The sequence below is a fragment of the Petromyzon marinus genome, unplaced genomic scaffold (genome assembly GCF_048934315.1).
Source record: "Petromyzon marinus isolate PM22_M1 ecotype Great Lakes invasive population unplaced genomic scaffold, UKy_Petmar_22M1.pri1.0 PM_G_Scaffold_20, whole genome shotgun sequence".
NCBI classification, from domain to species: domain Eukaryota; kingdom Metazoa; phylum Chordata; class Hyperoartia; order Petromyzontiformes; family Petromyzontidae; genus Petromyzon; species Petromyzon marinus.
The window spans coordinates 973,298-1,044,492 of record NW_027422762.1 but is presented as its reverse complement, the minus strand read 5'-3'; the positions used below and the strand labels follow the sequence as shown (position 1 = coordinate 1,044,492).

The following is a 71,195-nucleotide window of genomic DNA, read 5'->3' as shown; positions in this document are numbered from 1 at the left end:
AGAGAAACCCTTCAAGTGCAGTGTGTGTGGGAGGACATTTTCAGATTCATCTACTCTTAAAAAACACCAGAGAACACACACGGGAGAGAAACCCTTCAAGTGCACTGTGTGTGGGAAGGCATTTTCAGATTCATCTCATCTTCAAAGACACCAGAGAACACACACGGGAGAGAAACCCTTCAAGTGCAGTGTGTGTGGGAAGACATTTTCAGATTCATCTGCTCTTAAAACACACCAGAGAACACACACGGGAGAGAAACCCTTCAAGTGCAGTGTGTGTGGGAAGGCATTTTCAGATTCATCTCATCTTCAAAGACACCAGAGAACACACACGGGAGAGAAACCCTTCAAGTGCAGTGTGTGTGGGAAGGCATTTTCACGGTCATCTGCTCTTAAAAAACACCAGAGAACACACATGGGAGAGAACCCCTTCAAGTGCAGTGTGTGTGGGAAGGCATTTGCAAATTCATCAAATCTTCAAGTACACCAGAGAACACAGAAGCATCAGAAGATCCACAAGGAGTGCAGTCTGAAATCAGCTTGTGAAAGTCAAAGTGCCGCAATGAGCCCATCCCTCATGAAACACGAACCGGAGGAAAATCCCAGCTTGGACACTTTTAAAGGTATCGAGGTGACATATGAAGAGGTGATGGTGAAATGTGAAGAAGTGAAGGTGAAATGTGAAGAAGTGATGGTGAAGAGTGAAGAAGTGAAGGTGAAATGTGAAGATGAAGATTCAAATCCAAAATGGGACCTTCACATCGATGGAGGCAACGTGAAGCAGGAGGAGAATTCTGACTGTGAGGTAGAGCGATGCAACTCCCAGCAGTTTGTGGAAGTGGAGGTGTGGGTGGACTTCCTCCGAGACAATACAAAGTCAAGTGGAGACCCGGTAGATGTGTAAGCTTGAGTCAATGTCGCTCCAATAGATGCACCTTTGTCACAGGCCTTTAATGACAAGACCGTGAAGTTGGACACTCAGTTCCTTGGTTCAACCTACAGGGTAAGAGCGGCCAGTCTTTGTGGACCTGTGGGTTGGGTAGATCTTTAACCAGGAGCGAGAGACAATAAGCCCCCAAGCATTCACTATGTTATAATAATAATTGCATTTACACGGTGCTTGCTTAACCGCCTCAGCAACTCAGAGTTTTTTGTCGTACCTCGTCTGAAACATCCCCAAGTAGCAGCTGCCCCTGTGTGGCACAAGGTGGTGGCCCTGCACTGGCAAGAGCCTGTCAGTAGGGGGCGATGATTGATGCGTCATCTCATTTGTGTAGTTTGTAGGCAATCTTGATTCGAAGCTTTCGTGACTGCAGGAATCCACACTCTTGAATTCTTTCAGTAAAGTCATCACGTAGTAGAAACATAACAGATCACGGCGTTTAGATCACAACACAAGCAATCGTCATCAGGTGGGACAACCACAGCAAGAGAAACTGCTGAAGTAGTAGGCGCCTACTCCAGTTTCTTCTTCTTGCTGCTGTGCTTGTCCCACCTGATGACGATTGCTTGTGTTGCCATCGAAGTGCCGTGATCTATTATTTGTAGCGTAATGGTTTGAATTTGCTACATTTTGACCCAGGCGCCAGCATGCAACGGCCTACTCGTTTTGAATGACGCAACAATAGTACGTTGTACATACACGGTTAAGCAGACGGTGCGTATTTGTAAAATAACTTCTTGTTAATACGATGTAACGTGATGCAGTCAATTTCGCTGCAGAAATTCAATTTTGTTAATATGCCCGTCAATGATTTAGAATGAATACTTGTCTGATTGTGCGCGTGCATGTAACATTTTGTCTGAGGGTCAAACATTGAATAAGTGATGTTAGGACAAAGTGTGTGTGTGTTTTGGAAGTAACCTGTACAGAGAACTCAGTTGAGATCCGTTGTTCTTGTGATACAGGTCAAAGGGTATTTTTGTGTTCCACGAAGCGTCTGCCTCTGGAGCAACTCATTGTCTTTGAAATAGGGAGCACGCTCGGATCATTCATCAGTTACAAGGCATACCACTTAAAAGTTACACGTATAGGAGGAGGTACATTCTCTATAACACGAATTGTAGTTTTGTCTTAAGTGTAGACATAGATTTTGTCTAACTAGGACTAGAAGTGCTCCTTGCTGATTGATGTCTGGATGTTCGTACCTATCGGTTGAAGCAAACCCCACTGCTGTTGTTGAGACGCTGTCCACCAATAAGGGTCCAACACATTGACGGCTTTCAGGCCAGGAAAGTCACAACATTTGCACACGAAGGACGCATTCACGCAAGTACCCCATGCTCCATTTTGAAGTTTTAAAATGAAACATCTTTGAATTGTGTTGTGTTTTGAATTAGATGATTTTATTTCTTCATTAAAAGCTTGTCTCAATTTACATCAGTAGACGGCCTTGCCGGGGGTTCGGTTCGATGCGGACTTTCACCTGTTTGGGATTGCGGGATCGAGATAAGGCGACACGGAGCTGCTGGCCGTGCGAGAAGACCGCCGTCTGCAGATCGATTCCAACGTAATCGAACGTCTGTCCCTGCGCCTCCGTCGTCCATGCAGAGGGTGCGTAGGTTTGCAGCGCCCCCTGCATGAAAACAACGGAAAGTGCAGCGCTCATCACAGATAGATAAAGTTGTGCGCTTATATTTAAAATGTTATTTTATAAAGTGATGTTGAAATCGAAAAGTGTTTGGCCAGTTCATGATTGCAATCAGATTGATTCATTTATTATGAACCACATATTTGAGCTTTTGTGGTCCTGTAGAGCTAAAGTTGTAAAAAGTCCGTGACTATAACTTCGCTCAATATTGTAAACGTGTTTCTATTATTTAGTTATTGTTTAATACAAACTACTTCAGATAATGGGTTTCAAGATGTACTTGAATGGCACGTTCGTTGTTCCGGTGTTTAATGGCTTGGACGTCATGGCAAATGGTGTATGATGTCACAAAGCAGTCCTTACAAGGGCCTCAATGCACGTTGGTGTGTGACGTCTCAAAGCAGTCCTTACAAGGGCCTCAATGCACGTTGGTGTATGACGTCACAAAGCAGTCCTTATAAGGGCCTCAATGCACGTTGGTGTATGACGTCACAAAGCAGTCCTTACAAGGGCCTCAATGCACGTTGGTGTATGATGTCGCAAAGCAGTCCTTATAAGGGCCTCAATGCACGTTGGTGTATGACGTCACAAAGCAGTCCTTACAAGGGCCTCAATGCACGTTGGTGTATGATGTCGCAAAGCAGTCCTTATAAGGGCCTCAATGCACGTTAGTGTATGATGTCACAAAGCAGTCCTTATAAGGGCCTCAATGCACGTTGGTGTAGGACGTCACAAAGCAGTCCTTACAAGGGCCTCAATGCACGTTGGTGTATGACGTCACAAAGCAGTCCTTATAAGGGCCTCAATGCACGTTGGTGTATGACGTCACAAAGAAGTCACGAGGCCGTCCCACAGCGCGACAAATGCGGTTTCCTCCTCCACCCCCCCTCCCCACCGAAATCTTTGGCCTTTCCGCGGTGAGAGCGTGGAGCGGTTTTGCAATTTTTGCAAAATTTGGGCACAAAGCGGCGGTATTACGACAAAGCTGCAAACGTCACCCACCGACGTGGGGGTTGGCCATGTTGCGCACGCACGCAGTTTTGTTGGGGTCCGTGGCTATCCCGGACTCGCTGACGATGTGCCCCAAGTAGCGAACCGATGTCTGCAGGAGATGACACTCCTGTGGTTTATACGTAAGATTGGCCGCCCGAACGTTTAACAAACACCGATCGCGACCGCTGCAGCTGCTCCTGGAACATGCATCCGAAGACGATCACGTGGTCCAAATAAATAAGGCACGAGTCCCATTGGAGGCCTGCTAGGACCAGCTGCGTGAGTCGCTGGAACGTGACCGGAGCCGAGTGGAGTCCCATCGGGAGACAATTAAACTGGAACAGAGCCCGAGGTGTTCAGAAGGCAGGATTTGGTTTAGAGCTCTCATCAAGAGGCAACTGCCAACACCCCGACGACAAGTCAAGTGTGGTAGAAAACCCACACGGCCGACAGGGCATCCAATGAATCGTCCATCCGTGGGAGCAGGTGTGCATCTGCCACGGAGACCCTGTTCAATTGGTGGAAATCCACGCGAAGCCGCAGACTCCCATCGTGTTTCTTAACGGGAACAACGAGAGCTCCCCTCGTCGACCGCAGTGGCGAACGTGGTCCTCTTCCTGACGACTGAGCCCGTGTGAATTCTGGCGTACGGAAGCGGCGTTGCCCGTGACAATGCGGTGCTGCCATCAGGGACGTGCGCCCAAAGTGTCATATTTACCCTGACTGAAAATGTTTTGAAAATTCGCCCCGCTGCTCGCCGGATAAAATCGGAATTCTTGCAGCGCAGCGCGTCCATCCATGATTCGTCCGGCTCGCTCCTCCGCTTCACCATGGCCACGAGACATCTGTGGTCGCCTTGCCGGCCTCCCCACGACACGCGGCCACTGCGTGGGCCAGAACGGTGCCCGCCTGGACGACCACAGCACCCAGGCCGACGTTGAACACTCTGAACGGCTACGTATGCATAGTCACACCGTTAGTGTCAGTAGCATAACTCTCAACCACTTATCAGTGCCCTACCTTATTACAGACCAACTCAGACCTTACTGATCACCCCGTGGCCCTTATAAATCTCAACGTTCATCCTATACATTATACTACACTATACACTACACGGCTGTCAACCCCTTATCGGCGCTCTGCCTTATTACAGACCAATTCAGACCTGGTCGATCACCCCGTGCCCCTTATAAATCTCAACGTTCATCTTATACATTATACTACACTATACACTACACAGCTGTCAACCCCTTATCAGTGCCCTACCTTATTACAGACCAATTCAGACCTTACTGATCACCCCGTGCCCCTTATAAATCGCAACGTTAATCCTACAAAGTCCCATCACAAGGAAGAAACACAAACAAATCGACACGGATTTGTATTGTTGTTTGCCCATATTGAAACGGCTGTATGCCCGTACGGGCCTGGGAACTCACTTTGCCTGCGCAAAGACCACGACGGGGTAAAAGCGTGATGGGCTTCTACAGCTCCGCAATAGTCGAGTGTGAATAGTCGCCTAATAGTCGCTATTGGCTATCAGAGGTTCTCCCCAACAACCAGTCAAACAACGTGTGGGCGGTCATCTTGGGTAGGGGGGTGTGTGGTGGCTTCTCCCTTACCAAGATGGCAACCCCCCTCCCACCACGAGTCACGTGGTGTTGATATTTTGTGGGTGTTTTTTAATTGGTCAGCTCCATTGCACGTGACATTGAACTTTATTTCATAGCCCGGATTAAGGCCCATGGTAAATAGCATAGAGTAGATAAGGCGCTGCTGCGTTTTAGACTATACCAAGCATAGCCCGGAAGAGGGGGAGGGGGATGAAAAGCATCAAAACTCAAGACGCGCTGAATAAATGTAGCGAATTTGTTTGATGTTTAATTATTTCATCCATAGCGACAAGAAGCAAGAGGGGCTCGCTAGCGTTAGTGAAAGGTGGGGTTTGCTGTGTACCCTCCTAAATTAAAACAATTTAAGTTCGCCGGTGGCATTCACCCCTCCCTCGCCCGCTGCTCGCGTTGGTTTCGCCCACGACCCTCTCCCTCCACCACCAAACTGTCGCGTTTTGGCGGGAGAAGGCGGCTGTGTGTTCTGAGGAGACTAACAACCAGCACCACCATCACCACAACATCTATAATCATAAGTATAACTACTACTATAATAGCAATAACATCTACAATCATAACTATAACACTAATAATAACATCAACAAATTACAACAGCAATAATATAAACAATTACAATAGTAATAAAAACATGAACTGCTATAATAACTAATACTGTAATATCAACAACTACTACGACTATAATAAAACAAAAACGTGAACGAGAGCGAGCGACACAACGGGGGCGGTGAGTGAGAGAGTGGAGCCGACCTCTCGCCCTCACAGCCTGAGGCCCACAAAGACGCGCGGGCTCTGTCAGCCTCACGCAGTCCGTCAGGGAGACTACACGGGGAGACATTTGTGTTGTGTCTGTGTGTGTGTCTGTGTGTGTATGTGTCTGTGTGTGTGTCTCTGTGTGTGTGTCTCTGTGTGTGTATCTCTGTGTGTGTGTTGTGTGTGTCTGTCTCTATGTGTGTGTGTGTGTCTCTGTGTGTGTCTGTCAGCCTCACGCAGCCCGTCAGGGAGACTACACGGGGAGACATTTGTGTTGTGTCTGTGTCTCTGTGTGTCTGTGTGTGTCTGTGTATGTGTCTGTGTGTGTCTGTGTGTGTGTCTCTGTGTGTGTGTCTGTGTGTGTGTCTGTGTGTGTGTCTCTGTGTGTGTCTGTGTGTGTGTCTCTGTGTGTGTAAGCCTCACGCAGCCCGTCAGGGAGACTACACGGGGAGACATTTGTGTTGTGTTTGTGTGTCTGTGTGTGTCTCTTGTGCCGGGGGGCCAGGCGTCTATGACGTCTCCTGGCCAAACCCCAATTGGCGGAGCCAGGAGATTGAATACCTACCCTCGGGGCTACTCCAGAAACAACGAAAAGCCACTACGGGTGGCCACGTGGAATGTTCGAATGCTCACTGCAGAGGAGAGGCTGCCACTCCTCTGTCGGGAGCTGGACCGGTACCGCCTGGATCTATGCGGCATTCAGGAGGTCTGGTGGACCGGCTCTGGCTCCTGCCACCATGAGGGGTGGACAGTCCTCTACTCGGGGCAGCAGACTGCCAAACAACAGGGTGTGGGTCTTCTTTTGAACAAAAGAATGAAGGTGGCGTGGGAGCGTGGCGGTGAGGTGTGGGAAGCTGTAAGCCCCAGGCTACTTTGGGCTCGCCTTCCCATCAACCGGAGGTGAGGAATGGTGGTCGTGGTTACTTATGCCCCCACCGAAGATGAACATCCGTGGAGGGATGCAGGCAAAGCCGATGAGTCAGATGCCTTCTATGACCTCCTGTCACAGGTGCTGGCTAAAGTGGCCCCTCGGGATAGAGTCATCATGTTGGGTGACTTCAATGCCCGAGTTGGTCATGATACTGGCACCTGGTCTGGAGTGATTGGAGGGCATGGCCCAGATCAGCTCAATAACAACGGTAGGAGGCTGCTAGATTTTTGTGCAGCCCATGGGCTTGTAATTACCAACACGCTGTTCCGGCATCGGCGCATCCACACAACATCATGGATGCATGCCGGGTCCAAGCAAGAACATTTGCTGGACTACATAGTGACGGACCAGCGAATGCGAGCCCATGTCCTTGACACCAGGACCTACCGTGGAGCTGATCTGCCCTCTGACCATCGACTAGTCATCTGTAAGATGCGCCTGCCATTCTTCCACTCCGGTGGTGGGTGTACACCCAGGACCCCATTCCAACCTAAAGTGGCCTGGTCTCAGTTATCTGATGAAAGTTGCAAGCGAGAATTTCATCATCGCTTGCAGCTGGGATTGGCATCGTCCCCGACTCCTCCTGATGTCGAGGGTAAATGGGCGAGGTTTAGGACTGTGACTCATGCAGCTGCAATGGCTGCTTTGGGTACGTGGTCCAGACCTCCCCAGACACCCTGGATGACAGAGGAGTTGTTCAGGATGGTTGAGAAAAAGCGACAGGCCCACTGTCATCGGCTACAGAATCCCACATCAGAGAATGAGGCTTACCGCAGCCTTCGCTCGGAGGTTCGGAGAGCCGTGAGGCGCTGCAAGGATGGGTGGTGGTCGCGGGTTGCTGAGGAGATGGAGTCTGCCTCAGTGGCCCGTGATCACAAATCTCTATTTAACTCCATCCAAAAAGTAACCTGCAGTGCCACACCTATTACCATCATTAGGGGAAAAAACAGTGATCCAATTTCCGACCCCCAGGAACAGGTTCGCAGATTTGCTGAGCATTTCTGTGAGGTCCTGGGGGAGGGAAAATCCCTCAGCCAGGAAAACATCGTGGCACAAAGTGAGGATGACCCTGCTGAGGCTGCGGTGCCTCAAATATTGGATGAAGTCACCCCCTGTGAGTGGCTGGCTGAGGTGCCATCTGCTGAGGAAGTATTGAAGGCGATCCGGAGTCTGAGACCAGGAAAGGCAGCGGGCAGAGATGATCTCCCAAGCGAAATGCTGAGGGAGGGTGGCGTTTGTGCACAGACTGCCCTATATGACATCATAACAACAGTCTGGACCACTGGACGGGTTCTGCAGGATTAGAAGGATGCCCTGGTGGTCCCCCTTTTTAAGAAGGGGGACCGCACAGACTGTAACAACTACAGGGGCATCTCACTCCTCAGTGTGCCGGGAAAGGTCCTGGCAAGGATTATTCAGCATCGCCTTGCCAGGCACGCTGAGGAGAGGCTTGCGGAGCCCCAATGCGGTTTCAGGAAAGGGCAGTCCTGCACAGATGCCATATTTTCTGTCCGTTTGCTACAGCAGAGGTGTAGGGAATTCCAACAAGACCTACATCTCTGCTTTATTGACCTGGTCAAGGCCTATGATACCATCAGTAGGCCTGGGCTCTGGGTCGTTCTTCGTGCTTTTGGAGTACCTGACCCTCTGCTCACGATCATTAAGGACCTTCATGATGGTGAGCGGGCCCGGGTAAAACTACGTGTCCGGGAGTCAGAGCCATTCCCTGTACACCTTGGGGTGCGACAGGGATGTCCTCTGGCTCCCACATTATTTAACATCTATTTTGACCACGTAGTTCGTGAAGCCTTCAATAGCTGTACCGGGGGAATCTCCATATGGTACAGATATAATGGGAGGCTAATCGATGCCCGGGTGCGGTCAAGGGATGGCTCCCTATTGCTCAACCACGTTATGTATGCTGATGACTTGGTAATAGCTGCTCAGTCAGAGGAGGAGTTGGAGACGCTGCTGCTGAGACTGGAGCGTGCCACTAAGAGGTGGGGCCTTACCATCAGCCCCACCAAAACTAAGCACCTGCCTGGGTATTTTGTACCATCGGACACTCCACCCCCACAACTCCCAATCGGTGATGGGGCAGTTGTGGAGAGAGTGGAGAGTTTCCCATACCTGGGCAGTGTGCTTATGACTGGCTCCAGTTTAACAGCAGAGGTCTCACTCCGAATCAGTCGAGCGGCAATATCTTTTCATCGGTTGCGTAACGCTGTGTGGAAGCTACCTGGTCTGTCGCTCCACACTAAGCTTCAGGTCTTCTCGGCCACGGTCATTCCCTCCCTTCTCTACGCTTGCGAAACGTGGACCCCCCTAATGGAACATCTTCGCCGGTTAGAAACATTTAGGCTGGCCTGCCTACGATCCATCCTGGGTTTAACCAGACTGGATTGTGTGAGGAGCTCACAAATCCTTGAAAGATCTGGGCAGGGTCCCATCGGTGAGCTCCTCCGGCAGGCAAGGCTGCGATGGCTGGGTCATGTAGCCCGCATGCCCAGCCACCGCATGCCGAAACAGCTTTTGTTTGGCCGGATTGAGGGGGCTAAGCGGGCGCGGCACGGGCTAGAGAAGAGATGGAGTGATGTGGTACAGGAGGACGTGGAGCTGAGTGGACTTGCCGATGACTGGTACCAGCGGTGTCAAGATCGGCCTCTGTGGAGGAGGCTCGTGAAGGATGCTACTGGGCAGTTGGAGGCAGTCGCCCTCCAACAACAACGGAGGGCGGAGGAGCGACGCTCACAACAGCGAGCGGAGCGCCGGGTGGCTAAAGCACAGCAGGTTGGCACAGTAGGGGGCACAGGTGGTGCATCAGCCAGTCATCTCAGTCAGTCGACCCGTGGCACCTGGGTCTGCCCCGTGACCTCCTGCCAGCGGGCGTTCGACACTTCACGTGGCCTCAGGGTGCACATAGCCTGGCACAAGCGTCGTGGTGACGTCACCGCCACTTAGTGGCGAATGGCGGTTGTTGTTGTTGTCTCTGTGTATGTCTCTGTGTGTGTGTCTCTGTGTGTGTGTCTCTGTGTGTGTGTCTCTGTGTGTGTCTCTGTGTGTGTAAGCCTCACGCAGCCCGTCAGGGAGACTACACGGGGAGACATTTGTGTTGTGTGTGTGTGTCTGTGTGTGTGTCTGTGTGTGTGTCTCTGTGTGTGTCTGTGTGTGTGTCTCTGTGTCTGTGTGTGTGTCTGTGTGTATCTGTGTGAGTCTCTGTGTGTGTGTCTCTGTGTGTGTGTCTGTGTGTGTGTAAGCCTCACGCAGCCCGTCAGGGAGACTACACGGGGAGACATTTGTGTTGTGTCTGTCTCTGTGTGTGTGTCTCTGTGTGTGTCTGTGTGTAAGCCTCACGCAGCCCGTCAGGGAGACTACACGGGGAGACATTTGTGTTGTGTCTGTCTCTGTGTGTGTGTCTCTGTGTGTGTCTGTGTGTAAGCCTCACGCAGCCCGTCAGGGAGACTACACGGGGAGACATTTGTGTTGTGTCTGTCTCTGTGTGTGTGTCTCTGTGTGTGTCTGTGTGTAAGCCTCACGCAGCCCGTCAGGGAGACTACACGGGGAGACATTTGTGTTGTGTCTGTGTGTGCGTGTCTCTGTGTGTCTGTGTGTGTGTCTGTGTGTGTCTCTGTGTGTGTGTGTGTCTGTGTGTGTGTCTGTGTGTGTGTCTCTGTGTGTGTGTGTGTAAGCCTCACGCAGCCCGTCAGGGAGACTACACGGGGAGACATTTGTGTTGTGTCTGTCTCTGTGTGCGTGTCTCAGTGTGTGTGTGTGTGTTGTGTGTCTCTGTGTGTGTGTGTCTGTGTGTGTGTGTTTTTGTGTGTGCGTGTGTCTGTGTGCGTGTGTCTCTGTGTGTGTGTCTCTGTGTGTGTGTGTCTCTGTGTGTGTTGTGTCTGTTGTGTCTGTGACTTCAATGCCCGAGTTGGTCACGATACTGGCACCTGGTCTGGAGTGATTGGAGGGCATGGGCCAGATCAGCTCAATAACAATGGTAGGAGGCTGCTAGATTTTTGTGCAGCCCATGGGCTTGTAATTACCAACACGCTGTTCCGGCATCGGCGCATCCACACAACATCATGGATGCATGCCGGGTCCAAGCAAGAACATCTGCTGGACTACATAGTGACGGACCAGCGGATGCGAGCCCATGTCCTTGACACCAGGACCTACCGTGGAGCTGATCTGCCCTCTGACCATCGACTAGTCATCTGTAAGATGCGCCTGCCATTCTTCCACTCCGGTGGTGGGTGTACACCCAGGACCCCATTCCGACCTAATTTGGCCTGGTCTCAGTTATCTGATGAAAGTTGCAAGCGAGAATTTCATCATCGCTTGCGGCTGGGATTGGCATCGTCCTCGACTCCTCCTGATGTCGAGGGTAAATGGGCGCGGTTTAGGACTGTGACTCATGCAGCTGCAATGGCTGCTTTGCGTACGCGGTCCAGACCTCCCCAGAGACCCTGGCTGACAGAGGAGGTGTTCAGGATGGTTGAGAAAAAGCAATAGGCCCACTGTCATCGGCTACAGAATGCCACGTCAGAGAATGAGGAGGCTTACCGCAGCCTTCGCTCGGAGGTTCGGAGAGCCGTGAGGCGCTGCAAGGATGGGTGGTGGTCGCGGGTTGCTGAGGAGATGGAGTCTGCCTCAGTGGCCCGTGATCACAAATCTCTATTTAACTCCATCAAAAAAGTAACCTGCAGCGCCACACCTATTACCATCATTAGGGGAAAAAACGGTGATCCAATCTCAGGAACAGGTTTGCAGATTTGCTGAGCATTTCTGTGAGGTCCTGGGGGAGGGAAAATCCCTCAGCCAGGAAAACATCTTGGCACAAAGTGAGGATGACCCTGCTGAGGCTGCGGTGCCTCAAATATTGGAAGAAGTCACCCCCTGTGAGTGGCTGGCTGAGGTGCCATCTGTTGAGAAAGTACTGAAGGTGATCTGGAGTCTGAGACCAGGAAAGGCAGCGGGCAGAGATGATCTCCCAAGCGAAATGCTGAGGGAGGGTGGCGTTTGTGCACAGACTGCCCTATATGACATCATAACAACAGTCTGGACCACTGGACGGGTTCCGCAGGATTGGAAGGATGCCCTGGTGGTCCCCCTTTTTAAGAAGGGGGACCGCACAGACTGTAACAACTACAGGGGCATCTCACTCCTCAGTGTGCCGGGAAAGGTCCTGGCATGGATTATTCAGCATCGCCTTGCCAGGCACGCTGAGGAGAGGCTTGCGGAGCCCCAATGCGGTTTCAGGATAGGGCGGTCCTGCACAGATGCCATATTTTCTGTCCGTCTGCTACAGCAGAGGTGTAGGGAATTCCAACAAGACCTACATCTCTGCTTTATTGACCTGGTCAAGGCCTATGATACCATCAGTAGGCCTGGGCTCTGGGTCGTTCTTCGTGCTTTTGGAGTACCTAACCCTCTGCTCACGATCATTAAGGACCTTCATGATGGTGAGCGGGCCCAGGTAAAACTACGTGGCCGGGAGTCAGAGCCATTCCCTGTATACCTTGGGGTGCGACAGGGATGTCCTATGGCTCCCACATTATTTAACATCTATTTTGACCACGTAGTTCGTGAAGCCTTGAATAGCTGTACCGGGGGAATCTCCATATGGTACAGATATAATGGGAGGCTGATCGATGCCCGGGTGCGGTCACGGGATGGCTCCCTATTGCTCAACCACGTTATGTATGCTGATGATTTGGTAATAGCTGCTCAGTCAGAGGAGGAAATGGAGACGCTGCTGCTGAGACTGGAGCATGCCACTAAGAGGTGGGGCCTTACCATCAACCCCACCAAAACTAAGCACCTGCCTGGGTATTTTGTACCATCGGACACTCCACCCCCACAACTCCCGATCGGTGATGGGGCAGTTCTGGAGAGAGTGGAGAGTTCCCCATACCTGGGCAGTGTGCTTATGACTGACTCCAGTTTAACAGCAGAGGTCTCACTCCGAATCAGTTGAGCGGCAATATCTTTTCATCGGTTGCGTAACTCTGTGTGGAAGCTACCTGGTCTGTCGCTCCGCACTAAGCTTCAGGTCTTCTCGGCCACGGTCATTCCCTCCCTTCTCTACGCTTGCGAAACGTGGACCCCCCTAATGGAACATCTTCGCCGGTTAGAAACATTTAGGCTGGCCTGCCTACAATCCATCCTGGGTTTAACCAGACTGGATTGTGTGAGGAGCTCACAAATTCTTGAAAGATCTGGGCAAGGTCCCATCAGTGAGCTCCTCCGGCGGGCAAGGCTGCGATGTCTGGGTCATGTAGCCCGCATGCCCATCCACCGCATGCTGAAACAGCTTTTGTTCGGTCGGATTGAGGGGGCAAAGCGGGCGCGGCACGGGCTAGAGAAGAGATGGAGTGATGTGGTACAGGAGGACGTGGAGCTGAGTGGACTTGCCGATGACTGGTACCAGCGGTGTCAAGATCGGCCTCTGTGGAGGAGGCTCGTGAAGGATGCTACTGGGCAGTTGGAGGTAGTCGCCCTCCAACAACAACGGAGGGCAGAGGAGCGACGCTCACAACAACGAGCGGAGCGCCGGGTGGCTAAAGCACAGCAGGTTGGCACAGTAGGGGGCACAGTTGGTGCATCAGCCAGTCATCTCAGTCAGTCGACCTGTGGCACCTGGGTCTGCCCCGTGACCTCCTGCCAGGGGGCGTTCGACACGTCACGTGGCATCAGGGTGCAAATAGCCTGGCACAAGCGTCGTGGTGACGTCACCGCCACTTAGTGGCGAATGGCGGTTGTTGTTGTTGTGTCTGTGTGTGTTGTGTGTGTGTCTCTGTGTGTGTGTGTCTCTGTGTTTTTGTGTGTGTTGTGTGTGTGTCTCTGTGTGTGTGTGTCTCTGTGTGTGCGTGTGTCTCTGTGTGTGTGTGTCTCTGTGTGTCTCTGTGTGTGTGTGTGTCTGTGTGCGTGTGTCTCTGTGTGTGTGTCTCTGTGTGTCTGTGTGTGTTGTGTGTGTGTCTCTGTGTGTGTGTGTCTCTGTGTGTCTCTGTGTCTGTGTGTCTGTGTGTCTCTGTGTGTGTCTCTGTGTGTGTCTGTGTGTGTGTGTCTGTGTGCGTGTGTCTCTGTGTGCGTGTGTCTCTGTGTGTGTGTCTCTGTGTGTCTGTGTGTGTTGTGTGTGTGTCTCTGTGTGTGTGTCTCTGTGTGTCTCTGTGTCTGTGTGTCTGTGTGTCTCTGTGTGTGTCTCTGTGTGTGTCTGTGCGTGTGTGTGTCTGTGTGTCTGTCTCTGTGTGTGTGTGTCTCTGTGTGTGTGTGTGTCTCTGTGTGTACACCACCAGCAGGTGGCACGTGTCCACAGCAGGTGGCACGTGTCCACAGCAGGTGTCACGTGTCCACAGCAGGTGGTGTCACGTGTCCACAGCGCGTGTCTCACCCAGGCCCTCCTGCTGCTCCGCGTGGCCACCAGGAAAGCGGTGGCCGCCTCGTCCGTGGGCCTCGGAGTCGGCGGAGGTCGGAGTCGCCTCATCGAATCGCGACGGTCGATTCGTGACGGTCGACAATCGATGCGCGCGGGACGTAGAATCTCTTCGGCGATTGGTTGATTTCTCATCAAGCAGGATTCGACGGGGAGGAATCGCGCCGACTTTAGATGTCGAGGAATCGATGCGGCGATTGGCTTGCGACGGCAAGCGTCAGCTCAGCGCATTTCCCGGCAAAACCAAAACCACGAAACCACGTGGTCTGGGTACAGTGAGTCCAGTCCGGGGTACAGAGAGTCCAGTCCAGGGCACATCGAGTCCAGTCCGTGTACAGTGAGTCCAGTCCGTGTACAGTGAGTCCAGTCCGGGTACAGTGATTCCATCACAGACACAGCGAGTCCATCACAGACACAGTGAGTCCTGTCGGGGTACAGTGAGTCCATCACAGACACAGTGAGTACAGTCCGGGCATAATGAGTCCAGTCCGTGCACAGTGAGTCCATCACAGACACAGTGAGTCCATCACAGACACAGTGAGTCCATCACAGACACAGTGAGTCCAGTCCGGGCACAGTGAGTCCAGTCCGGGCACAGTGAGTCCAGTCTGGGTACAGTGAGTCCATCACAGACACAGTGAGTCCATCACAGACACAGTGAGTACAGTCCGGGAATAATGAGTCCAGTCCGTGCACAGTGAGTCCATCACAGACACAGTGAGTCCAGTCCGGGCACAGTGAGTACAGTCCGTGCACAGTGATTATCCGTCGGTATTTAAAATCCGGCGCATTCACACGCCCCACGACGCCGTCGGATTATCATTATCGATGATCGACCGCACGTCTACGTTGAACTTCTTTTGCACCGTACGTAGCCAACCGCGATAATCGGAGGTACGGGGGTGGGGGGAAGGACAAACAAGCTAGACACAGCAGAAGCACTTCTAAAGAAATGATACTCTTTGGTTCTATTCGGTAAAGTCACGTAGGTAAAAAATAAAACAAAAATCACGACGTTTCGGCCACAACACAAGCGGCCTTCATCAGGTGAAGGGACCAGGCTGTCTCGAAGACTACGCTGGAGTGAAAGTCTTCGAGACAGTCTGGTCCCTTCACCTGATGAAGGCCACTTGTGTTGTGGCCGAAACGTCGTGATTTTTGTTGTTTTATTTTTTACCTACGTGACTTTACCGAATAGAACCAAAGAGTATGGATCCTTGCAGTCACGAAAGCTTCAAATCTAGAACTAGAGAAACGAGTTTCTCAATCGAGACGAATTAACAAGTGGCATAGCTCCGGTGGCTTCCTGATGTCGGAAGGGAAGAGCGTTCCAGACGGCCGCAGAAGCGCAGTCCGGAGCGCGTCGCTTGCCGTCGTCATCTGGAAGTCGCGACTCGAATACCGCAAAAGCATTGCCACCAGTTTTAATACGAAACGCGCCGAGGTTATTTTGATTTAAAGCTTTCGTGACTGCAGTAATTCATATTCTTGGCTCTTTCGGTAAAGTCACGTTAAAGGGAATGAAATGGTCGTGGTTTTTTTTTGTTTGCCTTTTAAGGGACGGCGTGACCCACCGTCAACTTTGAGCCGAACGAGCCGACTGACGAGAGGTCCCATTTACTTTGCCGGCGGCGGGGGAACAGGCTCGCCAGGGCCGAGCGCGGCGCCCGAAGGACGTTGACGGCACCGTGTCCGGAGAACAGGCGGCGGCGGAGGCGGCGGTGGCGGCGGCGGCGGCGCGTGGAGCCCGGCCGGAACGAGGCGCCGGCGTCGTCGTTGGCCGCGAGTACCCCGAGGGAGCCGCCGCCGCCGCCGGTGCCGCGCGAGACGACTCCGCGGGGTCCCCTCGCGAGTCGGAGAGGCGCGCGGGCGGCGTGGGCGTCGAGGAGCTGGCGACGGGGGCGAGGCGCTCGCGGGGCGAGGAGGACGCGGCCGCCTTGAGGCGGGACGGCGGAGGGAGGAGGAAGGACGACGACGACGCGGTGCGGGTTCGCGGGCCGAAGCCCGCGCCGAGCGCGTCGGAAGCGGCCGGGGGCGAGCCGAGGGCTCGCTGCGAGTGCCTGCAGAACGACCTGAAGGTGGGTTTGGCCGCTCGGCAGGAGGCGGACGGGCGGGCGACGCGCTGCCGGAAGCTCGAGCGTGAGGTGCAGCAGCTTGAGAAGTCGCTTGGAGCCCTGCAGGAGGTGAGAGGAAGCACAGTAACGTCATCTATCGCTTTGCTCTCTCCTCGCCCGATGTGTTTTGACGGAACTGAATGGTCTATGTAGGATGTATGACTGAATATGCCCATAATGCGCCCGATTTTGTCATATCTAAGAAGCTAAGTGGGTTGAGTGTGGATTGTGCCAAGGACTCACGGCGGGGCTGCTCGCTGCATCCCACGTCCATGCTCCTCGCCTTCAGAAAGTCTCGTTGACCATTCTGGCGAAGTATGGTCAAATAACCCCCATGAACTCCGTGGCGTGGACAGGGCCTCATCCATCCAGTAGATTGAGGAAGCGCTTTGCGTGCATTTCCTTTCCATAAAAAACAAAAATTTAAATTCTGCCTGTTACCAAATCACACTAAATGTACCTGATCTCAACGGATCTCAGAGGCTAAGCAGGGGCGAACGCGGTTAGTACTTGAATTCTAAAACCTTCAGCGGTTCAGAATATGGTGGTGTTTAGTGTGACACTTTTGTACTTGTGGGGTTTCTCTGCGTGCTGTCATTTTTGTTTCCCCACACGGAGCCCAAACACTTGTTGGTGTCGGCAAAGAAGAATTGCAAAGCGGCACACTCCAGAAAAAGTCTCCAGACTCAGTGTGGGGGGCTTTGTTGAGCGCTATTTCACGCACGTAATTAACATCGTGGTATCCGGGGACTCCACTACTTACAAACATTCGACTTACGAACTTTCAGCGATAAGAACAAACCCCTGTCCGTATGTCCAGTTGGCCTGTTCGGACCGAGATTCGTAAGTTCAACCTCCCAAGTTGGCATCTACATCTACAGGAGATTACACAACTTGTAAACCCATTCCCCGTGTTGAGTGTACACGCCGTACAACACGTTGGGAATCGACAGGAGTAAAGTTGGACTTTCGAACAAATCGACTTACGAACAGACCTCTGGAATATAACTCGTGTGTAAGTAGAAGAGGCCCTGTAGACTGAAGTAAGGTTAAATATGGGAAAATAATTTTATATATAAGTATGTTGAACGTCTTTTGCGCCGTATGTAGGCAACCGTGCGAATCAGAATATAAAACATACTTAGTGAAGGTTAGTATCTCAAAGCATCAACATAGGTTGGTTTGCAAACGTTAATGCTTGGGGAATTTTCGCGTTAATCTGCTCACAACTGTAACGCAAGGTTGCTTGCTTGTGAAGGTTGCGAGTGTAACGCAGGTTGTGTTTGCTTGTGAAGGTTGTGAGTGTAGTGCAGGTTGTGTTTGCTTGTGAAGGTTGTGAGTGTAACGCAGGTTGTGTTTGCTTGTGAAGGTTGTGAGTGTAGTGCAGGTTGTGTTTGCTTGTGAAGGTTGTGAGTGTAACGCAGGTTGTGTTTGCTTGTGAAGGTTGTGAGTGTAACGCAGGTTGTGTTTGCTTGTGAAGGTTGTGAGTGTAGTGCAGGTTGTGTTTGCTTGTGAAGGTTGTGAGTGTAACGCAGGTTGTGTTTGCTTGTGAAGGTTGTGAGTGTAACGCAGGTTGTGTTTGCTTGTGAAGGTTGTGAGTGTAGTGCAGGTTGTGTTTGCTTGTGAAGGTTGTGAGTGTAGTGCAGGTTGTGTTTGCTTGTGAAGGTTGTGAGTGTAACGTGGGTTGTTTTTGCTTGTGAAGGTTGTGAGTGTAACGCAGGTTGTGTTTGCTTGTGAAGGTTGTGAGTGTAACGCGGGTTGTGTTTGCTTGTGAAGGTTGTGAGTGTAACGCAGGTTGTGTTTGCAAGTGAAGGTTGTGAGTGTAACTCAGGTTGTGTTTGCTTGTGAAGGTTGTGAGTGTAGTGCAGGTTGTGTTTGCTTGTGAAGGTTGTGAGTGTAACGCAGGTTGTGTTTGCTTGTGAAGGTTGTGAGTGTAACGCAGGTTGTGTTTGCTTGTGAAGGTTGTGAGTGTAACGCAGGTTGTGTTTGCTTGTGAAGGTTGTGAGTGTAACGCAGGTTGTGTTTGCTTGTGAAGGTTGTGAGTGTAACGCAGGTTGTGTTTGCTTGTGAAGGTTGTGAGTGTAACGCAGGTTGTGTTTGCTTGTGAAGGTTGTGAGTGTAGTGCAGGTTGTGTTTGCTTGTGAAGGTTGTGAGTGTAGTGCAGGTTGTGTTTGCTTGTGAAGGTTGTGAGTGTAACGTGGGTTGTTTTTGCTTGTGAAGGTTGTGAGTGTAACGCAGGTTGTGTTTGCTTGTGAAGGTTGTGAGTGTAACGCGGGTTGTGTTTGCTTGTGAAGGTTGTGAGTGTAACGCAGGTTGTGTTTGCAAGTGAAGGTTGTGAGTGTAACTCAGGTTGTGTTTGCTTGTGAAGGTTGTGAGTGTAGTGCAGGTTGTGTTTGCTTGTGAAGGTTGTGAGTGTAACGCAGGTTGTGTTTGCTTGTGAAGGTTGTGAGTGTAACGCAGGTTGTGTTTGCTTGTGAAGGTTGTGAGTGTAACGCAGGTTGTGTTTGCTTGTGAAGGTTGTGAGTGTAACGCAGGTTGTGTTTGCTTGTGAAGGTTGTGAGTGTAACGCAGGTTGTGTTTGCTTGTGAAGGTTATGAGTGTAACGCGGGTTGTGTTTGCTTGTGAATGTTGTGAGTGTAACGCAGGTTGTGTTTGCTTGTGAAGGTTGTGAGTGTAACGCAGGTTGTGTTTGCTTGTGAAGGTTGTGAGTGTAGTGCAGGTTTTGTTTGCTTGTGAAGGTTGTGAGTGTAACGCAGGTTGTGTTTGCTTGTGAAGGTTGTGAGTGTAACGCAGGTTGTGTTTGCTTGTGAAGGTTGTGAGTGTAACGCAGGTTGTGTTTGCTTGTGAAGGTTGTGAGTGTAACGCAGGTTGTGTTTGCTTGTGAAGGTTGTGAGTGTAACGCAGGTTGTGTTTGCTTGTGAAGGTTATGAGTGTAACGCGGGTTGTGTTTGCTTGTGAATGTTGTGAGTGTAACGCAGGTTGTGTTTGCTTGTGAAGGTTGTGAGTGTAACGCAGGTTGTGTTTGCTTGTGAAGGTTGTGAGTGTAACGCAGGTTGTGTTTGCTTGTCAAGGTTGTGAGTGTAATGCAGGTTGTGTTTGCTTGTGAAGGTTGTGAGTGCAACCCAGCGCCAGGCGTCACGGTGCCGCAGGGACCTTCACTCGGCGTGGCTGCGGCAGCGGCAGCAACTGAGGGCGCTGGAACAGGAAGTGAAGTCTCAGGAGTCTTTGCTGAAGGAGGCCGCCCTGCACGGGAAGATGGAGCTGCGCTACAAATGCGCGCTGGCCGAACTGCAGGCCGGACTCTGGTGGACGCGCAACGAGCTGCAGAGGGAGCGGCAGGCGTCCATGGAGTTGCTTCGACGGCACTTTGTCAACCTGCGGGCTTCCCGGGGTCGATGACTGCGTGGAGATTGCCCGTTGGTAACGTTGTAAGTAAGCGCACGTTAACGTGAAGACGTGTCCCTCGGTCGCAGGTAAGTCAGCGGTTCCGGTCGCGTCACGTGGACAGGTTGGTAAAACGCAATGTTTAATTTTAACAAGGCTTATCGTTGTAATAATCTCAAACGAGTGTTGGCGGAGCTCACAAATTGTCGTGAAACGCCCCGTTGCGGTGGCACGGCATTGTGGTGTCGTGCGATGTTGGTGCGGTGTTGTGTAATGGTGTGGGGCGGTGTGCTTCATGGTGTGGGTACGGTCTGATAGGGTTTCGGTGTGACGGTGTACCGCATAGAGTTGGGTATTTAGATCACCCCGGAATGTGCCCGATCTCGCAAGTGAAGCAGGCCTCGGCCTGGATCTTGGGCAGACGTCCACCACACATGGACGTGCTATAGGCTGTTGGGCTGACCTTGTGGGTGGCAGTGTAGCAATAACCATTGTTGCACTCTACTCAAACACCTAGCAGTGTATTTCTTACCCGTGTAGTCAATTTTTCAAAGGTCATTTTTTAAATATTTCAACCACTTTATTTCAGAAAAAGACGTTAACAGGAGACCCAAGCGTGCCACTTTTCCCATGAACCCCATTACGACTCGTTCCACACTCTGCCTCCCCTTAACCTCCATTAGCCCATTCTATTTCAAGCAGCAGCAACAGCAGCAATGATGCAATTCAAGAAACGACGCATTCAGAGATGAGAAAGAGCGCATGTTTGATTTTGTAGCGAGCGAGATGATGAAACTCGAGCTACAGTTAAATTTCGATTTAAAGCTTTCGTGACTGCAAGGATTCATCTTCTTTGGTTCTTTCGGTAAAGTCACCACCACGTAGAATGAGAATAAAATAATAAATTGATAAAATAAAATGACACAATAAAATTCTCACGACGTTTCGGCCACAACACAAGCGGCCTTCATCAGGTGAAGGGACGAGACTGTCTGGAGGACAGCGCTGGAGCGAACACAGCCAAGCTCAGACCGCGACCTTTAAGCTGTGTGAGAAGAAACAGAGCGCCTTCACAAAGGAATTAGCATTGGATGTGTATGCTTTAACTTTAACATAGCCATTTCTGTGACCAGTCACAAGCTAATCACTCAGCTATTTCAATGCTAAATTCTCCTGTTTGATTTGTACTAGGTGCCTCTGTGAATGTGTATGCTCTGACTTTAACATAGCTATTTCTGTGACCAGTCACAAGCTAATCACTCAGCTATTTCAATGCTAAATTCTATGCCAATTCCTTTGTCAAGGGGTGCCTCTGTGGATGTGTATGCTCTGACTTTAACATAGACATTTCTGTGACCAGTCACAAGCTAATCACTCAGCTATTTCAATGCTAAATTCTATGCCAATTCCTTTGTCAAGGGGTGCCTCTGTGGATGTGTATGCTCTGACTTTAACATAGACATTTCTGTGACCAGTCACAAGCTAATCACTCAGCTATTTCAATGCTAAATTCTATGCCAATTCCTTTGTCAAGGGGTGCCTCTGTGGATGTGTATGCTCTGACTTTAACATAGACATTTCTGTGACCAGTCACAAGCTAATCACTCAGCTATTTCAATGCTAAATTCTATGCTAATTCCATTGTCAAGGCGCTCTGTTTCTTCTCACACAGCTTAAAGGTCGCGATCTGAGCTTGGCTGTGTTCGCTCCAGCGCTGTCCTCCAGACAGTCTCGTCCCTTCACCTGATGAAGGCCGCTTGTGTTGTGGCCGAAACGTCGTGAGAGTTTTTATTGTGTTATTTTATTTGATAAATTTATTATTTTATTCTCATTCTACGTGGTGGTGACTTTACCGAAAGAACCAAAGAAGATCGAGCAGCTACGGTTGTTACTCTGAGGTGGCGGCGTCAAACCCCCTCCCCGACGGGTGACATTCTCTTCTTGTTGAGACGGTGGGAACTCGCCGCCTCTTGCTCATTGTCCCACCCCCCGTCCCGCCGTTGGCGACAGAGACATCGGCACGCTTGCACAACGAGGAGAAAGGAAGATTGTCCAACACTATGAGACCTCCTTTGCCAGTAACAAGATATAGTAATAGGTTTTACCCTTTTAACTGGCACAAAAAACTGACACCTTTATTCAAGGCATCATGTCTGCAATAACCACAACACAAGCAGTCAAAATGCAAACAAAAAGACAACTCTGATAATAATATTGGCACTGTCCTTGAATTTGATTGGTCCACACCCGAGACGGCTTTCTTTAGAGCCTAGTCTCCACTGGTGTTGTACAGCTTTTGGCGTCTTCTGGTCCAACACCAGTGGAGACTAGGCTCTAAGAAAAAGCCGTCTCGGGTGTAGACCAATCAAATTCAAGGACAGTGCAAATATTATCAGAGTTGTCTTTTTGTTTGCATTTTGACTGCCTGTGTTGTGGTTATTGCAGACATGATGCCTTGAATAAAGGTGTCAGTTTTTTGTGCCAGTTAAAAGGGTAAAACCTATTTCTATTGTCCAACACGCACGCCGGGGCCAGTTACGGCTTGCAGCTACGTCCTGAGGGTGTTTGTCATGGACCTGCTGCGTCAGGTGGGATGTGTGAACAATAGAATATTGTTAGACCACTACTACTTCTGGGTTCTTTCAGTCACCTTGAAGGGAAATAATACAATAATAAAAATACAACTTAATAAAATGTTATTTTATTACTTTATAAAACGTAATAAAATATTATTTTATTTAGTTTTATTATTTTATTTTTTTATAAAATAAAAATATTTTTTTATTTCGTTTTAATTTTATTATTTCCCTTCTAAGTAAAAAATAAAAAAATATTTTATTTTGTTTTATTTTTATTAATTTATAAAACATAAGAAAAGAGTATTTTATTTATTATTTTATTATTTCCCCTCTACATAAGTAATACAAATAAAATATAATAAAATATTATTATTTTATTATTTCCCTTCTATGTAAGAAATACAAATAAAACATAATAAAAGATTCTTTTATTTTGTTTTATTTTTATTATTTCCCTTCTACGTAAGTAACACAATTTAAACATAATAAAATATTATTTTATTTTTATTATTTCACTTCTACGTAAGTATTACAAATAAAACATAATAAAATGTAATTTAATTTTTATTATTTTATTGTTTCCCTTCTACGTGGTGACTTTACCAGCGCTGTCCTACCAGACAGTCTCGCTCCCTTCACCTGATGAAGGCCGCTTGTGTTGTGGCCGAAACGTCGTGAGAATATTATTGTGTTATTTTATTTTATCAATTTATTATTTTATTCTCATTCTACGTGACTTTACCGAAAGAACCAAAGAAGATGAATCATTGCAGTCACGAAAGCTTTAAATCGAAATTTAACCGCCTCTACGGGGAGGGATTCCACACATCCTTCAGATCATTCAACAGACTTTGGGATAAGAAGGCTCAACTAATCGAGTCTCTCACCTTTCTGAAGAGATGCCGCGACTCTAAGGTAATACCAACCGCATTTACACTAACCTCTGCTGTTGCAACTTCTCTCAATGCAAAACGAATTCTAGCTAGAACTAGCTTCGCTCTTATCTCGGAAAAAATCAGACTTACACGCACCGAACTCGATCAGTTAGACAAGACACTCTACAAATCACACTTAAAATTGACAGCAACAATGTCTACATCGGATTGGGAACATGTAGACAATATGACTACCTCTTCGGCTGCCACTATGTCGAACAAATGTAGGGACAATTTGATTTCCAAATTCAATCACCTCTCCAGCAAAAAATCGGATCCACACACCGAAAAGATAGACGTCAACAAAGTCGTAATTAATCGCAGTAACAGTTCCATTTCTGATGGTCTGAAATCCGTTTTAGCTAAAGGTCTAAACTTTGCTGTCACACCGAGACACTTACCGGTTAATGATATCATTGCCCATGTCGACGTTGCACTCAAGAGCTTGAGTCACATCTCTGCAGACGTAGCAAGATCTGAAATCGCTGCAACCCTCAAAAACGCTAAGTTGCCACCTAGCAACATCAGCAAAGACGAACGTTTTGAATTATCTCAATTAAAAAAGAGGGATGATATTGTCGTTCTCTCAGCCGACAAAGGCAATGCCACTGTCATCATGGACAAAACAGAATATAACAACAAAATTCAAGAACTACTCAACGATGGCAGCTATACAAAAATAAAAAGAGATCCCACCAACAGCCTGGTCACCAAAACGAACAAAATTATCTCTGATTCAACAGCATTAATTGATGAGAACAAACAGTTCTTGTTGAAACCCTCTGCTGCCAGACCACCAAGATTATATGGCCTTCCAAAGATACACAAAGAAGATACACCCCTTCGTCCCATCGTCTCTACTATCAGCTCCCCCACCTACAAACTGGCACGTTTTCTGGCTGATATACTGCGACCTTTCACTGGAAAAACCACCTCTGCGGTACTAAATTCTACTCACCTGGTATCGACAATCAAAGACATTTCCCTGTCCCCAAACGACCTGCTTGTCAGTTTTGATGTGGTGTCCTTGTTCACCAAAGTCCCGGTACCTGACACCATCGCTATCATTGAAGACCTGGTTCATCAAGGACTGCATACTGATGTACCCCCCCTGGTGAGACATTGCTTAACCAACACATACTTCACCTGGAATGGAACTTTCTACAAACAAACTGAGGGCACCCCAATGGGCTCCCCCCTATCTCCGGTTGTAGCCAACGTATTCATGGAAAAATTTGAAACTGACGCCATCCAGACTGCCACTCTACGCCCGACCTTATGGAAGAGGTACGTTGATGACACCTTTGTCATCTGGCCACATGGCCAGCCTGCTCTAGACCAATTCCGCGACCACATCAATTCCATACACCCAGCCATCAGATTTACCATGGAGGTCGAAAAAGATGGCAAACTACCCTTTCTGGATGTCTTAATTAAAAGGAGACATGATGGTTCAATGAGTCACTCTGTCTACAGGAAAGCTACCCATACAGATGCTTACTTGAAACCGGATTCCCACCACCATCCATCCCAGAAGAACTGCCTCATCAAGACTCTATACCATAGAGCCCAATGCATTTCCGACCAGGAACACATTACCAGTGAACTCAAGCACGTACACCAGGCTCTCAGGGCTAATGGCTACTCCGACTACACAATCCGCAAAGCCATCACTCCAGTCATGAAGAAGGATCCTCTTGTGGAGCCACTCAAAACCATCACCTTACCCTACATTGCAGGGGTCACTAAAAAGATCTCCAAAATCCTGAATAAACACAAGATCCAGGTCCGATTCAACACAGTACACAAAATCCGTGATTTAGTTCCATCTGTAAAAGATGCTCTTCCAGACATACAGTACCCGGGCGTTTACAAACTAAAGTGCCTCTGTGGTAGTAGCTACATTGGAGAAACCAAAAGACATATCTCGGACCGCATCCGCGAACATAAAGCAGACTTGAAACACGGTAAGACGAACTCCTCGGCCGTGGCAGATCACTGTTACAATTCAGTGGGCTCACATGACATTGACTTCTCCAAGACGGAGGTTCTTTGCAAACCAACTGGCTACCATGAGAGATTCGTTCATGAGGCCATTCACATATACAAGCACAGAGACAATTTCAACCGAGAAGATGGATTCAGGCTTAGTAACCACTGGAAAGATGTGTTAAATCATTTCTGTTCTTAATTAATTGTAATTTTACGATGACCTTCAGACCGCAGCTCTTTCGCCAGCATTGCCTCTTAATACCTCTCACACCACGGTTAATGGTATGGTTTACAACATGGAGTATACTAGGGCTTCGCAGCTGTCTCTCTCCCCCTCCTCTGTTCCGACCATGGACGAACTCGTCCGTCTGAACGGGGCCCGTAGCTATCCGTGGTACGGAAATTTGAGGGTAAGAATCCACCCATTTTTTCGCCATATAGCATTGTGATATATAACGACTTATGGTTGGTAGCTTAGCTGATTGGAGAATATAGAGTTTATTGATAACATGAAGGTAATTTATATTTTAGTTTTTATTGGTTCACTATATAGTACTGTGAATAGCTCAGATGTGTAGTCATTTCTGTGACCAGTCACCAGCAAATCACCCAGTTATTTCAATGCTAAATTCGCCTAGTTATTTCAATGCTAAATTCTCCTGTTTTGATTTGTACTAAGTGCCTCGGTGAATGTGTATGCTCTGACTTCAACGTAACTATTTCTGTAGCGGTTACAAGCGAATGCCTTAATTTAGCTATTTCAATGCTAAATTCTATGCTAATTCCTTTTAACAATGGGTGCCTCTGCGGATGTGTATGCTTTAACTTTTAACATAGCTATTTCTGTGACCAGTCACAAGCTAATCATTCAGCCTTTTCAATGCTAAATTTTATGCTAATTCCTTCGTCAAGGCTCTTTGTTCCTCTCACACAGCTTAAAAGCCGTGATCTGAACGTGGCTCTCTCACTCCAGCGCTGTCCTACCAGACAGTCTCGCTCCCTTCACCTGATGAAGGCCGCTTGTGTTGTGGCCGAAACGTCGTGAGAATATTATTGTGTTATTTTATTTTATCAATTTATTATTTTATTCTCATTCTACGTGACTTTACCGAAAGAACCAAAGAAGAATTTTTGTTTAATTGCAGGATCTATGCATGTGCACGATTTATCTTCATCGATATTTATGAATGTACGTTAGGTGGATGAACAACTCCTAGAAAGTGCGTCTGGCGCGATGCCATCCAAGCGAAGTGACAAGGCCAGGGCAGCAGGCAAGGTGAGGGTCTCCGACGTCTTCCTCACGTAGATGTCGAGGTTTCGCTGACGCGGCACCAATGGTGCCTGCACTCGACCAGGTTAAACCTGAACTGTTTATGGACCAGTCACATGCTAATTCCTCACGTTAACATCATGCTAATCTCCCAGTTACATGCTAATCCCTCACACTAACATCATGCTAATCTCCCAGTTACATGCTAATCCCTCACATTAACATCGTGCTAATCTCCCAGTTACATGCTAATTCCTCACATTAACATCATGCTAATGTAGTGGGGTAGATAATGTGCATAGGAATTGGCCATATACAGTACATACAGACAGACAAGGAGAACGGGTCACACGAGGTCGAACAGGTGGTCGAGTCGCGAGTGGCGTAAACAAACCCAAGTAATTAAGGGAGTCGTGGCACGAGGGCTGTGATTGGTCGAGAGGCTGTTAGCGTTAAGTGGTGGTGTCTGAATGTCTGATGAAGGGGACAGGTGTGGGCTGGCGGGAAACGGCCAGCGAGCCACGTGGCAATTCATTAAGGCTAATGCGAGAGGGGATAAAACGCGAGGTGGTTTGAACGGAAAGGAGTTGCTGTTGGAGAGTTTCTGTTGGAGAGTTGCTGTTGGAGAGTTGCTGTTGGAGAGTTGCTGCTGGGGAGTTGTTGCTGGAGAGTTGTTGCTGGGCAGTTGTTGGCGAGAGGTGAAGAGATACGAAGAAGACAGCTGGAAATGTTATGGAAGAATAGATAGAGAGCCGGACCCCAAAGACAGTAAATAGCGATGGGGAGAGTCAGCGTTAGCGGAGATAGATAGAGTCACTGTGTGTGAATAGATGGAAGTCACTGCGTGTGAAGAAATAGTGGCGATACTGTGTGTGAGGAGATAGAAGACGAACCACTGTGTGTGGAAGGGAAGATACTGTGTGTGAAGAGATAGGCGAAGAAACACTGTGTGTGGAAGGTGATGCACGGACAATGCTGAAGTAAATCGGAGTGTCCGAGTTGGCGGAGCACGGAGAGAATTACTGTGTGTACGGAACGATGGAATAAAAGTGACGGCGGAAAAAGAGACGGTTGTCGTCCGAGTGAATTCACGGCACTACACTAATCTCCCAGTTACATGCTAATCCCTCACACTAACATCATGCTAATCTCCCAGTTACATGCTAATTCCTCACATTAACATCCTGCTAATCTCCTAGTTACATGCTAATCCCTCACATTAACATCATGCTAATCTCCCAGTTACATGCTAATTCCTCACATTAACATCATGCTAATCTCCCAGTTACGTGCTAATTTCTCACATTAACATCCTGCTAATCTCCCAGTTACATGCTAATCCCTCACATTAACATTATGCTAATCTCCCAGTTACATGCTAATTCCTCACATAAACATCATGCTAATCTCCCAGTTACATGCTAATCCCTCACACTAACATCATGCTAATCTCCCAGTTACATGCTAATTCCTCACATAAACATCCTGCTAATCTCCTAGTTACATGCTAATCCCTCACATTAACATCATGCTAATCTCCCAGTTACATGCTAATTCCTCACATTACCATCATGCTAATCTCCCAGTTACATGCTAATTCCTCACATTAACATCCTGCTAATCTCCCAGTTACATGCTAATCCCTCACATTAACATTATGCTAATCTCCCAGTTACATGCTAATTCCTCACATAAACATCATGCTAATCTCCCAGTTACATGCTAATCCCTCACACTAACATCATGCTAATCTCCCAGTTACATGCTAATTCCTCACATTAACATCCTGCTAATCTCCCAGTTACATGCTAATCCCTGACATTAACATCATGCTAATCTCCCAGTTACATGTTAATTCCTCACATTAACATCATGCTAATCTCCCAGTTACATGCTAATCCCTCACACTAACATCATGCTAATCTCCCAGTTACATGCTAATTTCTCACACTAACATCATGCTAATCTCCCAGTTACATGCTAATCCCTCACACTAACATCCTGCTAATCTCCCAGTTACATGCTAGTTCCTCACATTAACATCCTGCTAATCTCCCAGTTACATGCTAATTTCTCACATTAACATCATGCTAATCTCCCAGTTACATGCTAATTCATCACATTAACATCCTGCTAATCTCCCAGTTACATGCTAATTCCTCACACTAACATTCTGCTAATCTCCCAGTTACATGCTAGTTCCTCACATTAACATCCTGCTAATCTCCCAGTTACATGCTAATTTCTCACATTAACATCATGCTAATCTCCCAGTTACATGCTAATTCATCACATTAACATCCTGCTAATCTCCCAGTTACATGCTAATTCCTCACACTAACATCCTGCTAATCTCCCAGTTACATGCTAATTCCTCACACTAACATCATGCTAATCTCCCAGTTACATGCTCATTCCTCACATTAACATCCTGCTAATCTTTCACATTAACTTAGCTACTTCAATGATAAATTCCTCTGTTGATATGTAAACTCCTTTGTCAAGGGGCTCTGCTCCTCCCACCCAGCTTAAAAGACGCTGCCAAGCTTAGCGGTGTTCACTGGAGCGCTGTCGTCCAGACAGTTCTGTTCCTTCACCTGAGGATGGCTGCTTGTGTTGTGGCCGAAACGTCGCCCCCCCCCCCTGAATGAGCTGTTTTAATGAATAGGATTGATTACTTCAAGTGACTTGATTTTCAATGGAAACAATTTCCTCAACTGAATAACCATAACCGGGGCCTTGAAACGACTCAGGCAGCTTTGAAACGTGGCTGTGCCAAGTGCAGCAGCTACGTCATTGAGGCATTTGTGGAATGAAATTGGTCATGGCTGCAGTGCACGCGGTGTGCAAGATGTGGTTGGAGGAGGTGAACCTAGAAATTGATTTGACCTCTGAAGATGCCCAAGTTTATTTGTGCTAATCACTGTTTACATTTTCCTCAGAACCTTTTTGATGCCGAGGGGTCAGGTGACTCCGATGACGATGACACGGGCACAATCCGAGTGAGGCTTTAGCACTACACTTTAAATTCTTGCAAAATTGTTTGTGGCAGATGTTGAATATACCTTGTGGGGTCTGCTAACGATACCAGGTGTTGCTATGAAGTTGCCAAGGATATGCCTGTATAGTATTGGATTCATAATCTTGGTTCTTTCGGTAAAAATAAAACAATACGAAAATTATTGTTTTATTTGTATTATTTTATTATTTCCCTTCTACGTGACTTTACCGAAAGAACCAAGAAGATGTTTTTGGTTGTTCCATCATATCTGCCGGGTTCTAGACTATTTAATTTCCTAGTTAATTTCCCCCCCCCCCCCCCGCATCCCCAGCGTTTGGTTTTGTTGCTGCATTGGCATTGTTGCTACATTGGCATTGTTTGATACATTGTTGCTACATTGGCATTGCTGCTACATTGGCATTGTTGCTACATTGGCATTGTTGTTGCATTGTTGCTACATTGGCATTGTTGCTACATTGGCATTGTTGCTACATTGGTTTTGTTGCTACATTGGCATTGTTGCTACATTGTTGCTACATTGGCATTGTTGCTACATTGGCATTGTTGCTACATTGTTGCTACATTGGTATTGTTGCTACATTGGCATTGTTGCTACATTGTTGCTACATTGTTGCTACATTGTTGCTACATTGGCATTGTTGCTGCACTGGCATTGTTGCTACATTGGCATTGTTGCTACATTGACATTGTTGCTACATTGGCATTGTTGCTACATTGGTTTTGTTGCTACATTGGCATTGTTGCTACATTGGCATTGTTGTTACATTGGCATTGTTGCTGCATTCACATTGTTTGATACATTGGCATTGTTGTTACATTGGCATTGTTGTTGCATTGGCATTGTTGTTACATTGGCATTGTTGCTACATTGGCATTGTTGCTGCATTGGCATTGTTGCTACATTGGCATTGCTGCTACATTGGCATTGTTGCTACATTGGCATTGTTGCTACATTGGCATTGTTGCTACATTGTTGTTACATTGGCATTGTTTGATACATTGGCATTGTTGTTACATTGGCATTGTTGCTGCATTGGCATTGTTTGATACATTGGCATTGTTGTTACATTGGCATTGTTGCTGCATTGGCATTGTTGTTACATTGGCATTGTTGCTGCATTGGCATTGTTGTTACATTGGCATTGTTGCTGCATTGGCATTGTTGTTACATTGGCATTGTTGCTACATTGGCATTGTTGCTACATTGGCATTGTTGCTACATTGTTGGCTACATTGTTGCTACATTGGCATTGTTGTTACATTGGCATTGTTGCTGCATTGGCATTGTTGTTACATTGGCATTGTTGCTGCATTGGCATTGTTGATACATTGGCATTGTTGCTACATTGGCATTGTTGCTGCATTGGCATTGTTGCTACATTGGTATTGTTGCTACATTGTTGGCTACATTGGCATTGTTGCTACATTGGCATTGTTGTTACATTGGCGTTGTTGCTGCATTGGCATTGTTGTTACATTGGCATTGTTGCTGCATTGGCATTGTTTGATACATTGGCATTGTTGTTACATTGGCATTGTTGCTGCATTGGCATTGTTGTTACATTGGCATTGTTGCTGCATTGGCATTGTTGTTACATTGGCATTGTTGCTGCATTGGCATTGTTGTTACATTGGCATTGTTGCTACATTGGCATTGTTGCTACATTGTTGGCTACATTGTTGCTACATTGGCATTGTTGTTACATTGGCATTGTTGCTGCATTGGCATTGTTGTTACATTGGCATTGTTGCTGCATTGGCATTGTTGATACATTGGCATTGTTGCTACATTGGCATTGTTGCTGCATTGGCATTGTTGCTACATTGGTATTGTTGCTACATTGTTGGCTACATTGGCATTGTTGCTACATTGGCATTGTTGTTACATTGGCGTTGTTGCTGCATTGGCATTGTTGTTACATTGGCATTGTTGCTACATTGGCATTGTTGCTGCATTGGCATTGTTGCTACATTGGCATTGTTGCTGCATTGGCATTGTTGTTACATTGGCATTGTTACTGCATTGGCATTGTTGTTACATTGGCATTGTTGTTACATTGCCATTGTTGCTACATTGGCATTGTTGCTACATTGGCATTGTTGCTACATTGTTGGCTACATTGGCATTGTTGCTACATTGGCATTGTTGCTGCATTGGCATTGTTGTTACATTGGCATTGTTGCTGCATTAGCATTGTTGTTACATTGGCATTGTTGCTACATTGGCATTGTTGCTACATTGGCATTGTTGCTACATTGTTGGCTACATTGGCATTGTTGCTACATTGGCATTGTTGTTACATTGGCATTGTTGCTGCATTGGCATTGTTGTTACATTGGCATTGTTGCTGCATTGGCATTGTTGATACATTGGCATTGTTGCTACATTGGCATTGTTGCTGCATTGGCATTGTTGCTACATTGGCATTGTTGCTACATTGTTGGCTACATTGGCATTGTTGCTACATTGGCATTGTTGTTACATTGGCGTTGTTGCTGCATTGGCATTGTTGTTACATTGGCATTGTTGCTACATTGGCATTGTTGCTGCATTGGCATTGTTGCTACATTGGCATTGTTGCTGCATTGGCATTGTTGTTACATTGGCATTGTTACTGCATTGGCATTGTTGTTACATTGGCATTGTTGTTACATTGGCATTGTTGCTACATTGGCATTGTTGCTACATTGGCATTGTTGCTACATTGTTGGCTACATTGGCATTGTTGCTACATTGGCATTGTTGCTGCATTGGCATTGTTGTTACATTGGCATTGTTGCTGCATTAGCATTGTTGTTACATTGGCATTGTTGCTACATTGGCATTTTTGCTGCATTGGCATTGTTGCTACATTGGCATTGTTGCTACATTGTTAGCTACATTGGCATTGTTGCTACATTGTTGCTACATTGGCATTGTTGCTACATTGGCATTGTTGCTACATCGTTGCTACATTGTTGCTACATTGGCACTCGTGCACCGCCCGTGCTTCTGGTGTGCTACACTTGGGCTATGCCCCCCATCCCCAAACCTTCACAAACACTTTGCCTTTAGAGGCTGACCCCTTTGCCTGATGATGACTGCTTTGTGTCGCAATCGAAACGTCGTGGTTTAATTTATATTTAACCTTTATTTTTATTTTCTTTACCTACGTGACTTTACCGAAAGAGCCAGAGTGTGTGGATCCTTTGCAGTCACGACAACTTCCAATCTAGAATGAGTGCGCTTCGCTTGCAATCCGGCTTGATCTCCCTGGGCGCTGCGGTTTCAACAATGCCCACGACGTAACGCACTTTTGTCTCTCGCTCCAAAAGATCATTGTTGCTCTCCAGCAACGTTTCACGCAGCAAGCCGCTTCGTAGAGCTGCCGTCTGTGGCCAGTTCGCCGCTCTAAAAGAAGCTCATCGTTCAATGGGCCTTACCTGCTGAGATAAAAAAAAATTGGTTTTCATTTATTTTTATTTTATTGATTTTTTTACCTACGTGACTTTACTGAAAAAAACAAAGAGTAAGATCAAAATGGTTTAGTTTTTTTTTGTTTATATTTTTTTATTCATTTTTTTAACCTTTCCTATACTTTGCACTCCTATTGTGGTGTTCTTGTATTGTTTGCTGTTGTGACGTCTGACATGGCCTTCTTACCGGTGGAGAAATGTTAACGGCCTCACCTGGCATACAGGAGGTCGTGGATTCCATGCCGACTCTGACGCCTGCTGTATATTTGGAGCTTGCGTGTTCTCCACGTGGTCGCGTGGATTTTTCTCCAGGTCCTCCGATTGTTCCCTACACATTTAAAAACGTGGCTTTTTAGAGTATTTGGCTGCTATACATTTCCACGTGATAAGCCACTTGGTTGAGCTATTTGTGGCCAGGTCACTTCTGAACGAGAGCTATACAGCTCAGTGGGCCTTACCTGGGAAAATAAAAAAAATAGTTAATAGTACCGGACATCTGTGAAAAACAGCTTCATAGCTCATCGGATTCCTCCAATATAAATACATCTTCTCATTCTGGATAAATGGGTGTGCCATTTAATCGATCGGCTGGTTGTGTGTGGTGGGGTCAAGTTGCGGTTACTCCCACCATCTTCCAAGACGTCGTGGACAGCGCCGCTCACCCTCTGTAGAACTCCTTCCAAGACGTCGTGGACAGTGGTCACCCTCTGTAGAACTCCTTCCAAGACGTTGTTGACAGCGGTCACCCTCTGTAGAACTCCTTCCAAGACGTTGTTGACAGCGGTCACCCTCTGTAGAACTCCTTCCAAGACGTCGTGGACAGCGCTCACCCTCTGTAGAACTCCTTCCACGACGTCGTGGACAGTGGTCACTCTCTGTAGAACTCCTTCCAAGACGTCATGGACAGCGCCGCTCACCCTCTGTAGAACTCCTTCCAAGACGTCGTGGACAGCGGTCACCCTCTGTAGAACTCCTTCTGCCTGCAGTGTGGCATGAGTCAGCAATTGCAGCTCTGCGCCGTCACTTCTATTGTCCACTTATCTCATTGCATTGCTTCTAGGCGGTCGCTCTCATTCCCAGTCCGCGTATAGCAGCGTCAATGCCAGTCACCCGATTGGTCACCCACCCATTCAAGCCAACAATTTTGACCGATATTTAAATGGGCCCACCCTTGTCAGATCACAGACACTAAGCAGGGTTTAGCCGGTGCAATACTTGCATGGGAGACTGCCGGGGACTACCAGGCTTGGCCTACGAGGTGGTCAGGAGATGGCAGCATAGCCATGGATTCTTGAATCTATCAGTGTGGAGCTTTTGAGTGCTCCCCCCCCCCCCACCTTTTATGTAAATGCTGTTTAATGTTTACAATAATATTGTGTTCATGTCACATGTTTGGTGCCCTCGTTTTCACGCTTCTACATTCTTGTTTTTGTGGCATGGAGACTCCCATCAGCCGTAATCATTCCACTTTCCGGACGGAGGCCTCCCCGCGCAATCGCCACATCTCTCGCGATCCTGCAGATCTATAATGATCCAGACTTAGCGCCTGTGCACGCGGGGCTCAATTCATCGCTCCATCTCCTCGGTTGGCGCCGCCTCGGTCGAGTATCTTCCGTTGGATGCCACTCCGGTCCGTTTTTTCCTTGACCATCGTCCCCATCGTCCCTCTCCTGCCCAAGGTGGCTTCTCTCGACAGTTTGAACGACGTCACGAAACACCCGTGTGTATTATCTGACCCTCGTGTTGTCCGTGCAGTACGTGTGTTGAACTTCTTTGGCACCACCGTGCGTAGCCACGAACCCAGTGTACATTATCTGACCCTCGTGTTGTCTGTACATACGTACGTACGTGCGTGTGTGTGTACGTGTTGAACTTCTTTGGCACCACCGTGCGTAGCCACGAACCCTGTGTGCATTATCTGTCCCTCGTGTTGTACGTGCGTGCGTGTGTACGTGTTGAACTACTTTCGCACCACCGTGCGTAGCCACGAACCCTGTGTACATTATCTGTCCCTCGTGTTGTCTGTGCGTGTGTGTGTACGTGCGTGCGTGCTTGTGTATGTGCGTAGCCAACCGTGCTAATCGAAGGTGCGGGCGGATGGACGACGAAAACGTTGTTCCTTTCACCATCTCTCAGTGTAATCCCAAGGGAGCATCTCGCCGTACTTCTTTGTGAGCGCCTCTGCGTTTGCATCCCGCATCTTTGTGACTGTTGACGATGCCGGTATTGTTGTGGCGTCTTCGATGTGTTCATTTGTGGCAGGCGAGCGAGATCTCAAGAAAAGCTGCGTCGACAAGAAAGGTCAAACGAGGGAGGATGATCTCTGCGTTACCTCCCAGCAAGCGTCCTGCAATAGAGTGGGGCAACATCTTTGACTGGTTTGAGGATCCAGATGTCTACGCTTTTGAACCTGAGGATTAATAAATAATAAGTGTTTTTTTGAGCGACGTTGTTTTAACGTTGTTTTAACGTTGTTTTAACGTTGTTTTGACGTTGTTTTAACGTTGTTTTAACGTTGTTTTAACGCTATGTTTTGCGTTCAATGTTCTTGGTGAAATGGTGGCCAGGGTGGAGACTTTTAGCCACCGTGGTTAAAATATTTTGGGTGTTCAGTTTTAAGTAAGTGTTTTTGTTTTGATTTAAAGCTTTCGTGACTGCAGGGATTCATATTCTTGGTTCTTTCGGTAAAGTCACCACGTAGAAGGGAAACAATAAAATAATAAAAATATAAAACAATAAAATTATCACGGCGTTTTGACCGCAACACAAGCAATCATCGTCAGGTGTGAAAACCACAGCAAGAAAATTTGAAAAAAGTGGCGTTTTTTTACGTTAGCACCACGGAGAGCGATTTGGCAGTTTGTTTGGATGGACTCGTCTGAATAACTGCCAAATCGCTCTCCGTTGTGCGGAAACATGACTGATGACTCATCCATCTGAACAACCGCCAAATCGCTCTCCGTGGTGCTGACGTTAAGGAAAAACCGCCACTTTTTTCAAATTTTCTTGCTGTGGGTTTCACACCTGACAATGATTGCTTTGTGTTGCAGTCGAAACGTCGTGAGAATTTTATTGTTTTATATTTTTATTATTTTATTGTTTCCCTTCTACATGGTGGTGACTTTACCGAAAGAACCAAGAATAATAAAAGTGTCTTTCACCAATTTTCAGAGAGGAGGGGGGGACACTTTCGCCGATAAGTTTGAGTTGGGCGGCCACACATTTGAAACCACAGCTGGGGTTGACAGCATCATGATGATGATGGGGAGGGTGTTTTCACATTTGTGTATTGTCGGGGGTGGGGCGCACGTCAGAGGGCCGCGCTAAAGGCCCATCAGTGGCCGCTAGTGGCCTGCGGGCCTTGCAATGAAGAGCGAACTCTGTGTAGGTCGACGTTTGAAGGCTACGCCAGTCAAGTGGTGAAACAACAAGCTGGGTCATTCGGAATAGGCAACACATGGTTCACGTCAGTAGCAATGAACTGGCCATAAACTGTTTAATAAACACGCTTGACAGAACAGGAGCAGTATTACATCACTGGCGGGTGTGGACTTTCGTGGTATTATATACGTAGCGATTGTAAAGTAAATGTTAATTTTGTTCTGTTCGTTGTTGTAATATCGGTTCATCGAGTGCCGTCTCGTAAGGGCGACGTCAAGTGTACGCTCGAAATTAAAGCGCTTAAAATCTGCGAGTAATTCCGTGCCCTTTTTTTGCTTGTTCGACGTAAGGAAATACATTGGGAAAGGTCGCGAGTTCGTGAAACCCCGTCGCGAGTGTCAACTCGGCCCTTCGCAACTTTCGGCGTTGTTGACATCACCGGTTTCGATGAGGTCGGAGCTGCACGTGGCTGAGCTCCGGAAAATCGATCCCTTAGGTCGCCTTCAGCCTCGAGTGAAGGACCGGGGGGGGCGGTGCGTGAACAAACATTTTAAATTTCGATTTAAAGCTTTCGTGACTGCAAGGATTCATCTTCTTTGGTTCATTCGGTAAAGTCACGGAGAATGAGCGCCCTCCAGACAGTCTCGTCCCTTCACCCGATGAAGGCCACTTGTGTTGTGGCCGAAACGTCGTGAGAATATTATTGTGTTATTTTATTTTATCAATTTATTATTTTATTCTCATTCTACGTGACTTTACCGAAAGCAAAGAAGATGAAACATTTTAAACTCGACGCGACGACCTGACCCCCCCCTTCTTAAACGGGCGCGAAAAAAAAAGCGGCGTTTAGAGTCGAGGTGACGTTCGCGAACATCGTGGTACAAGGGGCGCGCGCTGTGACCGCGATACTGAGAAACGTTTATTTTTTTTATTTTACCGGGTACACATGTATATAACAAAAATAGAGAAGTGATAACTCAACGCGTGGAACACTTACAGCAGCAGCTAAATGCTCACGAAAAATAAACATGCCGTAGAGACGTTGTTTCTAAATGCGGAGCGGGGGAAAACACCGGAGCACATGAGAAAACTCGCACTGCCATGGGGAGACGCGCAAACTCCAAATATACAGGAGCAGCAGCAGGAGGCCGTGTCAGGGTCTGGAGTGAACCCACAACCTCCTGCGTACCAGGAGGTCGTGGGTTCATCTCCTAGCCACCGTGACTAGCAGTCTCTGCCTACCCCGCAAGGGTGAGAGCACGGTGGTACGGCATTACGGTACGGGATTGCTCTGCTGCTTGTGCGGTACATCATGTGGACCGTACGATGTGTTGTTGTTCCGTGACGAGTGTCACGGTGGTGTCATTCCTCACCAGCGCAAGTGATCAATCAAGCTAAGGTTCTTAATTTATAATAATTAAACTACGCCCTTGATAATCAAACGACGCTATTGTCCTCAAGGGCGGATTAAAAACAGAACTGAAACATCAACATCAGCAGCAGGACGTGAGGTGGGTGTGGTGGTAGTGGTGGGTGTGGTGATAGTGGTGGTAGTGGTGGGTGTGGTGGTAGTGGTGGTAGTGGTGATAGTGGTGGTAGTGGTGGTAGTAGTGGTAATAGTGATGGTAGTGGTAGTAGTGGTAGTAGTAGTGGTAGTAGTTGTGATAGTGGTAGTAGTGGTGGTAGTGGTGGGTGTGGTGGTAATAGTGGTAGTAGTGGTGGTAGTGGTAGTAGTGGTTGTAGTGGTGGGTGTGGTGGTAGTGGTGGGTGTGGTGGTAGTGGTGGGTGTGGTGGTAGTGGTAGGTGTGGTGGTAGTGGTGGTAGTGGTGATAGTGATGGTAGTAGTAGTGGTGGTAGTGGTAGTAGTAGTGGTGAGTGTAGTGGTAGTAGTGGTAGTAGTGGTGGTAGTAGTAGTGGTGAGTGTAGTTGTAGTGGTAGTAGTGGTGGTAGTAGTAGTGGTGAGTGTAATAGTAGTGGTAGTGGTGATAGTGGTAGTAGTGGTGATAGTGGTGGTAGTGGTAGTAGTAGTGGTGAGTGTAGTTGTAGTGGTAGTAGTGGTAGTTGCAGTGGTAGTAGTGAGTGTAGTAGTAGTGGTGATAGTGGTAGTAGTGGATGTTCTCAGTCTGAGTCGCCAGCGTACAAGTCCGCCAGCTTGTGGAAGTCCGACAGATTGTGGAAGAAGTTCGGCCCCCACGTGTCCAGGACCCCGTGGCTGTGGTCGGCGTCCCACGGTGAGGAGCCGCTCAGTGAGGAGCTCAGTGAGGAGCTCAGTGAGCTCAGTGAGCTCAGTGAGCCGGCCTCGGAGCCGGAGCCCTCGTACGCGAAGACGGCCAGCGAGTCGTACGGAGGTGACATCTCATCGGCATCGGCCGCACGCAAACTCTGCAGGTGCAGCGGTGGTGGTTCAAGTAAGTGGTGTGTGATGGTGGTGATGGTGGTGATGTTCAAGTGAGTGGTGTGTGATGGTGATGGTGTTCAAGTGAGTGGTGTGTGATGGTGGTGATGGTGGTGATGTTCAAGTGAGTGGTGTGTGATGGTGATGGTGTTCAAGTGAGTGGTGTGTGATGGTGGTGATGGTGGTGATGTTCAAGTGAGTGGTGTGTGATGGTGTTCAAGTGAGTGTTGTGATGGTGGTGATGGTGATGGTTCAAGTGAGTGGTGTGTGATGGTGGTTCAAGTGAATGGTGTGTGATGGTGGTGATGGTGTTCAAGTGAGTGGTGTGTGATGGTGGTGATGGTGGTGATGATGTTCAAGTGAGTGGTGTGTGACGGTGGTGATGGTGTTCAAGTGAGTGGTGTGTGATGGTGGTGATGGTGTTCAAGTGAGTGGTGTGTGATGGTGATGATGTTCAAGTGAGTGTTGTGATGGTGATGTTCCAAGTGAGTGGTGTGATGATGGTGATGGTGTTCAACCCCCTACCTCCTCGCGGTGCCGGACGGGCAACTCTGTCGTGGACAGTGCTGTGGGGGGAGGGCTAATTCCGATTGGTTCATCCCCTCATGGCGTCTGTGACCACCACAGGGGCTAAACGGGGGCTCTGGATGGGTAGAGGGGCTGGTAACCCCTCCACCTTCAAAAAATTACCGCGAAACTACGACTTAAACTTAAATATGTGTAGAGGTGTTAACTACGCGCTGTTGCGTAACCTGCATTTCCACCAGGGCAGTGCAGCATTACCCCTGGGTACAACGGTTGGGGTCAGTCGAGGTAAAACGGATCGTAGCCAGGGTTTAGTACGAACCAATCAGACGGTTCTACGTGGGAATGTATGATTGGTTTTACCTGGCCACGAAGGAGTATAAGACGGGTGACCCAACGGACCTCAGGGAGTTCTCTCCCTGCACGAAGACAGAAGACTAGGCTGAAGCCTAGCTAGGACCCTGGACCAGCCTCCCAGCCCTTCTAAGGGCTAAGGCTCGGCATACCCAGTGGTCAGGACCCACCGGGCCAGCGGTGGGTCAGATAGCCTCCCCTAGGTCCTAGCCGGAGGACTAGGATAGCGGTAGACGTGTGAGTCCCGCCAAGTCCGGAGGTTGTACCTCCTTAGGTATCAAGGAGGTTAGCGGTAGACGTGTGAGTCCCGCCAAGTCCGGAGGCTGTACCTCCTTAGGTATCAAGGAGGTTAGCAGTAGACGTGTGAGTCCCGCCAAGTCCGGAGGCTGTACCTCCCTAGGGTATCGGGTGAGGGGACCGAATATCCCTCTGTGTGTGTTAAGCATTGTATAAGGAAATAATACAATAAACAGAGTGTGCCTCCTTAAGAAGTCTGCTCGTCCTTACAACACTACAACTGGTGTCAGGAGTGGTTGGAAATGGAAACCAGAAGTTCAGCCCACGCGCGGAGCCAGAACGAAGATAACGCTGTCTCACCTGCAAGCACCGCCAGCTCCACTGAAAATGCTGCCGCGTTGACGGCCGCCCAGCCACCGGTTGAGCAGCCGGTCGCTCCCCCTGCCATGGGGGACGGACTCAGGGCAGCACACGGCCGTCTCGCTCAACTCCTACATGCCGCGGCCTCCATTCTCGAGGAGATCAACTTGGAGGTCGCGGGCAGGCCGAGTCAACCGCCGGCAGACGTTCCCGCTATCGGCCGGGGCGGACATTTTGATTTTCCCGCCGGAGAACCACGTGATCCCGCCGGAAGCGGAAGCCAGGGGCATCCTGGGAACGCGGGGGGCCAATGAAAACCCGCAACGTCATCAGCACGCGACGCTGCGAATTCAAGTTCCTCAGCGGACGCCGCGTCATCACTGTACCGACACGGTACAGTAGACTCTATCGGCCGGGAAATCGCCGATCTCCGGCTCGAGACGGTGCAAGCTGAGGGGGAGATGACGTCCGCCCTCCAACAACGCCTGCCCATCTTCCGGGAATTCACATCTGAAGGGGGCGACTGGGCGGTGTTCCAGCGTCGCTTCCTGAGCCACCAAGAGATGGTGGGCTGGTCGGACGCACAGGCGCTCCGAGCGCTACCGGCCACTCTGGACGACGACGCTCTCGCCTCGCTCCTCACCATCCCCAGGCACAAAAGGGCGACTCTTCAATCGGCCCTCCGACGGATGTCCGACGTCTACGGGCCTCCATCCGACGTCCACAGCCGATTTTACGACAGGCGACGCCGCCCTAAAGAGTCTCCGTTGGCATTCCGGACCGCTCTACTGGCGATGGCAAGAGCGGGTTACCCTCGCATGGACGACGAGGCCATCGACGCCATCATTCTCCAGAAGATGCTGGAGCTGGCGCGCGAGCTGCGCATCGTCATCCAAGCGGTGGATGACGACAGTATGTGCTCGCTACGAGCCGCTCGGTGCATCCACGCACATCTGCTGCTCCACACGGAATCGACCATCGCCGCCTCGGCTTCGACGTCGGAGCCTGCCAGCAGGGACGCCGAGTTCTCCCCCGACCGGGCCTTCATGGCGACCAGGTCAACGGGCTGTGCGATCGTCCGACCACGCTGGTCGTCGCAACGACCAGCAGCGGGGACGGCCTTCTCCACGCGGCGACGTGACGTGCTTCAACTGTGGCCGACGAGGCCACATCTTCTCTGACTGCCGTGCACCTCGACAACGCCACTCCGCATCCCGGGGCCAGAACTACAGGACGTCCACGGCATCGCGGCAAAACCAGGCAAGTCGCGACGCCTCACACGCTCGGCCCGCATTCACACCATACACACCGCAACGCACAATAAAAAGGGCTCGCGATTCGGCGTGTGATGGGGGGTATTCTGGTGTTTGTTCGCGGCCACTCGGACCTGGGCAGTGGTCTGAGTTGGCCCATAGGGTAGTCGCGGCGACGGCAGGTTGGTCCGTGGTTGTCGGATCAATCGAGGGTGTGGAATTTCACGTGTTAGTCGATACTGGCGCGTCAGCTATGATCATTTCGGATTTGATTTACAATATACTGCCCGTACGATGCCGCCCCTTGAAACGGGTTTCTATCCCGTGTTTCGCCGCTAATGGCAGTTCGCTGGGCATTATCGGGCAAATTCGGGCGCAAATTTCGATTGGAGACATTAAATTGGCAGGGCCTATTTTGGTCTCTTCTTCCCTTGCCGTGTTTGTTAGGCACTGATTTTCTCGCGAAAATGCCTATTAAGATTCTTGTAGATCAAGGCTGCATCGAACTCCCGTCGGGTCGGCGGATGGCGTTCTTGTCCACACCCTCACATCCGCGCATGGCTAGTGCCTCGGTGCAGGCGTTTGTTGCGAGCACAGTCCGCATTCCGCCAGGGACACAAATGCTCGTGCCCTTGCAACTTAAAAAACCGCTAGCCCCGGAGGCCTCGGCACATGGCATTTTGCTGGGGCCTTCAAACGCAGCTGCTAAGGGGTTAGATTTGGTGGCTGCACAGACCCTCGTAGCAGCCGACAGGGAGCCGTTCTTGCAGGTTTTGAATGTCGGATTGTCCACAAACGTCATTCCGCAAGGAACTGTGCTCGCTCACGCGACCCCGGTGCCATTGGGGACCGGAGTCGTGGGACACGTGCATGACACGCCGCAGGTCCCACCTCCTTCCGAATCGGATGAGAGATGGTTGGACGCGCTTTGCACAGACACGGGTAATCTGTCTCATTCGCAGCGAATTAAATTGCGCGCTCTTCTGCGAGAATGCCCGATGTCTTCAATAAATCTAAATTTGATATTGGCTGTACCAAGCTGCTGCGTCACCACATTGATACTGGTGATGCTGCCCCGATTCGACAAAACCCGTTTCGGCTTAGCCCGGCGGAGAAACAGCATGTTAAATCGGCTGTGGATGACATGCTGGAGGCCGATATAATTTCTCCCTCCACTAGTCCCTGGGGTGCTCCAATAGTGCTGGTCAAAAAGCATGATGGCAGTCTCCGTTTTTGCGTTGATTTTCGGCGCCTAAATAAAATCTCGGTAGCGGACGCCTACCCTCTCCCTCGTATGGACGAGTCATTGGATGCCTTGGCAGGGGCGCACTATTTCTCCACCTTGGACCTTCTGTCGGGGTTTTGGCAACTCCCCCTCGACGAAGCGTCAAAACCTAAGACTGCTTTTCGGACACCACAGGGGCTTTTCGAGTTTAATAGATTGCCCATGGGTCTCGTCTCGGCCCCAGGACGTTCCAGAGGCTCATGGAGCTGGTCCTCGCTGGGCTCCAGTGGGACTCATGTCTCATTTATCTTGACGTCATCGTCTTTAGCCGCACGTTCGGCGAACACATCGAACGGTTGCGTGCTGTCTTCTTGAAAATGCGGGCCGCTAACTTGAAATCCAAGCCGCAGAAGTGTCATCTTCTGCGTGAGTCTGTGCGCTACCTGGGCCACATAGTTAGCCGCTTGGGCATCTCTACCGACCCTGAAAAAAACAAATGTGTTCGACATTGGCCGACCCCTACATCTGCGGGCAATGTTCATAGTTTTATTGGTTTTGCGTCGTACTACCGCCGGTTTGTTGCTGGCTTCGCGACAATTGCCAAGCCGCTCCACGCCCTTACGTCAAAAGGGGTGGCGTTTCATTGGGGGGACGCAGAACAGGCCGCGTTCGACTCCTTGCGGAACGCGCTCGTGGCGGCACCGTCCCTTGCATACCCCGATTTTTCCGTGCCATTCGTGTTGGACACCGACACTAGCAATACGGGGATTGGGGGTGTTCTGTCCCAAAAAGTTGATGGCATTGAAAGGGTTGTTGCCTATGGTAGCAGAGTCTTGTCTCTTGCTGAACAAAGATACTGTGTGACCAGACGTGAGCTGCTGGCCATTGTTTTTTTTATTCAACAATACAGGCCGTACCTGTATGGTCAGCATTTTACCATGCGATTTGATCATTCGGCTTTACAGTACGCTCTGCGGGTTGACCAACCGTCCGGGCTGCTTTCTCGGTGGCTCGATGTCCTTCAGGAGTACGATTTCAATGTCACTTACCGTAGGGGTGCACAACACACAAATGCCGATGCGTTGTCTCGCCTCCCGCTGGCTCAAAAATGTGCATGTTTTTTGGGCTCGGGCCGTTGTAAGCCGCCACTGCCTGCGCAGGTCACGCCTCTCACAACGGTGTCAGCCACGCTTCCCGCCGCCTCAGCGCCGATATCGGATCATGCAGATCCAATGGCCAGTCACGATTTGCTGGGGCTAACTTTGGCCGAATGGAGTCGGCACCAGAGCGATGACATGTCGTTACTGAGGTTGCGTCGCCACGCGAATAATGCGGCTCCAAGACAGGGCAAATTTAATTCATTCGTCATGAAGCACGGCTTGTTGATGCATTGGGATGCTGACTCGTGTCAACATAAAATCGTCGTGCCGTCCGCCTTGCGATGCAAAGCCGTATGGGCGGCGCATGAGCGTTTATTGCATCTGGGTGTTCATAAGACCATTGGGTTGTTGCGGTTGCAACTTTTCTGGCCGAGCATGCTGCGCGACATCACTGACATTTTGCTGGGATGCACCCATTGCGCGCAACGTAAACCGCCGGCTAAACCGGCATGTCCACCCCTGCAACCCATTTCGGTCTCTCGTACAAATGAGTTGGTGGCTCTCGATATTTTGGGCCCTTTTCCTACTACGCCACGGGGTAATAAGTACCTTCTGGTTGGGGTAGAGTATTTTACGCGTTGGCCTATGGCCTGGGCCCTCCCCAACCAGTCGGCGGCGGCCGTTGTGGACGCCTTTGTTCAGGGCTACGTTCTGGACAAGGGCGCATCAGAACGGTTGCTGACCGATCAGGGAAGAAATTTTTCGGGAGCCTTGCTGAATGATGTGTGCCGCCTGTTGGACACTAAGAAAGTGCGCACTTCGCCCTACCATCCCCAGACCGACGGCATGGTGGAGCGCCTTCATAGAACTCTCACCGCTATGTTATGCCATCAGGTCGATGAATCCCACCTCGATTGGGACTTGCAGGTTCCGGGGGTCCTCGCCGCATACCGTATGGCACCTCACGCGGCGACGGGATTTTCCCCGTTCTTTCTAATGTATGGCAGGGATGCCTTTCCTCCCGCCGACGTTCGGCTGGAAATCGAACAGCCACCGCAAAAGTCAAAGCTCGTTGACCACTTGCGATTCAGCCTCCGTAAGTTGGCCGAGGCACGGGAGGCCGCCATTGAAAATTCTGCTTCCCGCCAATGGGCGAATTTGCGACTGCGTGACCCTCGGACGTACACGCATCCGTGGGCACCGGGAGACAGGGCATGGCTCCACTGCCCCCAGGTGCCGGTGTCCACGTCGGCCAAACTCCTCAGACCATGGCGAGGCCCGGTTGAGGTAGTGGAAGTCCTGCGTCCCCAATGTGTTAAAATTCGCTGGGGACGGCGTCGCTGGTGCGTTCACCCCTCTCGGTTGAAACCCTTCGTCACGCCACGCGTCCCTCCACAACACACACGACACGGGGGCCGAGTGTGCGACGCGTTCGACGAGGCAGATGTTGCCCCATTGGTGCCTAATCCACAGCGCAGGCGTGTCATTCCTCCTGCATATGACGCGGGAGTGACGGCTCCAGGCAGGCCACGTTCAACCTCAATGGACCGTGGAGCAGCAGGTGTCCGTGTGGAGATGCCTAAAGGCCCACCGGATGCTCTTGCTCATCCTCCTCCTTCCCTTGTGCCGCCGACAAAGCCTGCCATCCCCTACGATGGTCCCGCGAAACACACGCGCGCGAAATCTCGCCGGTTGTTATCATGTTCTTTGGCATGTCTAGTGCCTTGTACATACGTTATGTTGTTAAGGGGGGTATTTATAGGGGTTTTATTGTTCTTGTTCTTGTTGTTCGTGAGGCACACTCACAATTCTTCTACCATTGGTAATTTCGGAGTTTCCCATTGTTGCAGCCAGGACGGCTGGAGCTTCCGAAGGAGGGGGTGATGTAGAGGTGTTAACTACGCGCTGTTGCGTAACCTGCATTGCCACCAGGGCAGTGCAGCATTACCCCTGGGTACAACGGTTGGGGTCAGTCAAGGTGAAACGGATCGTAGCCAGGGTTTAGTACGAACCAATCAGACGGTTCCACGTGGGAATGTATGATTGGTTCTACCTGGCCACGAAGGAGTATAAGACGGGTGACCCAACGGACCTCGGGGAGTTCTTTCCCTGCACGAAGACTGGGCTGAAGCCTAGCTAGGACCCTGGACCAGCCTCCCAGCCCTTCTAAGGGCTAAGGCTCGGCATACCCAGTGGTCAGGACCCACCGGGCCAGCGGTGGGTCAGATAGCCTCCCCTAGGTCCTAGCCGGAGGACTAGGATAGCGGTAGACGTGTGAGTCCCGCCAAGTCCGGAGGTTGTACCTCCTTAGGTATCAAGGAGGTTAGCGGTAGATGTGTGAGTCCCGCCAAGTCCGGAGGCTGTACCTCCTTAGGTATCAAGGAGGTTAGCGGTAGACGTGTGAGTCCCGCCAAGTCCGGAGGCTGTACCTCCCTAGGGTATCGGGTGAGGGGACCGAATATCCCTCTGTATGTGTTAAGCATTGTATAAGGAAATAATACAATAAACAGAGTGTGCTCCTAAAGAAGTCTGCTCATCCTTACAACACTACATATGTAACAAATAAGCTTGTGCCGGAGGCCCCGGGGGGACAGGCGTCTATGACGTTTCCTGGCCAAACCCCAATTGGCGGAGCCAGGAGATTGAATCTCAACCCTCGGGGCTCCTCCAGAAACAACGAAAAGCCACTACGGATGGCCACGTGGAATATTTGAATGCTCACTGCGGAGGAGAGGCTACCACTCCTCTGTCGGGAGCTGGACCGGTACCGCCTGGATCTCTGTGGCATTTAGGAGGTCCGGTGTACCGGTTCTGGCTCCTGCCACCATGAGGGGTGGACAGTTCTCTACTCGGGGCAGGAGACTGCCAAACAGGGTGTGGCTCTTATTTTGAACAAAAAAATGAAGGGGGCGTGGGAGCGTGGCGGTGAGGTGTGGGAAGCTGTAAACCCCAGGCTACTTTGGGCTCGCCTTCCCATCAATCGGAGGCGAGGATTGGTGGTCGTGGTTACTTATGCCCCCACCGAAGACGAACATCCGTGGAGGGATGCAGGCAAAGCCGATGAATCAGATGCCTTCTATGGCCTCCTGTCACAGGTGCTGGCCAAAGTGGCCCCTCGGGATAGAGTCATCTTGTTGGGTGACTTCAATGCCTGAGTTGGTCATGATGGTGTCACCTGGCCTGGAGTGATTGGAGGGCATGGGCCGGATCAGCTTAATAACAACGGTAGGAGGCTGCTAGATTTTTGTGCAGCCCATGGACTTGTAATTACCAACATGCTGTTCCAGCATCGGCGCATCCACACAACATCATGGATGCATGCCGGGTCCAAGCAAGAACATCTGCTGGACTACATAGTGCCGGACCAGCGGATGCGAGCCCATGTCCTTGACACCAGGACCTACCGTGGAGCTGATCTGCCCTCTGACCATCGACTTGTCATCTGTAAGATGCGCCGCCCATTCTTCCGCTCCGGTGGTGGGTGTACATCCAGGACCCCATTCCAACCAAAAGTGGCCTGGTCTCGGTTATCTGATGAAAGTTGCAAGTGAGAATTTCATCATTGCCTGCGGCTGGGGTTGGCATCGTCCCGCACTCCTCCTGATGTCGAGGGTAAATAGGCGAGGTTTAGAACTGTGACTCATGTGGCTGCAATGTCTGCTTTGGGTACGTGGTCAGGACCTCCCCAGAGACCCTGGCTGACAGAGGAGGTGTTCAGGATGGTTGAGAAAAAACGACAGGCCCACTGTCATCGGCTACAGAATCCCACGTCAGAGAATGAGGCTTACGCAACCTTCACTCGGAGGTTCGGAGAGCCGTGAGGCGCTGCAAGGATGAGTGGTGGTCGCGGGTTGCTGAGGAGATGGAGTCTGCCTCAGTGGCCCGCGATCACAAATCTCTATTTAACTCCATCAAAAAAGTAACCTGCAGTACCACACCTATTACCATCATTACGGGAAAAAACGGTGATCCAATCTCTGACCCCCAGGAACAGGTTTGCAGATTTGCTGAGCATTTCTGTGAGGTCCTGGGGGAGGGAAAATCCCTCAGCCAGGAAAACATCGTGGCACAAAGTGAGGATGACCCTGCTGAGGCTGCGGTGCCTCAAATATTGGAAGTCACCCCCTGTGAGTGGCTGGCTGAAGTGCCATCTGTTCAGGAAGTACTGAGGGCGATCCGGAGTCTGAGACCAGGAAAGGCAACGGGCAAAGATGATCTCTCAAGCGAAATGCTGAGGGAAGGTGGAGTTTGTGCACAGACTGCCCTATATGACATCAAAACAACAGTCTGGACCACTGGATGGGTTCCGCAGGATTGGAAGGATGCCCTGGTGGTCCCCCTCTTTAAGAAGGGGGACCGCACAGACTGTAACAACTACAGGGGCATCTCACTCCTCAGTGTGCTGGGAAAGGTCCTGGCAAGGATTATTCAACATCGCCTTGCCAGGTACGCTGAGGAGAGGCTTGCGGAGCCCCAATGCGGTTTCAGGAAAGGGCGGTCCTGCACAGATGCCATATTCTCTGTCCGTCTGCTACAGCAGAGGTGTAGGGAATTCCAGCAAGACCTACATCTCTGCTTTATTGACCTGGTCAAGGCCTATGATACCATCAATAGGCCTGGGCTCTGGGTTGTTCTTCGTGCTTTTGGAGTACCTGACCCTCTGCTCACAATCATTAAAGACGTTCATGATGGTGAGCGGGCCCGGGTAAAACTACGTGGCCGGGAGTCCGAGCCTTTCCCTGTACACCTTGGGGTGCGACAGGGATGTCCTCTGGCTCCCACATTATTTAACATCTATTTCGACCACGTAGTTCGTGAAGCCTTCAATAGCTGTACTGGGGGAATCTCCATATGGTACAGATATAATGGGAGGCTGATCGATGCCCGGGTGCGGTCAAGGGATGGCTCCCTATTGCTCAACCACGTTATGTATGCTGATGATTTGGTAATAGCTGCTCATTCAGAGGAGGAGTTGGAGACGCTGCTGCTGAGACTAGAGCGTGCCACTAAGAGATGGGGCCTTACCATCAGCCCCACCAAAACTAAGCACCTGCCTGGGTATTTTGTACCATCAGACACTCCACCCCCACAACTCCCAATCGGTGACGGGGCAGTTGTGGAGAGAGTGGAGAGTTTCCCATACCTGGGAAGTGTGCTTATGACCGGCTCCAGTTTAACAGCAGAGGTCTCACTCCGAATCAGTCGAGCAGCTATCTATTCATCGGTTGCGTAACGCTGTGTGGACGCTACCTGGTCTGTCGCTCCGCACTAAGCTTCAGGTCTTCTCGGCCACGGTCATTCCCTCCCTTCTCTATGCTTGCGAAACGTGGACCCCCCTAATGGGACATCTTCGCCGGTTAGAAACATTTAGGCTGGCCTGCCTACGATCCATCCTGGGTTTAACCAGACTGGATTGTGTGAGGAGCTCACAAATCCTTGAAAGATCTGGGCAAGGTCCCATCGGTGAGCTCCTCCGGCGGGCAAGGCTGCGATGGCTGGGTCATGTAGCCCGCATGCCCAGCCACCGCATGCCGAAACAGCTTTTGTTCGGCCGGATCGAGGGGGCTAAACGGGCGCGGCACAGGCTAGAGAAGAGATGGAGTGATGTGGTACAGAAGGACGTGGAGCTGAGTGGACTTGCCGATGACTGGTACCAGCGGTGTCAAGATCGGCCTCTGTGGAGGAGGCTCGTGAAGGACGCTACTGGGCAGTTGGAGGTAGTCGCCCTCCAACAACAACGGAGGGCAGAGGAGCGACGCTCACAACAACGAGCGGAGCGCCGGGTGGCTAAAGCACAGCAGGTTGGCACAGTAGGAGGCACAGGTGGTGCATCAGCCAGTCATCTCAGTCAGTCGACCCGTGGCACCTGGGTCTGCCCCGTGACCTCCTGCCAGCGGGCGTTCGACACTCCACGTGGCCTCAAGGTGCTCATGTTCTGGCACAAGCGTCGTGGTGACGTCACCGCCACTTAGTGGCGAATGGCGGTTGTTGTTGTTGTGTGATGGTGGTGGTGGTGGTTCAAGTGAGTGTTGTGTGATGGTGATGGTGGTGATGATGTTCAAGTGAGTGGTGTGTGATGATGTTCAAGTGAGCGGTGTGTGATGGTGGTGATGTTGTTCAAGTGAGTGTTGTTGTGATGGTGGCGGTGGCACCGACCTTGCCGATGAAGGCTGCCATGTCTCTGGACAGCACGGTCTCTTCCAGGCGGAGTGATCCGGGACAATCGCCGCACGGCGGTGACGGCGGTGACGGCGGTGACGGCGGTGACGGCGGTGGTTCAAAGCGCAGCAACGTCGCATCGTAGTCCTGCAGTGCAGACACCGCAGCCTCACCACAGTCTCACCACAGCCTCACCACAGTCTCACCACGGCCTCACCACAGCCTCACCGCAGTCTCACCACAGTCTCACCACAGCCTCACCACAGTCTCACCACGGCCTCACCACAGCCTCACCGCAGTCTCACCACAGTCTCACCACAGCCTCACCACAGTCTCACCGCAGCCTCACCACAGCCTCACCACAGCCTCATCACAGTCTCAGCGCACGCCATCTCATTACACCGCATCGTCCGTGTCACTGTGGGTGGTGTCACTGTGTCACAGTTGTGCGGCAATATCTTTTCATCGGTTGCGTAACGCTGTGTGGAAGCTACCTGGTCTGTCGCTCCGCACTAAGCCTCAGGTCTTCTCGGCCACGGTCATTCCCTTCCTTCTCTACGCTTGCGAAACGTGGACCCCCCTAATGGAACATCTTCGCCGGTTAGAAACATTTAGGCTAGCCTGCCTACGATCCATCCTGGGTTTAACCAGGCTGGTTTGTGTGAGGAGCTCAAAAATCCTTGAAATGCGATGGCTGGGTCATGTAGCCCGCATGCCCAGCCACCGCATGCCGAAACAGCTTTTGTTCGGCCGGATCGAGGGGGTTAAACGGGTGCGGCACGGGCTAGAGAAGGGATGGAGTGATGTGGTACAGGAGGACGTGGAGATGAGTGGACTTGCCGATGACTGGTACCAGCGGTGTCAAGATTGGCCTCTGTGGAGGCTTGTGAAGGACGCTGCTACTGGGCAGTTGGAGGCATTCGCCCTCCAACAACAACGGAGGGCGGAGGAGCGACACTCACAACAATGAGCGGAGCGCTGGGTGGCTAAAGCATAGCAAGTTGGCACAGTCAGTCGACCCGTGGCACCTGGGTCTGCCCCGTGACATCCTGCCCGCTGGCGTTCGACACTTCACGCGGCCTCAGGATGCACATAGCCTGGCACAAGCGTCGTGGTGATGTCACCGCCACTTAGTGGTGAATGGCGGTTGTTGTTGTTGGTGTCACTGTGGGTGGTGTCACTGTGGGTGATGTCACTGTGGGTGGTGTCACTGTGGGTGGTGTCACTGTGGGTGATGTCACTGTGGGTGGTGTCACTGTGGGTGATGTCACTGTGGGTGGTGTCACCGTGGGTGGTGTCACCGTGGGTGGTGTCACCGTGGGCGGTATCACTGTGGGTGATGTCACTGTGGGTGGTGTCACTGTGGGTGGTGTCACTGTGGGTGGTGTCACTGTGGGTGATGTCACTGTGGGTGGTGTCACCGTGGGTGGTGTCACCGTGGGTGGTATCACTGTGGGTGGTGTCACTGTGGGTGGTGTCACTGTGGGTGGTGTCACTGTGGGTGGTGTCACAGTGGGTGATGTCACTGTGGGTGATGTCACCACCTCACCCGATCCTCCTCCCCCCCACCCTGCTCCGTGTAGTCGGTGGCCGCATTTACGAGCGGCTCCGCGAGGCTCCACCTGCCCACTTTGTCTCCATGGCGACGCCGTTTCAACGCCAACGCCAAGAAAAGGGAGCCTAGAACGCCTGTGCGGGGGTCACGGGGTCACGAGGTCGGAGCGGGGGTCGTGGGTCAGGATGAGGTGTGGGGGCAGGGCGGGGTCACGGGGTCGGAGCGGGGTCGTGGGTCAAGATGAGGTGCCGGGGTCACGGGGTCGGAGCGGGGGTCGTGGGTCAGGATGAGGTGCGGGAGGAGGGCGGATGAGGAGAGGGAGGAGGGGGAGGGAGGAGAAGGAGGAGTGAGTGAGTGAGGAGTGAGTGAGTGAAGGAGAAGGAGGAGTGAGTGAGTGAGTGAGGAGTGAGTGAGGGAGGAGGAGGAGGAGGAGAAGGAGGAGTGAGTGAGTGAGGAGTGAGTGAGTGAAGGAGAAGGAGGAGTGAGTGAGTGAGTGAGGAGTGAGTGAGGGAGGAGGAGGAGGAGGAGGAGAAGGAGTGAGTGAGTAGTAGGAGTGAGTGAGGAGCTGACCCAGTAAGATCACCAACACGACGATGGCCGAGACGGCGCTGGCGGCTCCGCTGGCGGCGCTGGCGTGGAGGCAGCGGCCGCGGCGGTCGCACGCGGCGCAGAGCGCCACCTGCAGCTGCCGCACGGCGCTCAGCGGCGGCATGCCCGAGTCCCCGACGAGCAGCGCCACCCAGTGGAGCCCCTCCGCCAGCGACGACTTGGCCAGCAGCTGCGAGCTGTTGCCTGCGCCGCCGCCGCCGCCGGGGGGACGCAGCACGTGGACAGACGCGGGGCCGTCGGAGGTGCCGGGGGGAGGGGCGAGGAAGTAAACAACAACAACATTATTCTTGGTTCTATTCGGTAAAGTCACCACGTAGGTAAAAAATAAAACAACAAAAATCACGACGTTTTGGCCACAACACAAGTGGCCTTCATCAGGTGAAGGGACCGCACTCCAACGCTGTCCTCATGACAGCACGGTCCCTTCACCTGATGAAGGCCACTTGTGTTGTTCTTTTAATTTTACCTACGTGACTTTACCGAATAGAACCAAAGAGCATGGATCTTTGCAGTCACAAAAGCTTCAAATCTAGAAACAATATTCTTGGTTCTTTCGGTAAAGTCACCACGTAGAAAGGGAAACAATAAAATAATTTAAAAATAAAACGATGAAATTCTCACGACGTTTCGACTGCAGCACAAGCAATCATCGTCAGGTGTGGAAACCACAGCAAGAAAAACCACAGCAAGAAAATTTCGAATGTTCTCGCTGTGTTTTTCACACCTGACGATGATTGCTTGTGTTGCAGTCGAAACGTCGTGATAATTTTATTGTTTTATATTTTTATTATTTTATTGTTTCCCTTCTACGTGGTGGTGACTTTACCGAGAGAAGCAAGAATATGAATCCCTGCAGTCAGGAAAGATTTAAATCAAAACAACAACAATGGCAAGCGTCACCTCCACCTCCATTTTTTTCGACCTCCATGGTAAATCTGATGGCTGGGTGTATGGAATTGATGTGGTCGCGGAATTGGTCTAGAGCAGGCTGGCCATGTGGCCAGATGACAAAGGTGTCATCCACGTACCTCTTCCATAAGGTCGGGCGTAGAGTGGCAGTCTAGATGGCGTCAGTTTCAAATTTTTCCATGAATACGTTGGCTACAACCGGAGATAGGGGGGACCACATCAATTTCATACACCCAGCCATCAGATTTATCATGGAGGTCGAAAAAGATGGCAAACCACTCTTTTTGGATGTCTTAATTAAAAGGAGACATGATGGTTCAATGAGCCACTCTGTCTACAGGAAAGCTACCCATACAGATGCTTACTTGAAACCGGATTGCCACCACCATCCATCCCAGAAGAACTCCCTCATCAAGACTCTATACCATAGAGCCCAATGCATTTCCGACCAGGAACACATTACCAGTGAACTCAAGCACGTACACCAGGCTCTCAGGGCTAATGGTTACTCCGACTACACAATCCGCAAAGCCATCACTCCAGTCATGAAGAAGGATCCTCTTGTGGAGTCACTCAAAACCATCACCTTACCCTACATTGCAGAGGTCACTAAAAAGATCTCCAAAATCCTGAATAAACACAAGATCCAGGTCCGATTCAACACAGTACATAAAATCCGTGATCTAGTTCCATCTGTAAAAGATGCTGTTCCAGACATACAGTACCCGGGCGTTTACAAACTAAAGTGCCTCTGTGGTAGTAGCTACATTGGAGAAACCAAACAACATATCTCGGACCGCATCCGCGAACATAAAGCAGACTTGAAACACGGTAGAACGAACTCCTCTGCCGTGACAGATCATTGTTATAATTCAGTGGGCTCACATGACATTGACTGCTCCAAGACGGAGGTTCTTTGCAAACCAACCGGCTACCATGAGAGATTCGTTGATGAGGCCATTCACATATACAAGCACAGAGACAATTTCAACCGAGAAGATGGATTCTGGCTTAGTAACCATTGGAAAGATGTTTTAAACCATTTCCGTTCTTAATTAATTGTATTTTACGATGACCTTCAGACCGCAGCTCTTTCGCTGACATTGACTCTTAATACCTCTCACACCACGGTTAATGGTATGGTTTACAACATGGAGTATAACAGCGCCTCGCAGCTGTCTCTCTCCCCCTCCTCTGTTCCGACCATAGATGAACTCGTCCATCTGAATGGGGCCCGTAGCTATCCGTGTTGCTAAAGTTGAGGGTAAGAATCCACCCATTTTTTTCGCCATATAGCATTGTGATATATAACGACTTATTGTTGGTAGCTTAGCTGATTGGAGAATATATAGAGTTTATTGATAACATTGAGGTAATTTATATTTTAGTTTTTTATTGGTTCACTATGTAGTATTCATTATATATTGTAGTGTATACCCAGTTACTGTGAATAGCTCAGATGTGTAGGCCTTGACTTCAACATAGCCATTTCTGTGACCAGTCACAAGCTAATCACTCAGTTATTTCAATGCTAAATTCGCCTAGTTATTTCAATGCTAAATTCTCCTGTTTGATTTGTACTAGGTGCCTCTGTGAATGTGTATGCTCTGACTTTAACATAGCTATTTCTGTGACCAGTTACAAGCTAATCACTCAGCTATTTCAATGCTAAATTCTATGCTAATTCTTTTGTCAAGGGGTGCCTCTGCGGATGTGTATGCTTTAACTTAGCTATTTCAATGCTAAATTCTATGCTAATTCCTTTGTCAAGGGGTGCCTCTGCGGATGTGTATGCTTTAACTTTAACATAGCCATTTCTGTGACCAGTCACAAGCTAATCACTCAGCCATTTCAATGATAAATTATATGCTAATTCTTTTGTCAAGGTGCTTTGTTTCGTCTCACACAGCTTAAAGGTCGCGATCTGAGCGTGGCTTTTTCACTCCAGCGCTGTCCTCCAGACAGTCTCGTCCCTTCACCTGATGAAGGCCGCTTGTGTTGTGGCCGAAACGTCGTGAGAATATTATTGTGTTATTTTATTTTATCAATTTATTATTTTATTCTCATTCTACGTGACTTTACCGAAAGAACCAAAGAAGAAGGGGTGTATCTTCTTTGTGTATCTTTGGGAGGCCATATAATCTTGGTGGTCTGGCAGCAGAGGGTTTCAATGAGAACTGTTTGGTCTGATCAATTAATGCTGTTGACTTTAACATAGCCATTTCCGTGACCAGTCACAAGCTACACACATGTACACACACACGCACAAGCTAATCCCTCAGCTATTTGATATGTAAACCCCTTTGTCAAGGTGCCTCACTTCTCCCAACCAGCTTAAAGTCGCTACGAATTTTAACAGCGTTCATTGAAGCTCTGTGGATGTGTAGGCCTTTACTTTAACATCTATTTCTGTGACCAGTCACAAGCTAATCCCTTAGCTATTTCAATGCTAAATTACTAGTTGCTTCTGTGGATGTGTAGGTTTTAACTTTAACATAGCCATTCTTGTGACCAGTCACAAGCTAATCCCTCAGCTATTTAATATGTAAACACCTTTGTCAAGGTGCCTCACTTCTCCCAACCAGCTTAAAGTCGCTACAAATCTTAACATCGTTCATTGAAGCTCTGTCGTCCCGACAGGTCTGTACCTTTCACCTGTGGCCGAAATGTCATGAGAATTTTATTGTGTTATTTTATTATTTTATTCTCATTCTACGTGAACTTACCGAAAGAACCAAAGAAGACGACAATGATGACGACGTTGATGATGACGACAATGACAATGATGATGACGACGATGACGACGACGTTCATAATGACGATGATGACGGCGATGACGACGACAACAATAACGACGATGACGACGTCGATAATGATAATGACGACGACGTTGATGATGACGACGATGACGACAATGATGATGACAATGACGACGACGGCGAGTGCCATCTCCCGAGCGGTGCGTTCCCCCCCACCCCCGGCCGCGCTCACCGTCGACCTGGCGGAGCGTCCAGTCGTCGTCGCCGCCGGGCGCCAGCCAGAAGCGGAAGGGGCGGCCGTTGGGGTCCTCGTCGGCGTCCGAGGCGACGACGGCGACGCCGGTGCGGGGGCACGCGGCGGCCCCACGCGGCCACACGGCGGCCGTGGGGGCGTTGTCGTTGACGTCGCTCAGCAGCAACTCCAGCGTGGCGGTACCGCTCGTGACGGGGGAGCCTGCTCACACACACGCACACATACACACGTACACACACGTACACACACACACACGTACACACACGTACACACACACATGTACACACACATGTACACACACACATACACACACACGTACACACACACAAGTACACACACACACACGTACACACACACGTACACACACGCACACACACAAACACACGTACACACACACACACACGTACACGCGGCCACACGGCGGCCGTGGGGGCGTTGTCGTTGACATCGCTCAGCAGCAACTCCAGCGTGGCGGTGCCGCTCGCGACGGGAGAGCCTGCTCCACCGTCGCGACGTGCGCACGCACGCACACACACACACGTACACACACGCACGCACACACACACACGTACACACGTACGCACACACGTACACACACACGTACACACACGCACGCACACACACACACACGTACACACACACACGTACACACACGTACACACACACACGCACACACACACATGTACATACACACGCGCACACACGTACACACACGTATACACACACACGCACGTACACACACGTACACACACGTACACACACACACGTACGTACACACACACGCACGTACACACACACGCACGCACAACACACGTGCACATGCACACACCACACACGTACGTACACACACACGCACGCACACACAGGCACACACACACACACGTACACACGTACACACGCCACACACCACACACGTACGTACACACACACGCACGCACACGTACACACACACACGTACACACATAAAATGTAGTGAAGGTGGGTCACTAGGGGGCGTAGCGTTGGTTACAGAGAGGGGAATTGTGGGTGCAGTAGCCCTCTCTGCCAGCAGGGCATGCAATGTCATGAAACGGGACCTAGGGGGCGTAGTGCTGGTGGCTGTCAGAGGACGTAGCAGCCCGGCTGGCTTGCAGGGCACGTGATAGGCCAAAGGTGACAGATGGGACACGTGGGGCACGGCCTAGACACCTTCTGGTAGGTTTCAGAAGGGGGCGTGGCCGAGGGCGTGGCCAGGCCACGCCGGGGGCCATAAAAGGGAGGTCCCGAGGCCGGGTCGGGGCCGTCTGCTGGAGTGGAGTCCTCGCTGCCGCGCCTTCCCCTGGGTCCTCGCTCTTCACGCTCGGCATTGTGGGTCAGGCAGCATGCCGAGCGTCCTGACCCATCTGCAGTGATCCCATGTGTGAACAGAGTGTCTAAAAGTGTAGAACAAACTTGTGTGTGTGTGCCTCCTACTACCAGCGTCTCAGAAGTGAACCTCTACACATGTACACACACACGTACACACAAACACACGCAGCGACGGCGAGCGTGGCTGTGAGCGTGGGCGTGGCCGCGGGCCCCGCTCCCCTGTAACCCCGCACCGTCGTCAGTCGCCAGGAACGTGGCTGTGTAGACGTTGCGCTGCACGAGAGGCGACTCGCGGTCGAGCTCCGCCGCCGTGCTCACCGCGCCGTCGGCCGCGTCGATGTCAAGCCAGTCGCCCGGCACCCGCAGCTTGCGGTAGCTGCACGCACGCACAAAGATCCCCCAGGTAGCCTCGACGGACTGTCGCGGCGAGTGCTGTTAGTGGCGAGTAGGCAGACACCTACACACAGACGAAGATTCCCCACCGTGTAGCCTCAACAGGATGTAGGGGCAAGTGCTGTTAGCGAGTATAGTGTAGTGTATAGTGTAGTGTATAGTAGTGTAGTGTATAGTAGTGTATAGTGTATAGTAGTGTATAGTGTCGTGTATAGTAGTGTAGTGTATAGTGTAGTGTGAAGTGTAGTGTGTAGTGTATAGTATTGTATAGTGTTGTCTAGTATCACGCCATGAACAGACTGTGGTAACTTACCTGCAGTAGCAGACATACATCAGCAGGGGGTGGTATGTGGGCTGCTAGGGTTCCCCAGACCCCAAGAGGGGGTGGGCTGGGGGAATATTCCAGGATCCCCCAGAACATTCTGGAAGGGAGGCGTGGCCAGGGGCGGAGAGACCCTGGAGGGTTATAAAAGCCGGACCCTTGAACGGGTTCGGCAGTCGTCCCCAAGCCGAAGACTGAAGACCGCCGGGCTTAGAGTAGGACCCTGGGAACCCCCAGACCCGACGTCCTTGTGAGGGCAGGGACTTAGTGGGACAGTGGTCGGACCCTGGGAACCCCCAGACCCCACGTCCTTGTAAGGGCCGGGACTTAGTAGGACAGTGGTCGGACCCTGGGTACCCCCAGACCCAACGTCCTTGTGAGGGCAGGGACTTAGTGGGACAGTGGTCGGACCCTGGGTACCCCCAGACCCGACGTCCTTGTGAGGGCAGGGACTTAGTGGGACAGTGGTCGGACCCTGGGTACCCCCAGACCCGACGTCCTTGTGAGGGCAGGGACTTAGTGGGACAGTGGTCGGACCCTGGGTACCCCCAGACCCGACGTCCTTGTGAGGGCAGGGACTTAGTGGGACAGTGGTCGGACCCTAGGTACCCCCAGACCCGCTGTCCTTTTTAGGTTGTTGTGGTTGTTGTTGTGGTTGTTGTTGTGGTTGTTGGGGTTGTTTTGCTTGTTGTTTTGGTTGTTGTGGTTGTTGTTGTGGTTGTTGTCGTTGTTGTTGTGGTTGTTGTTTTGGTTGTTATCCGCTTGGCGGGGAGTTGTCCTCACCGCAGGCTCTGCTTCTGTGCGGTGTCCGGGTCCCGTGCCACCAGGGTGGTGACGGCACTGCCCAGGGCGAGGCCTTCGGCCAGCATCACCTGCTGTAGCCGCGGCTCAAACAGCGGAGCCTCGTTCTCATCCTCAACACTCACCTGCCGGGGAGAGACACGGCGCACGGGGAGACAAGCTGTGGGGGGGAGAGACGCGGCGCACGGGGAGAGACACGGGGAAAAACATAGAGATAGGTACGGGAAGAGACACGGGGAAAAACATGGAGATAGGTACGGGGAGAGACACGGGGAAAAACATGGAGATAGGTATGGGGAGAGACACGGGGAGAGATGCGGGGATAGATGCGGGGAGAGACGCGCACGGGGAGAGACACGGGGAAAAACATGGAGATAGGAATGGGGAGAGACATGGGGAAAAACATGGAGATAGGTATGGGGAGAGACGAGGGGAAAAACATGGAGATAGGTACGGGGAGAGACACGGGGAAAAACATGGAGATAGGGACGGGGAGAGACACGGGGAAAAACATGGAGATAGGTACGGGGAGAGACACGGGGAAAAACATGGAGATAGGTACGGGGAGAGACACGGGGAGAGATGCGGGGAGAGACACGCACGGGGAGAGACACGGGGAAAAACATGGATATAGGAACGGGGAGAGACACGGGGAAAAACATGGAGATAGGTACGGGGAGAGACGTGGGGAAAAACATGGAGATAGGTAAGGGGAGAGACACGGGGAAAAACATGGAGATAGGCACGGGGAGAGACACAGGGAAAAACATGGAGATAGGTACGGGGAGAGACACGGGTAAAAACATGGAGATAGGTACAGGGAGAGACATGGGGAAAAACATGGAGATAGGTACGGGGAGAGACACGGGGAGAGATGCGGGGAGAGACGCGCATGGGGAGAGACACGGGGAAAAACATGGAGATAGGTACGGGGAGAGACACGGGGAAAAACATGGAGATAGGTACGGGGAGAGACACAGGGAAAAACATGGAGATAGATATGGGGAGAGACACGGGGAGATATGCGGGGAGAGATGCGGGGAGAGATGCGGGGAGAGACGCGCACGGGGAGAGACACAGGGAAAACATGGAGATAGGTACGGGGAGAGACACAGGTAAGAACATGGAGATAGGTACGGGAGAGACATGGGTAAAAACATGGAGATAGGTACGAGGAAAGACGCGGGTAAAAACATGGAGATAGGTATGGGGAGAGACACAGGGAGAGATGCGGGGAGAGATGCGGGGAGAGATGCGGGGAGAGACACGGGGAGAGGTCGGAGGTGGCGGCTTTTCCGCAGGAATCTTTGTTTCGTGGCGGGAGAATCCCAGCAGCTGTGAAGCTCTTGAGCAGCTCGCAGGTGTCCAGAGCCGGGTGCGGGTGGCACGGGAAGACCGTGGGGGGGCCGTGCGTGGGCCATGTGGGGGCCGTGGGGGTCACTCACCGTGACGGTGGCGGTACTCTCTGGAGGGGGCCGCATGGTTTTCACGAGCGGCTCCTCGTTATCCACGAAGACGATGAGTTGGTATGACGATGACGTCTCAAAGTCTAAGGGCTGCGGCGTACACGCACACGTACACACACACGTACACACACACACGTACACACGTACACACACACGTACACAAGTACACACACACGTACACACGTACACACACACGTACACACGTGCACACGTACACACACACACGTACACACGTACACACACACGTACACGTACACACACGTACACACACACGTACACACGCACACGTACACACACACACGTACGTACACACGTACACACGCACGTACACACGCACACGTACACACACACGTACACACACGTACACACGCGCACGTACACACACACGTACAAATGTACACACACGTACACACGTACACACACACGTACACACACGTACACACGTACACACACGTACACACGTACACACGCACACACACACGTACACACACGCACACACGTACACACACGGACACACGTACACACGCACACACGCACGTACACACGGACACACGTTAACACACACGCACGCACACGTACAAAAGGCAAAGATCCCCCGTATAGCCTTAGCAGACCGTTTGGCCAAGTGTTGTTAGCGAGCACCTATGAAGACTGGAATGGCACACGTGGGGGTGGGGAGCCAGCACCACGCCCGTCCGCCTTTGTCTCCCCAGTGCTGGCGACGTTGACGTTCGGACCCCGTGCCCCCCCCCCTCACCCCCCACTGGACGTCTGTGAAAAAATACCTCCCTAGCTGCCTCCATCTTCTCCCTCCCCATCCTCCCCTCCCTCCCCTCCTTCCCCTTCCTTCCCTCCCCCACTTCCTTCCATCCCCCTCTCCCCTCCCCATCCTCCCCTCCCTCCCCCACCTCCTTCCATCCCCCCCTCCCCTCCCCTCCTTGCATCCCTCCCCTCCCTCCCTCCCCACCCTCGCCATCCTCCCTCCCCTCCCCATCCTCCCCTCCCTCCCCCACCTCCTTCCATCCCCCCCTCCCTCCCTTCCCTCCCTCCCTCCCCCCCTCCATCCCTCCCCTCCTTCCATCCCTCCCCTCCCTCCCTCCCTCCCTCCCCTCCTTTCCCCCCCTCCCCTTCCATCCCTCCCCTACCTCCCCTCCCTCCCCTCCCTCCCCTCCCCTCCCTCCTTTGACCCCCTCCCCTCCCTCCCACGCGTTACCTTGACAACGACGATCCTGCCATTGTTGGTGCCGGGGTCGGTCTCCACGACAAACAGGTCGCCGGGGTCTCCCGCCCCCCACTCCCCCCCCCCCTGCCCCCCCCCCGCGGAGGGAATAGCGGACACGCCAAGCTGCCGTGCCGGCCTCGTCCGAGTCGATCACTGAGAGGGGCGGCATCGTCACCGGCACCCCCACGGCGTTCTCACGGACCGTGCCGAACCACTACGGCGATGAAGATGCCGAGAGAAGGGGGCGGATAGGGGGGGTGACGTTGTTGTTGTATACCGCCTATGGTGCAGTGTTGAGTCTATGGTGCAGTGTTGAGTCTATGGTGCAGTGTTGAGTCTATGGTGCAGTGTTGAGTCTATGGTGCAGTGTTGAGTCTATGGGGCAGTGTTGAGTCTAAGGGCAGTGTTGAGTCTATGGGCAGTGTTGAGTCTATGGTGCAGTGTTGAGTCTATTGTGCATTGTTGAGTCTAAGGGCAGTGTTGAGTCTATGGTGCAGTGTTGAGTCTATGGTGCAGTGTTTAGTCTATGGAGCAGTGCTGAGTCTATGGTGCAGTGTTGAGTCTATGGAGCAGTGTTGAGTCTATGGTGCAGTGTTGAGTCTATGGTGCAGTGTTGAGTCTATGGGCAGTGTTGAGTCTATGGTGCAGTGTTGAGTCTATGGTGCAGTGTTGAGTCTAAGCGCAGTGTTGAGTCTACGGGGCAGTGTTGAGTCTAAGGGCAGTGTTGAGTCTATGGGCAGTGTTGAGTCTATGGTGCAGTGTTGAGTCTATTGTGCATTGTTGAGTCTAAGGGCAGTGTTGAGTCTATGGTGCAGTTAGGAGTCTATAGTGCAGTGTTGAGTCTATGGAGCAGTGTTGAGTCTATGGTGCAGTGTTGAGTCTATGGTGCAGTGTTGAGTCTATGGGGCAGTGTTGAGTCTAAGGGCAGTGTTGAGTCTATGGGCAGTGTTGAGTCTATGGTGCAGTGTTGAGTCTATTGTGCATTGTTGAGTCTAAGGGCAGTGTTGAGTCTACGGTGCAGTGTTGAGTCTATGGTGTAGTGTTTAGTCTATGGAGCAGTGCTGAGTCTATGGTGCAGTGTTGAGTCTATGGAGCAGTGTTGAGTCTATGGTGCAGTGTTGAGTCTATGGTGCAGTGTTGAGTCTATGGGCAGTGTTGAGTCTATGGTGCAGTGTTGAGTCTATGGTGCAGTGTTGAGTCTAAGCGCAGTGTTGAGTCTATGGGGCAGTGTTGAGTCTAAGGGCAGTGTTGAGTCTATGGGCAGTGTTGAGTCTATGGTGCAGTGTTGAGTCTATTGTGCATTGTTGAGTCTAAGGGCAGTGTTGAGTCTATGGTGCAGTGTTGAGTCTATGGTGCAGTGTTGAGTATATGGAGCAGTGTTGAGTCTATGGTGCAGTGTTGAGTCTATGGTGCAGTGTTGAGTCTATGGGGCAGTGTTGAGTCTAAGGGCAGTGTTGAGTCTATGGGCAGTGTTGAGTCTATGGTGCAGTGTTGAGTCTATGGTGCAGTGTTGAGTATATGGAGCAGTGTTGAGTCTATGGTGCAGTGTTGAGTCTATGGTGCAGTGTTGAGTCTATGGGGCAGTGTTGAGTCTAAGGGCAGTGTTGAGTCTATGGGCAGTGTTGAGTCTATGGTGCAGTGTTGAGTCTATTGTGCATTGTTGAGTCTAAGGGCAGTGTTGAGTCTATGGTGCAGTGTTGAGTCTATGGTGCAGTGTTTAGTCTATGGAGCAGTGCTGAGTCTATGGTGCAGTGTTGAGTCTATGGAGCAGTGTTGAGTCTATGGTGCATTGTTGAGTCTATGGTGCAGTGTTGAGTCTATGGGCAGTGTTGAGTCTATGGTGCAGTGTTGAGTCTATTGTGCAGTGTTGAGTCTAAGCGCAGTGTTGAGTCTATGGGGCAGTGTTGAGTCTAAGGGCAGTGTTGAGTCTATGGGCAGTGTTGAGTCTATGGTGCAGTGTTGAGTCTATTGTGCATTGTTGAGTCTAAAGGCAGTGTTGAGTCTATGGTGCAGTGTTGAGTCTATGGTGCAGTGTTTAGTCTATGGAGCAGTGCTGAGTCTATGGTGAAGTGTTGAGTCTATGGAGCAGTGTTGAGTCTATGGTGCAGTGTTGAGTCTATGGTGCAGTGTTGAGTCTATGGGCAGTGTTGAGTCTATGGAGCAGTATTGAGTCTATTGTGCAGTGTTGAGTCTAAGCGCAGTGTTGAGTCTATGGTGCAGTGTTGAGTCTATGGTGCAGTGTTCAGTCTATGGAGCAGTGCTGAGTCTATGGTGCAGTGTTGAGTCTATGGCGCAGTGTTGAGTCTATGGTGCAGTGTTGAGTCTATTGTGCAGTGTTGAGTCTATGGTGCAGTGTTGAGTCTATGGTGCAGTGTTGAGTCTATTGTGCAGTGTTGAGTCTATGGTGCAGTGTTGAGTCTATGGTGCAGTGTTGAGTCTATGGTGCAGTGTTGAGTCTATGGTGCAGTGTTGAGTCTTTGGTGCAGTGTTGAGTCTATGGTGCAGTGTTGAGTCTATGTTGCAGTGTTGAGTCTATGGTGCAGTGTTGAGTCTTTGGTGCAGTGTTGAGTCTATGGTGCAGTGTTGAGTCTATATTGCAGTGTTGAGTCTATGGTGCAGTGTTGAGTCTATGGGCAGTGTTGAGTCTATGGTGCAGTGTTGAGTCTATTGTGCATTGTTGAGTCTAAGGGCAGTGTTGAGTCTATGGTGCAGTGTTGAGTCTATGGTGCAGTGTTTAGTCTATGGAGCAGTGCTGAGTCTATGGTGCAGTGTTGAGTCTATGGAGCAGTGTTGAGTCTATGGTGCAGTGTTGAGTCTATGGTGCAGTGTTGAGTCTATGGGCAGTGTTGAGTCTATGGTGCAGTGTTGAGTCTATTGTGCAGTGTTGAGTCTAAGCGCAGTGTTGAGTCTATGGTGCAGTGTTGAGTCTATGGTGCAGTGTTTAGTCTATGGAGCAGTGCTGAGTCTATGGTGCAGTGTTGAGTCTATGGCGCAGTGTTGAGTCTATGGTGCAGTGTTGAGTCTATGGTGCAGTGTTGAGTCTATGGTGCAGTGTTGAGTCTATGGTGCAGTGTTGAGTCTATTGTGCAGTGTTGAGTCTATGGTGCAGTGTTGAGTCTATGGTGCAGTGTTGAGTCTATGGTGCAGTGTTGAGTCTATGTTGCAGTGTTGAGTCTATGGTGCAGTGTTGAGTCTTTGGTGCAGTGTTGAGTCTATGGTGCAGTGTTGAGTCTATATTGCAGTGTTGAGTCTATGGTGCAGTGTTGAGTCTATGGGGAGTGTTGAGTCTATGGTGCAGTGTTGAGTCTATGGTGCAGTGTGGAGTCTATGGTGCAGTGTTGAGTCTATGGTGCAGTGTTGAGTCTATGGTGCAGTGCTGAGTCTATGTTGCAGTGTTGAGTCTATGGGCAGTGTTGAGTCTATGGTGCAGTGTTGAGTCTATCGTGCAGTGTTGAGTCTAAGGGCAGTGTTGAGTCTATGGTGCAGTGCTGAGTCTATGGTGCAGTGGTGAGTCTATGGTGCAGTGTTGAGTCTATGGTACAGTGTTTGGTCTATGGTGCAGTGTTGAGTCTATGGTGCAGTGTTGAGTCTATGGTGCAGTGTTGAGTCTATAGTGCAGTGTTGAGTCTATGGTGCAGTGTTGAGTCTATGGGCAGTGTTGAGTCTATGGTGCAGTGTTGAGTCTATGGTGCAGTGTTGAGTCTATGGTGCAGTGTTGAGTCTATGGTGCAGTGTTGAGTCTATGGTGCAGTGTTTAGTCTATGGAGCAGTGCTGAGTCTATGGTGCAGTGTTGAGTCTATGGAGCAGTGTTGAGTCTATGGTGCAGTGTTGAGTCTATGGTGCAGTGTTGAGTCTATGGGCAGTGTTGAGTCTATAGTGCAGTGTTTAGTCTATGGAGCAGTGCTGAGTCTATGGTGCAGTGTTGAGTCTATGGAGCAGTGTTGAGTCTATGGTGTAGTGTTTAGTCTATGGAGCAGTGCTGAGTCTATGGTGCAGTGTTGAGTCTATGGAGCAGTGTTGAGTCTATGGTGCAGTGTTGAGTCTATGGTGCAGTGTTGAGTCTATGGGCAGTGTTGAGTCTATGGTGCAGTGTTGAGTCTATGGTGCAGTGTTGAGTCTAAGCGCAGTGTTGATTCTATGGGGCAGTGTTGAGTCTATGGTGCAGTGTTGAGTCTATGGAGCAGTGTTGAGTCTATGGTGCAGTGTTGAGTCTATGGTGCAGTGTTGAGTCTATGGGCAGTGTTGAGTCTATGGTGCAGTGTTGAGTCTATGGTGCAGTGTTGAGTCTAAGCGCAGTGTTGAGTCTATGGGGCAGTGTTGAGTCTAAGGGCAGTGTTGAGTCTATGGGCAGTGTTGAGTCTATGGTGCAGTGTTGAGTCTATTGTGCATTGTTGAGTCTAAGGGCAGTGTTGAGTCTATGGTGCAGTGTTGAGTCTATGGTGCAGTGTTGAGTCTATGGAGCAGTGTTGAGTCTATGGTGCAGTGTTGAGTCTACGGTGCAGTGTTGAGTCTATGGGGCAGTGTTGAGTCTAAGGGCAGTGTTGAGTCTATGGGCAGTGTTGAGTCTATGGTGCAGTGTTGAGTCTATTGTGCATTGTTGAGTCTAAGGGCAGTGTTGAGTCTATGGTGCAGTGTTGAGTCTATGGTGCAGTGTTTAGTCTATGGAGCAGTGCTGAGTCTATGGTGCAGTGTTGAGTCTATGGAGCAGTGTTGAGTCTATGGTGCAGTGTTGAGTCTATGGTGCAGTGTTGAGTCTATGGGCAGTGTTGAGTCTATGGTGCAGTGTTGAGTCTATTGTGCAGTGTTGAGTCTAAGCGCAGTGTTGAGTCTATGGGGCAGTGTTGAGTCTAAGGGCAGTGTTGAGTCTATGGGCAGTGTTGAGTCTATGGTGCAGTGTTGAGTCTATTGTGCATTGTTGAGTCTAAAGGCAGTGTTGAGTCTATGGTGCAGTGTTGAGTCTATGGAGCAGTGTTTAGTCTATGGAGCAGTGCTGAGTCTATGGTGAAGTGTTGAGTCTATGGAGCAGTGTTGAGTCTATGGTGCAGTGTTGAGTCTATGGTGCAGTGTTGAGTCTATGGGCAGTGTTGAGTCTATGGTGCAGTGTTTAGTCTATGGAGCAGTGCTGAGTCTATTGTGCATTGTTGAGTCTAAAGGCAGTGTTGAGTCTATGGTGCAGTGTTGAGTCTATGGAGCAGTGTTTAGTCTATGGAGCAGTGCTGAGTCTATGGTGAAGTGTTGAGTCTATGGAGCAGTGTTGAGTCTATGGTGCAGTGTTGAGTCTATGGTGCAGTGTTGAGTCTATGGGCAGTGTTGAGTCTATGGTGCAGTGTTTAGTCTATGGAGCAGTGCTGAGTCTATGGTGCAGTGTTGAGTCTATGGAGCAGTGTTGAGTCTATGGTGTAGTGTTTAGTCTATGGAGCAGTGCTGAGTCTATGGTGCAGTGTTGAGTCTATGGAGCAGTGTTGAGTCTATGGTGCAGTGTTGAGTCTATGGTGCAGTGTTGAGTCTATGGGCAGTGTTGAGTCTATGGTGCAGTGTTGAGTCTATGGTGCAGTGTTGAGTCTAAGCGCAGTGTTGAGTCTATGGGGCAGTGTTGAGTCTATGGTGCAGTGTTGAGTCTATGGAGCAGTGTTGAGTCTATGGTGCAGTGTTGAGTCTATGGTGCAGTGTTGAGTCTATGGGCAGTGTTGAGTCTATGGTGCAGTGTTGAGTCTATGGTGCAGTGTTGAGTCTAAGCGCAGTGTTGAGTCTATGGGGCAGTGTTGAGTCTAAGGGCAGTGTTGAGTCTATGGGCAGTGTTGAGTCTATGGTGCAGTGTTGAGTCTATTGTGCATTGTTGAGTCTAAGGGCAGTGTTGAGTCTATGGTGCAGTGTTGAGTCTATGGTGCAGTGTTGAGTCTATGGTGCAGTGTTGAGTCTAAGCGCAGTGTTGAGTCTATGGGGCAGTGTTGAGTCTAAGGGCAGTGTTGAGTCTATGGGCAGTGTTGAGTCTATGGTGCAGTGTTGAGTCTATTGTGCATTGTTGAGTCTAAGGGCAGTGTTGAGTCTATGGTGCAGTGTTGAGTCTATGGTGCAGTGTTGAGTCTATGGTGCAGTGTTGAGTCTATGGGGCAGTGTTGAGTCTAAGGGCAGTGTTGAGTCTATGGGCAGTGTTGAGTCTATGGTGCAGTGTTGAGTCTATTGTGCATTGTTGAGTCTAAGGGCAGTGTTGAGTCTATGGTGCAGTGTTGAGTCTATGGTGCAGTGTTTAGTCTATGGAGCAGTGCTGAGTCTATGGTGCAGTGTTGAGTCTATGGAGCAGTGTTGAGTCTATGGTGCAGTGTTGAGTCTATGGTGCAGTGTTGAGTCTATGGGCAGTGTTGAGTCTATGGTGCAGTGTTGAGTCTATTGTGCAGTGTTGAGTCTAAGCGCAGTGTTGAGTCTATGGGGCAGTGTTGAGTCTAAGGGCAGTGTTGAGTCTATGGGCAGTGTTGAGTCTATGGTGCAGTGTTGAGTCTATTGTGCATTGTTGAGTCTAAAGGCAGTGTTGAGTCTATGGTGCAGTGTTGAGTCTATGGAGCAGTGTTTAGTCTATGGAGCAGTGCTGAGTCTATGGTGAAGTGTTGAGTCTATGGAGCAGTGTTGAGTCTATGGTGCAGTGTTGAGTCTATGGTGCAGTGTTGAGTCTATGGGCAGTGTTGAGTCTATGGTGCAGTGTTTAGTCTATGGAGCAGTGCTGAGTCTATGGTGCAGTGTTGAGTCTATGGAGCAGTGTTGAGTCTATGGTGTAGTGTTTAGTCTATGGAGCAGTGCTGAGTCTATGGTGCAGTGTTGAGTCTATGGAGCAGTGTTGAGTCTATGGTGCAGTGTTGAGTCTATGGTGCAGTGTTGAGTCTATGGGCAGTGTTGAGTCTATGGTGCAGTGTTGAGTCTATGGTGCAGTGTTGAGTCTAAGCGCAGTGTTGAGTCTATGGGGCAGTGTTGAGTCTATGGTGCAGTGTTGAGTCTATGGAGCAGTGTTGAGTCTATGGTGCAGTGTTGAGTCTATGGTGCAGTGTTGAGTCTATGGGCAGTGTTGAGTCTATGGTGCAGTGTTGAGTCTATGGTGCAGTGTTGAGTCTAAGCGCAGTGTTGAGTCTATGGGGCAGTGTTGAGTCTAAGGGCAGTGTTGAGTCTATGGGCAGTGTTGAGTCTATGGTGCAGTGTTGAGTCTATTGTGCATTGTTGAGTCTAAGGGCAGTGTTGAGTCTATGGTGCAGTGTTGAGTCTATGGTGCAGTGTTGAGTCTATGGTGCAGTGTTGAGTCTAAGCGCAGTGTTGAGTCTATGGGGCAGTGTTGAGTCTAAGGGCAGTGTTGAGTCTATGGGCAGTGTTGAGTCTATGGTGCAGTGTTGAGTCTATTGTGCATTGTTGAGTCTAAGGGCAGTGTTGAGTCTATGGTGCAGTGTTGAGTCTATGGTGCAGTGTTGAGTCTATGGTGCAGTGTTGAGTCTATGGGGCAGTGTTGAGTCTAAGGGCAGTGTTGAGTCTATGGGCAGTGTTGAGTCTATGGTGCAGTGTTGAGTCTATTATGCATTGTTGAGTCTAAGGGCAGTGTTGAGTCTATGGTGCAGTGTTGAGTCTATGGTGCAGTGTTTAGTCTATGGAGCAGTGCTGAGTCTATGGTGCAGTGTTGAGTCTATGGAGCAGTGTTGAGTCTATGGTGCAGTGTTGAGTCTATGGTGCAGTGTTGAGTCTATGGGCAGTGTTGAGTCTATGGTGCAGTGTTGAGTCTATTGTGCAGTGTTGAGTCTAAGCGCAGTGTTGAGTCTATGGGGCAGTGTTGAGTCTAAGGGCAGTGTTGAGTCTATGGGCAGTGTTGAGTCTATGGTGCAGTGTTGAGTCTATTGTGCATTGTTGAGTCTAAAGGCAGTGTTGAGTCTATGGTGCAGTGTTGAGTCTATGGTGCAGTGTTTAGTCTATGGAGCAGTGCTGAGTCTATGGTGAAGTGTTGAGTCTATGGAGCAGTGTTGAGTCTATGGTGCAGTGTTGAGTCTATGGTGCAGTGTTGAGTCTATGGTGCAGTGTTGAGTCTAAGCGCAGTGTTGAGTCTATGGGGCAGTGTTGAGTCTAAGGGCAGTGTTGAGTCTATGGGCAGTGTTGAGTCTATGGTGCAGTGTTGAGTCTATTGTGCATTGTTGAGTCTAAGGGCAGTGTTGAGTCTATGGTGCAGTGTTGAGTCTATGGTGCAGTGTTGAGTCTATGGTGCAGTGTTGAGTCTATGGGGCAGTGTTGAGTCTAAGGGCAGTGTTGAGTCTATGGGCAGTGTTGAGTCTATGGTGCAGTGTTGAGTCTATTGTGCATTGTTGAGTCTAAGGGCAGTGTTGAGTCTATGGTGCAGTGTTGAGTCTATGGTGCAGTGTTTAGTCTATGGAGCAGTGCTGAGTCTATGGTGCAGTGTTGAGTCTATGGAGCAGTGTTGAGTCTATGGTGCAGTGTTGAGTCTATGGTGCAGTGTTGAGTCTATGGGCAGTGTTGAGTCTATGGTGCAGTGTTGAGTCTATTGTGCAGTGTTGAGTCTAAGCGCAGTGTTGAGTCTATGGGGCAGTGTTGAGTCTAAGGGCAGTGTTGAGTCTATGGGCAGTGTTGAGTCTATGGTGCAGTGTTGAGTCTATTGTGCATTGTTGAGTCTAAAGGCAGTGTTGAGTCTATGGTGCAGTGTTGAGTCTATGGTGCAGTGTTTAGTCTATGGAGCAGTGCTGAGTCTATGGTGAAGTGTTGAGTCTATGGAGCAGTGTTGAGTCTATGGTGCAGTGTTGAGTCTATGGTGCAGTGTTGAGTCTATGGGCAGTGTTGAGTCTATGGTGCAGTATTGAGTCTATTGTGCAGTGTTGAGTCTAAGCGCAGTGTTGAGTCTATGGTGCAGTGTTGAGTCTATGGTGCAGTGTTCAGTCTATGGAGCAGTGTTGAGTCTATGGTGCAGTGTTGAGTCTATGGTGCAGTGTTGAGTCTATGGGGCAGTGTTGAGTCTAAGGGCAGTGTTGAGTCTATGGGCAGTGTTGAGTCTATGGTGCAGTGTTGAGTCTATTGTGCATTGTTGAGTCTAAGGGCAGTGTTGAGTCTATGGTGCAGTGTTGAGTCTATGGTGCAGTGTTTAGTCTATGGAGCAGTGCTGAGTCTATGGTGCAGTGTTGAGTCTATGGAGCAGTGTTGAGTCTATGGTGCAGTGTTGAGTCTATGGTGCAGTGTTGAGTCTATGGGCAGTGTTGAGTCTATGGTGCAGTATTGAGTCTATTGTGCAGTGTTGAGTCTAAGCGCAGTGTTGAGTCTATGGTGCAGTGTTGAGTCTATGGTGCAGTGTTTAGTCTATGGAGCAGTGCTGAGTCTATGGTGCAGTGTTGAGTCTATGGAGCAGTGTTGAGTCTATGGTGTAGTGTTTAGTCTATGGAGCAGTGCTGAGTCTATGGTGCAGTGTTGAGTCTATGGAGCAGTGTTGAGTCTATGGTGCAATGTTGAGTCTATGGTGCAGTGTTGAGT

At 50.3% G+C, this 71,195-nt stretch overlaps 1 protein-coding gene and 1 long non-coding RNA gene across 2 annotated transcripts; one reads left to right on the top strand and one right to left on the bottom strand.

The window, feature by feature from the left end:
• Nucleotides 1-25,687: 25,687 nt before the first annotated feature.
• Nucleotides 25,688-36,337, top strand: LOC142912395 (uncharacterized). The gene is made up of 3 exons (XR_012934054.1): nt 25,688-26,602; nt 29,539-29,598; nt 35,337-36,337. It is a non-coding gene; the product is annotated as an uncharacterized LOC142912395 (long non-coding RNA).
• Nucleotides 36,338-36,548: 211 nt separating this feature from the next.
• Nucleotides 36,549-61,790, bottom strand: LOC142912394 (cadherin-2-like). Its single transcript, XM_076060566.1, has 9 exons — nt 61,691-61,790; nt 60,457-60,567; nt 58,994-59,136; nt 57,729-57,871; nt 56,128-56,349; nt 52,189-52,410; nt 51,613-51,752; nt 50,061-50,210; nt 36,549-38,837 (listed from the first exon to the last, which is right to left on the bottom strand). Exons 2-9 carry the CDS (start codon nt 60,490-60,492, stop codon nt 38,574-38,576), a joined length of 1,320 nt encoding a protein of 439 aa, XP_075916681.1. The 5' UTR covers nt 60,493-60,567; nt 61,691-61,790; the 3' UTR covers nt 36,549-38,573.
• Between the last annotated feature and the right edge of the window lie 9,405 nt (nt 61,791-71,195).

What these genes read in the sequence shown, in the direction of transcription:
- LOC142912394 (XM_076060566.1), bottom strand. Translation starts at nt 60,492, where the DNA reads ATGCGGCCCCCTCCAGAGAGTACCGCCACCGTCACG. An exon ending in GTTCCTGGCGACTGACGACG is followed by an intron (nt 56,350 to 57,728) that starts GTGCGGGGTTAC and finishes GTGTGTGAGCAG; the next exon opens with GCTCCCCCGTCACGAGCGGT. An exon ending in GTGGGGGGGAGGAGGATCGG is followed by an intron (nt 50,211 to 51,612) that starts GTGAGGTGGTGA and finishes TCTGCACTGCAG; the next exon opens with GACTACGATGCGACGTTGCT.